Source organism: Neofelis nebulosa, chromosome 7, assembly GCF_028018385.1.
Source record: "Neofelis nebulosa isolate mNeoNeb1 chromosome 7, mNeoNeb1.pri, whole genome shotgun sequence".
Lineage (NCBI taxonomy): Eukaryota > Metazoa > Chordata > Mammalia > Carnivora > Felidae > Neofelis > Neofelis nebulosa.
The window spans coordinates 75,620,434-75,691,322 of record NC_080788.1 but is presented as its reverse complement, the minus strand read 5'-3'; the positions used below and the strand labels follow the sequence as shown (position 1 = coordinate 75,691,322).

The window sequence follows — 70,889 nt, the reverse complement described above, 5'->3', positions numbered from 1 at the left end:
GATTCTCCCCTCCATACGTGGCCAAGCCACAAGCCCCAACCTTCCTGGATGGGTCCCTTAGCACAAGGAGGGGGCAGGCCCCAGGCCCAGCTAGTGTGGAGACAGCTCCTGGTCGACCTGCCCAGTGGGACTCTGAGGCAAGGGAAGAGAGCCCAGTGTAACTCAAGGTTCATGGTGGGAACCAAGAAAGGACACTGAGGCCAGGGAGAAAGGGGTCAGGATTCTAACAAGTAGGAAACAGTGAAGCCAGGTACCGAGATGAGGTGACATGATATAAACAGAGCCCTCCCACTACACTACCAGCAAGCATTCTTCCTAGACACATGGGTGCTGGGGTGAAGTTACAAGGCAGGTTAAAGTCTGCAGGGGAACAAACCAACCCCAAACAATGAGAAAGGAAGGAGGAAATGAAGTGTCATCCAATGATACTGAATGAGGTACTGGATTGGGAGTCGGGAACCCTGCTTTCCAGTTCTGACCCTGCCCCTCGCACCCTCGGGTAAATGACATGATCAGAATGGAGCCATTCTGTAGTCATCACATCCCCAATATGATAGGCACTCGGTGAACATGGTGCGAGGGTTAAGGTTGGTGGCGTTACAACCTTTCATTCTGATCCAGGGGGTTCACACACAGCTGCCCCAGACCCCAGGCATCTTAGAAGATGAGGAGTTGCCAAGCCAGCCGTGTGATAAGTCAGTGTTCTCCAGCGTAAACATCCAATAGGGAGGAAGACTTCTAACAGGAAATGGCAAAAGATCTTCCTAGCAGAATTTCTTTTTCACAAATCTCCCCAGGGGCACCTGGGTGGCTTAGTCAGTTAAGCGTCCGACTTCAGCTCAGGTCATGATCTCACGGTTCCTGAGTTCGAGCCCCACGTTATGCTCTAAACTGACAACGTTGAACCTGCTTGGGATTCTCTCTCTCCCTCTCTCTCTCTGCCCCTCCCCAGCTCATGTGCACATGTGCTCTCTCTCTCTCTCAAAATAAATAAATAAACTTAAAAAAAATTTTTTTTCAAAATCTCCCAAGAATCATTCTAAATGTGAAACCCACTTGATCATTTCACTGGAACTGTGCCTCTCAGAGCTCTGCCTTCAGCCCTTCACTGTGTTGTGCAGAGGCCACACCTGCCCTGGGCTTCTCCTGGCCAAAGGCAAAGCAGAGCAGGGACACCGAGGCAGGTCTGTTCCAGGGAGATACAGGCTCCTCTGACAGCTGACTTTGACTGGGGACTCTCAACAGCCTTGCCAGACTTCCTTCAACTGCACAGGGATCTAGGATGCCTCCACCCAACTTTCCCTTCCCCTCCCTCACTGGCATGAGACCTGTGCCTCAGAATGACTCTCACAGTCTCCTCTGGTCCCTTCTCACCTTCCCCTCAGGCATATCCCTAATAAATCTTTCTCATTTCATCCCATCTCAGTGCCCAATTCTTGGAGGGCCCCAACCAGCACCACTAGTAACCATCTCCTAACTAGTTGAATGAATAATTGACTGTTTCTCACTTCAGTGAAAGCCATCAGGCCAGTCTGTGTGAAAATGTTTTCAAAAGATTTCCTCAGGGGCGCCTGGGTGGCTCAGTCAGTTACACATCTGACTTCAGCTAAGGTCATGATCTCAGAGCTCGTGAGTTTGAGCCCCACATCGGGCTCTGTGCTGACAGCTCAGAGCCTGGAGCCTGCTTCAGATTCTGTGTCTCCTTCTCTCTCTGCCCCTTCCTCACTCACGCTCACTCTCTCAAAAATAAGTACACATTTAAAAAAAAATTTTTTTTTTAATTGTTGAAGTGAGCTTTCCAACCTGGGCCCAGCAGAATGGCTCCCACAAGGAAGGGTGGCGAGAAGGGCTATTCTCCCATCAGCGAGGTAGTGACCAGAGAATTCACTATCAACATTCACAAGCACATCCATGGGGTGGGTTTCAAGAACCATGGCCCTCATGCATTGAAAGAGATCCAGAAACTTGCCATAAAGGAGATGGGAAGTCCAGATGTGCGCATTGACACAAGGCTCAACAAAGCTGTCTGGGCCAAAGGAAAAAGGAATGTTCCATACCTGACTCATGTGCAGTTGTCCGTAACGAGGAAGCAGATGCACCGGACAGGCTCTATACGTTGTTAACTGTGTACCTGTCACCATTGTGAAAAATCTACAGGCAACATGGATGAGAACTAGCTGCTGATTGGCAAATAAAGAGGAAACTATCAAACCTGAAGAGAGAAGAATGTTTACAGAAGACATGGGCCTGAGTAGTCCTCACCAAACATCCTGCTTATTAGGAAGGAGGGGTGCCAGGACTCTACTAAGCCAAGAGCCACTTATTTTTTTTTATTTTTTTAATGTTTATTATTTTGAGAGAGAGACAGAACGTGAGCAGGGGAGGGGCAGAGAGAGAGGGAGACACAGAACTTGAAGCAGCCTCCAGGCCCCAAGCTGTCAGCACAGAGCCTGACGTGGGGCTCAAACTCACAGGTGGAGAGATCATGACCTGAGCCAAACAGATGCTTAACCAACTGAGCCACCCAGGAGCCTCAGCCAAGAGCCATTTCGGTGACTGCAGGGAAATGTGTCATGACAGATGTGTGCAGGATTCAGATAACATCTACTGCTCTGCTCGGAAGTACCTGAAGTGCTGCTTACCACTCTCTCCATCAGTTTGACAATCTGATTTCAGAAGTGACAGCAGCTCAGAGTCCCCACCAAGAAGAGCTGTGGAAGCCAGACTCCCTTTAGTGCTGGACTTGTTTCCTGCAACTGTTCTTTCTCCCCCTTCACGGCCAGGGTGTCAGGAGTGGATCAGGGTGCCTGCCTCTCCTCCCCATTTTTATTGACTGTTTTGAACAAGAACATTTTCTAGCTGGGCACCTGAAAAATTGTCTTCGCAGGGTGACTTAAGTAGCAAAACCTGGGAATCTACCTAATTATCCTAATATCAGAAATACGGTTTAGTATATTAAGTATTACCAATATGATGGATTATTACATTATTTAAAAATGAATAAGACTCAGTCAGTTAAGCATCCGACTCTTGGTTTCAGCTCAGGTCACGATCCCAGGGTCATGGGATCAAGCCCTGCATCAGGCTCCATGCTGAATGTGGAGCCTGCTTAGGATTCTCTCCCTCTGCCCCCCCCCCCCCACTCTTGTGCATGTGCACACACTCTCTCCCTCTCTCTCAAATAAACAAATAATAATAATTAAAAAATAAAAAATTAATAACGTAACATACCAAAAAAAAAAAAAAAAAAGAATTGCACATTTTAAATGGGCGAACCATATGGTATATGAATTATGTCTCGATAAAGCTCTTTTTTAAAAAAGTAAAAGCACTGTGGCAGCTCTGGGCCCATGCCGCTTTGCTGTGGGACCCTGGCCAGAGAGTCAAACCCAAGCAAGAGGGTGGCTGTTTCCCCCTCTATTGACAATGCGATACAGCAGCAAGGACCCAAGCACGGGACAGGCAGAGTTTCCTGAGCCAGGTGGACAGCTCCAGGGGTACGTGTGACAGCCTGGGAGGTCCCGGACGGAGGCTGGGAAGTGAATGAGCACAGAGGGGCCCAGAGGAGTGGCAAGCAGCTCAGACATCACACCGGGCAGCCCGTCCTGTTTCCTGGATTGGCTCTTGAGTGAACTCTGACCCCTCAGAGGCTCCTTAAGACGGGAGATGTGGGTGGAACCTTTCAAGGGGGCAGAGACACAGATGTTTCAGATCCCACTGGGGAGGACTATCGAGTGAGCTAAACCGCAATATGCATATTGATGTGACCACAATCACACTCGACATCATTTGTACCCGGTGGGGTCAGTCGAGGGATACTTGGTATAGAAGCGAAGTTGGGAATTGGTACCATTATCTGGACCACTTGAAAAATAAGGAAGACAATTTTGCCTGATTATCCGAACTTCTTATCTTGGTGTGTATAGCACCGAGGCTCTGGAGTATAGGTTTTATCGTCTGAATTTTCCATTTCTAGTGTAAGTGGATACACCTATGGAGTGCAAAGAAATACGGGAAATGAGCTGATTTTCGTCCATGCAGAGAGGTACCTGGACAGGCTAAAACACTGGCTTTTCTTATTAATCTGTGAGCCCATCACTCCAGCAGCATTTGCAATGAATGACAACATCTGGATGTTCCAGATTCTAGGAGAAGGACACAAGATTATTGAGGTAAGTGTGATGATGTTAACATAGGTCTCCATATTCTCGGTGTCGGCCACGCTGTCTCACGTGTAATTTCCATGTTAAAGTGGTAACCAATGGACGGATAGTTGTCACAAGTCTGAAATACCGACCTGGCTACTGTATCAAGGCGCTGGAATTAAGGTATTTGGATTTACCTAAAATTAGAAGCTATATATGTAGCACAGCTTACATGCCTTCATATTGTGGGAAACTCATTATTTGGGGTTATTGTTACTGACAAGTATTTTTGCTTTTAATTTGGGGGAAAGATAATACATGCAATAAAACACCTATAAATGGGTATTATAGAAGGAAATCTCCCTCTCAGGACCTTATCTTGGAAGCAACCATTGCTATAGTTCCTTCCAGAGACTCAGTATGAACTTCCATAGTGCTAAAAGTTTCTCTGCACTTAGCATGAATCAATAGTCCGAGGGAGACACACCTCTTTTCAGATGGATAATTTGTCCTCAAACACAACATGCGTATTTGCAAACATGTAAACACACAGGTCAGTCAAAAGTCTCTAACGGATTGGAAGAAAAACAAGAATGATGGATTTGTCCCTATCTCTAAATAGAAAAAAAAATCTCAAAGTTTATGGGACTTGAAACACACAAATTATACTTGAATATTAATGACGGAAGGGATTTTTCTGGCTGCATTCTATTTTTTAAAAAGTAGAGTTGTCCTAGGGAAATAAATGCGCTAATCCACCAACTTGGGTTCCGCATTCTGTGCACTTGTATAAAAATACAAAATAGCTACACCTTGTAAACCATTTTTCTCCTGGTCCATTGCTCTGCAGGGGTAATTTGAGTAGGCATTGATGATGATAAACACCACAGTTTAGAAGATGTTAAACCAAGCTTATCAGAGCTCACATAGAGAAACAAATTAGGCAAACTGAAGTAATTTGAGCTAATGAAGTTTGATTCCAAACATCCAGATCAATTAAGCTTCCAGTACTTGCTTGGGTTCCTGCTCTGTAAGGCGGGGAGAGCTGCTGTCTGGAGGGCTGGGCCAAGAGAACTAACTGCAAAGGTATGGAAATAAAGGCGACAGAGCCATTCAGTGCTTCAGGGACCTATTTCGCAAGCCTCATCGTCTGAGGATCACATCATACTGAAATGAAGGGAAAGTGGGCAATGCACCCGGGGGGGGCCCTGCTTATTGACGGTCCCAAGAGTTCCAATATTGCAAAGACCCAGTATTGCGAGAATGGGACCAGCCTTCTGGGTAAAAGCTACCCAATAAGAAAATGGCCATAAGCGAGGCTTCCATGGAAGGATAGGAAGCCCGGGAGCCGGAAGTCAGGAGATCAGGAGGACCTAGTCCTGGTCCTGCCACAAACGAGCTGTGTTTCCCATCTCTAATCTACAGAATGAAAATATCGGGCTAGATAATTTCTTTAATCTCTCACATTCTGGAAGTGTGGGAGTGTGTCTGTACTCTGTGTGCGCATGCGAGTGAAAGGTTAAGGGTAGGAGGGAAGAACTAGGAAGTAGTTCCCAGCCTGGCCCCCTCCAGAATTTGGAGAAGCACTGCCTTAAAGGCTTTACCCTCCATTGGTTATGTGTCCAGTACTGTTCAGAAACGAATTCAGTCCCCTATTGGCTGTGGGGATGGCGAGTGGGCATGCCTCCCTGGCACCTGGGGCACCTGGGAAAATGGAAGCTACGTGTTAGCCCCACCCACAAACTCAAGCTGAAGGTGTCAGCGGTCAACACCCGTCCACCTCCACGGATTCCATGTTCCTCGCCACTGTGGGCACACAGTGCCCCCATCTTGCTCAGAACTTATGAGAAACGCACAGTAGTCTACTTAAGTGGCCTCCAAACATTTTTGGAGCATACATGCCATATCTGTAAATATTTATTTAGCAATAAAATATGAACTAGTGGTACATGATAAAACTGAATACATTATAAAACCTACATAAAATCGAAATTAAAATCACATACGTTTGTAAAAGAGCAGAAATTGACATTTTAATTTTCCTGCCATACTCCCCCTTCCAAGTTTCCCTCCTCTGGGATACAAATACCCCCATTTCAGAAACCACTGCTTTAGCATATCAGAAGCAGCATGGAGAGTCTTAAATGTGTGGCTTTGGCACACAAACTTTCTAGGCCTCAGTTTTGTTGTCTATAAAATAATAATACGTTTCTTCATGTTGTTACTATAATTATCTTCACCAAGACACTCTCCTTATCACTCCCCTAGCTTATTTATTGTATGTCTGATTCATTCACTCATGCATTAAGTGATTCATTTTACAAATATTTATTGAACCCTGTCTATGCTATTCCCCACCTATGCTGTTGTGTTAATGGGAATATAGCAGGGACAAATGCAGTCAAAGTGTTTGCCCTCATGAAGTTTGTATCCTGGAAGGACAGACAGGATTAAAGATTAAACAAATAAATATATGACATAAAGGCAAGAAGTGTTCAGTATTATGAACATATTAAAAGAAGAGGCACCTGGCTGGCTCAGTAGGAATATCATGAAACTCTTGATCTCGGGGTCATGGGTTCAAGCCCCACATTGGATGTAGACAGTACTCAAATAAATGAACTTGTTTTTAAAAAATATTAAAAGGCAGTATAAAGTGATGTGAATTGGAGCAGACGCTATTTTAGATTGGATGGTAAAACATCCTCACTAAGGAGTGAGGGGGATTTGGATAGGTACCCCAATGAAATTATAGTTATCAGAGGAATTAGAAAAAGAGCATGCAGTCAGACGGATGATACAAGAAAGGACATGTTCTCAGACAGAAATGAGCTTGGGATGTCCTAGGACAAGTAAGAAGTCAGTGTGACCAGCAGGAGAGACAAGTTCATCAGAGGCCAGACCATCTTGCATCTTGAAGCCATTTTCAGGACTTTGAGTTTTATTTGGAGCATGATGGAGGATGGCAGGAGAGGACTTAGAGCCATGTTGAAGGCCAATTAGCATAACTCCCAGGGGCTCCTGGGTAACAGACCCTAGTTATACACCATCAAGTTCAGGAGTCACTTGTATCAGGCTGTGTTAGCTGAGGGGGGGGGGGGTGGGGTTGGGGGTTCTACATGAGGGCTGTATTTATGCCTGAATGTATGGTGCTTACTGCTCTCTGTGGTGATCTTGTATATTAAATGACCTTGAATGTACCTGGTTCAGATAAGGTTGAGCTTGCCCACAGTCTAGACCATGAGATACTCTGCCAGCCTTGTAGGGTAGATCTGGAAGGAGAGGAGCTTCCAAAAGCTCTGATGTGACCTCCACTCACCCAGACCTTGCTTTCTGCAACTGCTGGCCAGTTGATGAGGCATTTTGTGGTCTAAAAGCTTGCAATTGCCACCTGACCAGGAAAATGTTGCTAATACATTTGCCATGTGGCCAGAGTGTAAGGATGTCCTTCCTGTAATTTTTTTAGTTAAGTAAATGTAGTTTGGTTTACACGTGTCTGAGTATCTGAGACTGATTTTCCTGTCCATCTGAGACTACAATCGACACTTGGCCATGCAGAAACCTAGTGGCTGTGTAGAAACCAGGGTGCTGGAGGGTTTGGGGTATGGCAGTAACAAGTTATAATTTGTATTCTTCAAAGATCCCTCTGGGGTGCCTGGGTGGCTCAGTCGGTTAAGCGTCCAACTTCAGCTCAGGTCATGATCTCATGGTTCATGAGTTCAAGCCCCACATCAGGCTCTGTGCTGACAGCTCAGAGTCTGGAGCCTGCTTCAGATTCTGTGTCTCCCTCTCTCTCTGCCCCGACCCACTCACGCTCTGTCTCTCTCTCAAAAATAAATTAGCATTAAAAAAAATTAAAAAAAAAAAAAAAGATCCCTCTGCCTGCTGTGTGAAGAATTTATTGTAGGCGGGCAAGAAGAAGCAGGGAAACCAGGTAGGGGACTATTGGGATGATAGTGCTGGTGGCAGTTAGAAGGTGGGATATATATTGAAGGCAGAAGCAGCAGAATCTGCTCTTACATGGCCTATGAGTCAATGACAACTTGTAGGTGAGGGCCTGATCATCTGGGCAGCGATGGTGTTTACTGAGAAGACAACACATCCAGGTTGGGATGGAGGAGTCAGGAGTCTTGTTTGAGACATAATAAATCTGAGATGCTTACTGGACATCTCTATGGCCATACTGAGCAGACAGTTCACTAATTTTCTGTCACGTGAGTTATCTGTGCATGGTTTGGAGGGAAAATATATCTCCACTTCATATATTTACATTAGGATATGATTTGGTGAGTGACAAGGGAGGGCAGGCCCACGGCTGAGCAAAAGCTTGCAATGTGATTTCATGGCTTGTGTTGCACTCTCCGGCTCTGCCCTCCACCATAAGCACAACATAATGCAGAAACTGGCTACTAGGTCTAGAATTTGAAGTCATGCTAGTCCAGCCAAGTTAGGCAGAGCCACACCTGACCCATAGCATTTATGTACCATTAACAAGAAACACATGCTTATTGTAAGGCATTGAGATATTGGAGTGATTTGCTACTGCATCAAAAATTGATAGTGTAATACCCAAGGGTCATCAGTGTCTAGGCAGTGTATTCGAGGCCATAGCACCTAATGCCATTGCTTAGGGAATAAGCATAGATAAAGAAAAATACTGAGTCCTGGGAAAAGGAAACTCCAGGAAAACAGACTGAAAATCCATGGACAAAGATATCCCAAATTTTTTTAAAAAGTGCTGTATGAAGGGGCACCTGGGTGGCTCAGTCGGTTAACGATCTGACTTCAGCTCAGGTCTTGATCTCACGGTTCATGAGTTTGAGCCCCACATTGGGCCCTGTGCAGAAAGCTCAGAGCCTGGAGCCTGTATCTCCCTCTCTCTCTCTGCTCCTCCCCTGCTCATGCTGTCTCTCAAAAAAATGAATAAACATTTTTTAAAAATTTTAAGTGATTTATGAAAAAGAACAAAGTCCGTGATGCCAAAAACAGCTGAGGATACAAGAAAGAAAAAGACACAGAAATTACATTAAATTTAGCAAGAGAGAGAACATTGATGACTTTGACAAAAATGAGCTCAGTGAATCGGTGGGGTGAAAACTGACAAAAATTGGGTAGAATATGAGGTGAGAATGTGGAAGCAAAAAGTACAAATGACATGTTTTATAAGTCTTCCCTAAAGGGGAACAAAGGCATGGAGCAAGCAAGCGGTTTAGGAAATTCTGTTTTGTTTTCCAGATGAGAGATAATACAGAATGTTTACATGTTGATGAGAAAAATCTAGTAGAGAGATATCATTTTGAAGTAATATGATAAACTGATGCCCAGATGAGTGATGAATATTGCCAGATTTTATATTGGAGTTTTTATACTGATAATGTTTAACTATACCATCACCAGCAATCCAAAGAAAAATATTAAAATCCTATGATGCCAATTATTCTCTTCACCCCCAATTCCCCGAGGATCATAAAGGAGCCACAGACAAGGAATAACAAAAAATTAAATGCCACTCTACCAATGGTTGTTACAGTGCCTAATACTCCAGCTCAAAGTCTTCATAATGGTTGACTAAGACTCCACAGCTCAGGCTTCTCCTTCAAGACTTGGATCCAATTCTTAAGATCTTAACCTCTCTAGCAAACTTCAAGAAGAAAGTCATTTGAGGATAGTGGTCTTGAATCCACTTACACATCCCCATAGAAGTGAAGAGAGAGCAAATGTGAAGGGCCTCTGTTTGTGCCACTTATGTCACAATGTCTTATCCAATACCTATTAAGTCCCAGGTAATGTCTTGAGTTCTAATAATTCATATTAGTGACCGTTCCTCCCTTCAAGGGACAGCTAGTAAGGACATGGGCAGGTTAGTCATAGAAGGACAAGTTCTCCCCCACTGCATAGGTGGATGATGGTGTTTTCTCCATGGGCAACTCATTCATATTTAACTTGGAAACTCTGAAGACGATGTCCTAATCAAAGGCATGGCCTTCAGAGTAGAAATTTCGGACACTGAGGTACAGGACTGGCAGAAAGACTTGGGGTAATGCTTCTTCCATGGTGATGCTGGCTCGTGCCAAGTTCAGTCTCCTTTGGGACTCTTATACACACAACATGTACAGGTTCTTCACTATAAAACCTCTAGAAAGCTCTCTTCGATTTGCTCTCTCCCTCCCAGGATGCTCAAATGAACATTCTCTTTTCAAATAGCCCATAATTATCAAATCGCTTGATTTGTATTGCAGAGAAAGAATAATTTCACCAGAATCCAGTGACCATGAGTTTTGGGAAACTCAAAGGGAATTTCATAATTCAGAATTAATTAGGCAATGAGAGAGAACAGGAGGCATATTTTAGTATATTAATTCATGCCAAGTTCAAACTCATTCCATCTCAGTTGCCCAGTGTGAATAATTATGCCATTAATCCATAGCTGGAGGAGAGCTATGGTGACTGCAATATATTTCTAAGCAAATAAAGAAAAATGTCACTTTTCCCCTTCAACTAATTCTCTGAATAGAGCTACATAATAATAATACCTTTATTTGTTTATAGGGCATAATTCTCCAGAGCTCAATAAACTATAGGATAAGCAAAATGCTGAAGAGGAAAAACAAAAAACAAAAAACAGAAGTTTTCCAGCTAATTCTGAAACAAAACATTAGAGGGGGAAAATGACTAAGGAGAGAAGCTGAAATTTTTATAAGAGCTTGGGAAAGGGCTAAAGGGAAGAGGTGATGATGTGGCTTTTTCATCTCCCTCCCCTTCTATGGAACACTCTCCCGGTGGTGACTCTCGGGAGGGCTAGCGGGGGGGGGGGGGGGGGGGGGGGGGGGGGGAAGCGGGGGAGTTTCATAGACATTTTATCAGCTCTGAACAGGACCCCTGGCTCCAATCATCCTTTGCTGTCAAGATGATGCAGGTCAGCCTGCCCCCTTCCAGATGCCCTTACAGTTCATGTACGGTTTATTGAGAGTACTAGTATTGCGGGGATCAGATCCCAGGATTCTGATTTATGAATTAGGGGAGAGAGAAAAGGCAAGGAAATCTGGGACCTCTCAATCGGCGCCTTTCTGGTTTCCTGCCGACACTGACTGCATGGCGCCCTCTAGTGCCCAGACTGGTTTTCTTACAGTCTCGGCAAGGCAGTCCAGTGCAATTTTTTTTCCCCCACATGAGGGAGCAACACAGGGAAAATAAAACTATTAGTGGAAGACATAATTTTATTTTAAAATAATAGTTTTACTGAGTTCCAAGCGAAATGTACATTCTTAAAACCTGCATTATGCCATTTATTGAACAGAAGATCAATTGGAATATGAGAAGAGAGTTTTAGTTACTAAAATCGTAACAAGCACATTTGATCCTGCAACCAAGAGGAAGTATCTAGTCATTTATCCCTTGTGCACACACACCGCCCATTAGAGGGCCCTAAGTCTGTCCGTGTGCTTTATCTCATTTCAGCCCCAAATGGCTGGAGACGGCCATCTTGAACCCTGACCTTTCCCCAGTGCTCCAACTGGTCCGCCCAGACTCCATATATATGTGCAATAGACATAACACATGCAACTGTGTGCAAAACAGAGCTTTTGATTTGTCTTCTCCCTCCCTTACCTGTTCCTCCCTCCGCTATCCCCTGTTGGCACCACCATCTCTTAGCTACTCAGGCCCAAAGCCCAGGAATCACTTTTGACCCCTCTCTTCTGCACGTTGTAATTCCAAATCACTGGTAATGCCTGTTAGGTCCAGCTTCACGATAATGTTTATAGGCAAGAACTATCCCAACTAGTGGGTGAACATTTGAGGAGTAACAGAATATCATGTACTTCCAAAGGGTCTCCCCACAAATACTTATTAATTACAAAAGGTGAAATAGTAACCTTACTCTTACCACTAATGGGACTGATTGACAGCAAGTGCCTCCTGGTGTCATGCAGGAGTAGGACTCAGCATTGCTTCTATGATCTCCCTGCCAAAAGTCCATAACGTGGATCCAGTCATGAGGAATTATCAAACCCAAATTGAAGGCCATTTTACATAATAATTAGCCTGTACTCTTAAGAATGTCAATGTCGTGAAATATAAAGAATGACTCAGAAGCTGTTCCAGATTAAAGGAAATTAAAGAATGATAGGACAAAATGCTCCATGTGATCTCGGATTTTCTGTCATTATACAGAATAGAATTGAAGCAGTTGGAGAAATAGAAGTTCTGTGGATTATATAATAGCACTATAGCAATATTAACTTTATTTATTTATTTTTGAGAGAGAGAGAGGGAGAGACCGTGAGTGGGGTAGGTGCAGACAGTGAGGGAGACACAGAGTCCAAAGCAGGCTCCAGGCTCTGAGCTGTCAACACAGAGTCTGAGGCGGGGCTCCAACCCACTAAGCTGCAAGATCATGACCTGAGCCCAAAGTCAGACACTTAATCGACCGAGCCACCCAGGCACCCCTAGCAATATTAACTTCTGATTTTAATAATGGTACTGTGTCTTTAGACAAATTTCTTGCTTTTGGGGGCACCTGGGTGGCTCAGACAGTCGGGTGTCTGACTCTTGATTTTGGCTCCAGTCATGATCCCAGGGTCGTGAGATTGAGCCTATTGGGCTCTGCACTGACAATGTGAAGCCTGCTTGGGATTCTCTCTTCCCTCCCCCCCTCTCCGTACCCCCCCCATGCCCCTCCTCTGCTTGCACTCATATGTGTGCGCTCTCTCTCTCACACACAAAATAAATAAGCATTTTTTAATAAAAATCAATTAAAATGGCCATTCTCCTCCAACTAATTTATAAATTAATTGATTGCAGGCAATTGTGGCAATCTTAACCTGGCTGGTAAACACTGCTGCTCTCCGCGGAGCTGTGTGAGATGTCAAACAGGAAGCCACCACATCCGGTTCTGGACCCTCTTGGGCTTTTTCTGGTACCAACCCAGACGCTTCGAGGCTGTTTGCTTTCCTCACTGCATCTGTCCCCCTCCTCCCACCCCGGTCACTCCATAAGCTCCCTTTACATTTCTCTATACTACAGGGACACCCGTCCTCAGCGGTGCCCTCAGCCCCGGATTCCCCTCTGCCTCCCCTCCCCTCACCTACATTCACTCTCTGACCTATAGCAAGACTTTGAGTGGGCTTCACTAGAGCTGATTCAAAAGCAGCGGCAAGAACCCACCCTCAGTGTGCCCAGCGTGGGGAGCAGTGGGAACGGGGGTGGAGGGGAACATTAGCTTCTCTCACTTCAAAATGAGATAAGAAGTTGAGTTTCTTAGAACTAACCTCCATATTCTGGTCACTCATGAGGGGGCTTCTGATAAGTGATTTGACAGATGTCCTCTCTACCACCCACTTCTGTGGTCACGCACACCGCACAGAGATGAGCAATCCTTTCCAGGCACACTCTCTGCTCCATAGCCTTGTGATTGGGCCCCACACATGTAGTTCTGGTCCGTGATTTCCTGTATTTTGCTGGCTTCTAATATAGAACTTTCAGGCTCCAAATACCTCACCCATGTCCTCATCTTTCCCCTCCTGCTACGTATTTCCCCAGAAGCCCCTAAAAGGAAGTGCGTCACAAGTGCTCACAAACAAGGTCTTTGCCAATCCACAGAGCTGCAATTGCCCTCTTCCTTGGCACTGACGTCCTCTTCCCCGTCGAGCAGGACACGGCCTGCAAAGCTACACCAACACACCGCAGCACTGCCTGTAGTGTCACCTCTGAGCCATCGCCTGTTCTAATGTACCATGAATGAACGCAGGCCATGGAGACCAAAGGATGCTGTGTTTTCTTTGAAGTTCTAAAAGCACCCAACCTAACCGTGTCTCATGCCTCGGTGGTGTCAACACCTCTTCCCTCTTTCCTGGTTCTAGTCTTAGGATTTGACATTCCGGCGGCACAGCAATTCTGCTCGGGCCTCATTGTCTCTCTGAGAGTTTTAGGGAGAAGAATGCTTTCATTTTGTGCCCTTGACCTCTCTCTTCCACAAGCTGAGCTGGGGCGCACACCCTGGGCTGTCTCCCTGTCTTCCTCTCTCCCCTTGCATTACCCCTTCTCCTTTTTTTTTTAAGTTTATTCATTTTGAGAGAAAGAACGTGTGCACGCACTCACGCAAGCAGGGAAGGGGCAGAGAGAGAGAGAGAGAGAGAAAGAGAGAGAATCTCAAGCAGGCTCTCTGCCCCAAAATCTTGAGATCATGACCTCAGCCAAAACAAGAGTCGGTCACTTAACCGACTGAGCCACCCAAGTGCCCCTACCCCTTCTCCTTTGACCCAAGACTGATGCTCCACTCTGAAGCTTTCAGTAAAAGGGATGGCTTTTGTCCCTCTTCTGGTTTCTAGAGAAATAGAACACCTTGTTGGCTGGGCCCAGGGGTAGAACCTTTCTAGCCTCCATTAGATAAAATTTGAATCTCACTCCTTCACACGTTCATCTGCTTCCACTTTCATTTCCCCTCTGAAACCCTAACTCCTCTCAACTGTCTCCCTCAGGCCCCAGTATGGCTTCTCAAGAGGCTTTCTACAGCGTCTATGCTTTCAGTCTTCCATTCAACAATTACAGGAGCATTTACCAAGCAGCATCACTTTTACAAACCCACCCAATTTGAGTATGACCAAGAAACGTTCAGTCATGCATGAAGGCAAAATTGCAGGGATAAGGATATCTATAGCAGGTGTGTTAATAAAAACAGTGAAAAAATGCCACTAATATAACTGTTCTGAAATAAATAGCTGGTTGAATACACAATGGTATATCTACGCAATGGAAAATTGGGCAAGAGTTATAATTATTGGTGTATAAAGGTGATTCTCAAACTGTTAAAGAACAGCCTGCATCAGAATTAGCCAAGGGCTTGTTAAAAATACAGAGTTCTGGGGGCACCTGGGTGGCTCAGTCAGTTAAGCGTCTGACTCAATTTCAGCTCAGGTCATGGTCTCACGATTCATGAGATCAAGCCCCACATCAGTCTCTATGCTGATAGAGCCGAATCTGCTTGGGATTCTCTCTCTCCCTCTCTCTCTCTCTCTGTCCCTCCCCCGTTTACGTGCTCTCTCTCTAAAAATAAATAAATAAATAAACATTAAAAAAGTATAGAGTTCTGGGCATAGATCCAGACTACAGAATCAGAATCTCTGGGAGTATGACTTGGAGTCTTTATTTTAACAGGCTTCTCCAATGACACTTAATGCATATAATATTTAAAAACTTACATCTGTGGAAGTCTAGTTAACCATGAAGGAAAATGGTCATGATATACTGTCAGATAAAAATCATAGGTTATAGAAAAGATCTATAATATAGTCCTATTTTTTAAAACAAATAGTGTAGATAGATAACACTGAAAGGATATTTGCCAAAATATTAACAGGACTTAGTGGTAAGTTTATAGACGATTTTTATTTTACTCTTTTTATGTGTTTGCTTGGTGTGTGCAGTTTCTGCATTTCCAAAATAAGCACGTATTTCATGAGTACTTAGCAAATGATAAAAGTTGTTTCGTTTTCACAGAACTATACAGGAGTTAAACTGTGTAAACCTTTTTTAACTTGTACTTTCACCTTGGATTTAAGAAAGCACATGTGAGGCAGCTTGCAAAATTTTACACCACATGACAAAATTTCGAAATGAAGAATCAGAAACAAAGGGGAAATTCTGGCATTAATACAAAATGAAGCCAGGATTAAGGTCAGTTTCCAATACACCACCATAAACTTTAGTATTGTTTCTGAAGCTGAGCTGTAGGTTTGGCACTTCCTGGTGTCCCATGGTAACTGAGCAGATAAGGGCAGTTAGGAAGGGGGAGGAGTGAGGGATTACAGCAAAGTTTTAACTTGGATGACTATGTGGATGGTAGTGCCCTTAACCAAAACAACAGATTCATGACAGCCTTGACTAGATTTCTGTATAACAACTGCCCACTGGGAAAGAGTGCAAGAAAACAAGCATGGAAGAGAAAGCTCCCTCTGCTACAATTGCTGGCCACCCAGCTAAGTGACTGCCCCACACACCAGGCTTGCAGCCTGAGATTCAAATTCTGGTCTCAATAAAAAGTCAGGGACATTAAGGGACATCTGGGTGGCTCAGTCGGTTAAGCGTCTGACTCTTGATTTTGGCTCAGGTCGTGATCTCACGATTCATGAGTTCCAACCCCACATTGGTCTCCACACTGACAGTGCGGGAAACTGCTTGGGATCTCTCTCTCCCTCTCTCTCTGCCCCTCCTTTGCTCACTTTCTCTGTCTCTCTTGAAAATAAATAAATAAACTTAAAACAATTTTTTTTAAGTCAAGGATGTCATAAAAAATGAACAGAGGAGGGGAATAAACACGTCTCCAAAGAAAATATACAAATGGCGAACTAGCACCTGAAAAGATGTTCCATATCATTACTCGTTAGGAAAATGCAAATCAAAACCACAACCTCACACCCACTAGGCTGGCTACAATTTTTTTAAAGTGTGGGGGTGGGGGTGGGCAAGGATATGAAGAAATTAGAACTTTGTATGTTGCCATGGGAATGCAAAGAGTAAGACGTAAATGTCAAATGGTGTGGCCCATGCAGAAAAGAGTTTGCCGGTTGCTCAACAAGTCATACAGAACTACCCTATGACCCAGCAATTCCACTGCCAGGTATATATCAAGAAATTGAAAACTAGAACTCACATAAATGCTTGTACATGAATGTTCATAGCAGCACTACGCACAATAGCCACAAAGTGGAAACAACCCAAATGTCCAGCAGCTGATGAATGAATAAACAAAATGTGTTCCATCCATATAATGGAATATTATTTGGCCATGAAAAAGGACTAAAGCACTGATGCTACAACATGGGTGAAACTTGAAAACGTTCTGCTGACATAAAGAAGCCAGACACAAAACATCACATATTGCATGACTCCGTTTACATTAAACATATGGAATAGGCAAGTCCATAGAGATAAAATGTAGACTAGTGTTTTCCAGGGCCTGAGGGGAGGGGAAACGGAGAGTGACTGCTTAATGGGTGTATGTCTTTTGGGGGTGATGCAAACGTCTTGAAACTAGATAGAAGTGATGATCACACAACACTGTGAATGCACTAAATGTCATTAAATTGTACAATTTAAAATGGCTCATGGTTGGGGCACCTGGGTGGCTCAGTCGATTAAGCATTTGACTTTAGCTCAGGTTGTAATCTCACCGCTCATGAGTTCCAGCCCCACATCGGGCTCTGTGCTGATAGCTCGGAGCCTGCTTCCGATTCTGTGTCTCCAAGTCTCTCTGCCCCTCCCCCACTTGTTCTCTCTCTCTCTCTCTCTCTCTCTCTCTCTCTCTCTCTCTCCCCCCCTCAAAATTAAATAAACATTTAAAAAAATTGATAAAAAATAAAATAAAATGGCTCATGGTTAATTTTATGTTAGGTGACTTTTGCCCCAATTAAAAAAATGGGGGGAGGGCAAGTTTCAGGGTCATTTAGGAATCATTTGTGAAAGTTAAATCTGAGAATGCTGGGGCTTTCAAAAAGATTCTGAAGAGGAAGTGGAAATAATTAGTCCAGTTTGGGACCCCTGAGTCTGATAGGTCCATGGGGCATTTAGGTGAAGGTACTAGAAATCAGTTTGGATTACCAGTCTCAGCTGGGGAGAGAAGACCGGGCTGGAGCTCTAGATTTGAGGGTCATCAGGCTGGAGGTAGAAATTGATATATGTGAATTCTCCTCGGAACCCCTAGTAGAAATGGAGTGGAAAATAGGCCCCAGTGGAAGAAATTCCTTCATTGTCTCTGATTGACTCCCCTTTGAAAGGTTTCCTCATCAGTGTGGGCTTTGTATTCATTCGTTGTTTTTAATGAAGGAAGAAGGTTGTATGCAAATTTTCTCAGTGCAGAAAAGCCTTGGCACGGGGCACCTGGGTGGCGCAGTTGGTTAAGAGTGCGACTCTTGATCTCAGCTCAGGTCTTGATCTCAGCTTCATGAGTTCAGTCCCTGCATTGGGCTCCATGCAGGGTATGGAACCTACTTTAAAAAAATAATAATAAAAGCCTTGGCTCTGATGGGAGTGGAAATCTCTAACATGGCAAAATGGTAAAAAATGTGACTTATGTTTGACACATTATCAGAACAAGTCACCACAGGCCCCTCCTCCTTATCTTCCTTCTCTCTGTACCAAGCAAAGTGTGAGAGGCCTCCCTTGCCCTTTCCAGCGTGTGGTCCCACGTGTTTGCGGTAGGCTTGTTGGAGCCTTGCAGTAGGCTTGGTGTGTCACAAGAAGAGATATGGTGCTGTGACTGGCAAAGCCAGGTCATACTTTCTTCCAAGTCTTTTCTGATTTGGAACAAATTTCAGGGCACAAATTACTTTTTAAATGGCATTTTAAAAAGCAAATATGGGGGCGCCTGGGTGGCTCAGTCGGTTGAGCCTCCAACTTCGGCTCAGGTCACGATCTCGCGGTCTGTGAGTTCGAGCCCCGCGTCGGGCTCTGGGCTGATGGCTCAGAGCCTGAAGCCGGCTTCCGATTCTGTGTCTCCCTCTCTCTCTGACCCTCCCCCGTTCATGCTCTGTCTCTCTCTGTCTCAAAAATAAATAAACTTAAAAAAAAAATTAACAAAAAAGCAAATATGGTCAGGGGGAATGGAGGGATGGGTGAAAGAGGTAATAGGGATTAAGAAGTGCGCTTGCTGTGATGAGCACCAGGTATTGTATGGAACTGTTGAATCACTATATTGTACACCTGAAACCAATATAACACTGTGTTGGCCAACTGGAATTGAAATAAAAACTTAAATAGGGGCACCTGGATGGCTCAGTCGGTTAAGCGTCTGACTTTGGCTCAGGTCGTGATCTCACAGTCCATGAGTTCCAGCCCTGCGTCGGGCTCTGGGCCAACACCCCAGAGCCTAGAGCCTGCTTCAGATTCCATGTCCCTCTTTCGCTCTGCCCTTCTCCCGCTCATGCTCTGTCTCTCTCTCTCTCAAGAATAAATAAGCATTGGGGCGCCTGGGTGGCACAGTCGGTTAAGCGTCCGACTTCAGCCAGGTCACGATCTCGCGGTCCGTGAGTTCGAGCCCCGCGTCAGGCTCTGGGCTGATGGCTCGGAGCCTGGAGCCTGTTTCCGATTCTGTGTCTCCCTCTCTCTCTACCCCTCCCCCGTTCATGCTCTGTCTCTCTCTGTCCCAAAAATAAATTAAAAAAACGTTGAAAAAAAAAATTAAAAAAAAAGAATAAATAAGCATTAAAAAAAATTTTAAATAAAAACTTAAATAAAAAGAACGGATAAAAATGCAAAAAAAAAAATTTAAACCACAAAAAAGAAAATATGGCAAATTTGTTAACTGTTCAACCTAGATAAGGGATGTATAGACATTTATCGTACCATTTTCTCCATTATTATATGTTGAAAATATTTATAGCAATTTCAAACAGAATCTTTAACATTACAGTGATGTGGATTTCACACAAGTTTATTAAGCATAAGATGTGTTCCAGGCACTAAGCTAGGAAGTCTCACATGTAACTAGTGCCTGCATCATGGACCATTTTGATGACATTTTCTATGCCAGATAAATGCCCTAAGCTGTAGGTTGCAATAAATAATGTTATGGTGCAGGAAGGTGGTTAACAATGATCCCTTGGGTCAATAAGAGGTCAAGATGAAATTTGACTTGTATAAGGTTTGAAATAGAAGGCATTCCCTAACCCCAAAGTTATAAACTTCTCTGTATCTCCCAGAATAATACTTTGGAAAGTTCAATCACATAGCTTATTTTCTCATACAGAGGAGCCGATTCCCCCACCTATAAGTAGAACTGTTCTGCTTGTCTAGGCTCTGCCACGTGTTCCCAGGGCAGCCCCATCTGTCAGATGCTGGTTCTTAGGCAGGTCCTACTGACAGCACAATGCACGTGGACTTCCTGACAATGCCTTTGAAGTGGTGGGAAAAAGCCACATTACTGTGGGCTGTTGTAGCATGGGTCTGGGTAGACCACTCCTCCTCTTAAACGAAGCACAAACTCTAGATTGAGAAGAAAATCGAAAAGAGATAGAAGGCTCACAGCTTTCCCTCATCTAGTCTTAGGTGTAAGACCAAACCTCTTGGACACAGATAATGAAATTATTATTCTGAAATTCCTATATCAGGTTGAAGCTCTGATCCCGAATAGTCATGAGGTATCATTGTCACTCCTACTTCCCCTATAAGAAAAAGGAGGCCAAGAAAAGCTAAACGTCAGGATTTAATGGTATGCCAAGTTAAGCCTCCAACTCTAATTTCTGCATAGAATTTGAATTTTGATCTTAATTTCAATCTTAGTATTATGGAAGGAAAACTTTGATGAGTTTCTTTTTCATTGAAATATAATTGATATATAATTAGTTTCACTTGTATCACATAATGATTCGCTGTATGTATATGCTGTGAAATGATCACCACAATAAGGCTAGTTAACATCCATCGCCACACATAGTTACAAATTTTTGTCTTGTAATGAGAACTTGTAAGATCTGCTCTCTTAGCAACTTTCAAATACGTAATACAACATTATTAACTATAGCTACCGTGCTATGTATTATATCCCAGGATGTACTTATAACTGGAAATTTGTTTTTTGACCATCTTCACCCATTTCACCCCCCCCCCCACCCCCAACCCTGCCTCTGGCAAACATCAATCGGTTCTCTATGAGTTCAAGGTTTGGGTGGAGGCTTTTGGGGGGTGGGGGGTAGGGAGTGCAAATTCCACCTATAAGTGAGATCATATGGTATTTGTCTTTCTGTGACGTATTTCATTTAGAATAATGGTCTCAAAGTCCATCCATGATGTCACAAATGGCAAGTTTTCTTCTTTCTTTTTTCTGTCTGAATAACATTCCATTATATATATTTTTTATCCAATTATCCATCCATCCATATATGTATGTATGTATTTTCTTTATCCAATCATCCATCAATGGGCACTTAGGTTGCTTCCATGTCTTGGCTATTGTAAACAATTAACATGGATGTGCATTTATCTTTTCTAGTTAGTGCTTTTATTTCCTTCAGATAAATACCCAGAGGTGAAATTACCAAATTGTATGATAGTTCTATTTTTAATTTTTTGAGAGGACTCCATAGTGTTTTCTGCAGTGGCTGCACCAATTTACATTTCCACCAACAGTGCACAAAGTTTCCCTTTTCTCCACATTCTTACCAACACTTGTTCCTTCTTATCTTTAATAATAGCTATGCTAGCAGGTGTGAGGTGATATCCCATTGTGGTTTTGATTTGCATTTCCTTGATGACTAGTGATATTAAGCACCTTATCATTGAAGATAAATAGCTGCCCCCCCAAAAGGATTAAGGGAGGAAATAAGAATTATCCAAAAATTTCTGAAGGGCTGGCATATAGATGGGGACGTCATAGGTTTGGCAGGTGTAAAATAGCGCAACACTACTTTTTGACTTACAGTGAAGTTATCAAGTTCACCAGCATCTTCCCAGGTAGGACTGCATCACTACATTTTTCCCGGTTGGTACCACAAAATTGTCTGGAAAAAGTACCCACCATGTGCCAAGCTCTGGGCATGGTGTTTTACATACCTTATCTCATTTAATCATTTTAGGAGACCTGCGTACTGACATTTTTAACACATAAGAAACAGTTCAAAGAGTTTAAATAACGTGGCTTAAGTCACAAAATTAGTAAATGATCAAACCAATAATCAAACTTGGATCAAAACATATCTCTTGTCGAAACAGCATGTTGTTTCAGGGGTTAGATCGCTATGGAATTCAGGAATTCATGTCTTTTAACTTTGTTTATGGTTTCTTTTGGTGTGCAGATTTTTTTTTTCACTTAAACAGATATATTAGTATTTTTCTTTATGGTCTGTGCTTTTTGTGTCTTGTTAAGTCAATTTGTCTACTTTAAGGTTATAAATGTATTCTGTATTTTCTTTTAGACTTATAAAAATCTGTTTCTTACATTCATATCTCTATCTTTAATTTCCAGTTTAATTTCTATTTTTTTCTAATTTTCTCTAATTTGATGATGGTATGAATTAGTGATGTCATTTAACTTTTCCCCATGAGTAACCAATTGTCCAGCACCATTGATGAGAATCCATCTTTACTCCAGTAATTTATCATGCCTCTGTCACGTATTGAGTCTAAATGTGAGGAGGTCTCTTTCTTTTTTTTCCCATGTTTATTTATTTATTTTGAGAGAGAGAGAGAGCACATACACACACACACATAAGCAGGTGAGAGGCAGAGAGGGATAGAGAGAGAGAATCCCAAGTAGGCTCCATGCTGTCAGCTCAGAGCCCAAGGCAAGGCTCAACACAAACCATGAGATCATGACCTAAGCCAAGATCAAGAGTCAGATGCTTAACCGACTGAGCCACCCAGGTGCCCCAACGTGGTCTCTTTCTGAACATTCCACTCTCTTCCATTGGTCTTCTCTTCTTTTAATCTCTGTGTAAACACTGCATTGTATTAATAATTATAGCCTTGTAATAAATATTAATATTTGCTTCATTAAGCCCCCATCTCATTCTTCTCCAATTTTTTTCTTGGTTATTTGAACTTTTAAAGACAACTTATTATGTTGCTTGAAAAACTCTACTGGGCTTTTGATGAAAACAATATTGCAACAGTGAATTTTTGGGAGAAGTGACACCTTTAGGAATAGTAAGCCTTCTTATCTAAGGACATAGTATGATTCACCATTTTTTTTTAAATAATCTTCTCCAAGGATGTGGAGAAATGGGAACCCTCTTGCACTGTTGGTGGGAATGCAAATTGGTGCATCCACTCTGGAAAACAGTGTGGAGGTTCCTCAAAAAATTAAAAATAGACCTACTCTATGACCCAGCAGTAGCACTGCTAGGAATTTACCCAAGGGATACAGGAGTACTGATACATAGGGGCACTTGTACCCCAATGTTTATAGCAGCACTCTCAACAATAGCCAAATTATGGAAAGAGCCTAAATGTCCATCAACTGATGAATGGATAAAGAAATTGTAGTTTATATACACAATGGAGTACTACAGGGCAATGAGAAAGAACGAAATATGGCCCTTTGTAGCAACGTGGATGGAACTGGAGAGTGTGATGCTAAGTGAAATAAGCCATACAGAGAAAGACAGATACCATATGGTTTCACTCTTATGTGGATCCTGAGAAACTTAACAGAAACCCATGGGGGAGGGGAAGGAAAAAAAAAAAGAGGTTAGAGTGGGAGAGAGCCAAAGCATAAGAGACTGTTAAAAACTAAGAACAAACTGAGGGTTGATGGGGGGTGGGAGGGAGGGGAGGGTGGGTGATGGGTATTGAGGAGGGCACCTTTTGGGATGAGCACTGGGTGTTGTATGGAAACAAATTTGACAATAAATTTCATATATTGAAAAAATAAAGAAATAAAATAAAATAAAATAAAATAAAATAAAATAAAATAAAATAATCTTCTCCATAAAAGCCTCACCCCACCCCCCTATTATTACCTCTCTATACCTTAGTGACTTTTTTCCTATTGCAAATAAATTTCTTTTTAAAAAATTGTCTGGAACTCAATTGGTTTTTCTATATTTATCTTGCACCCAGAAACACTGCTGAACTCTCTTATTAGTTTGTAGATCCTATTAGATTGTTCAATGATTTTTTTCCCTAAGAAGTATTACATTGATTTAAGCATGTTTAATCACTCAAAATTATCAATGTACAGGTATAAAGTTTAAAAACTCCATGGGGCACCTGGGTGGCTCCACTGGTTAAGCATCCAACTCTGGGCTTTGGCTCAGGTCATGATCTCATGGTTCGTGACTTCGAGCCCTGCATCAGGCTCACTGCTGTCAGCACAGAACCCACTTCGAATCCTCTGTGCTCACTCTCTGCCCCTGCTCTGCTCTCTCAAAAATAAATAAACATTTTTTAAATTTTTTTTAAAAAATAAAACAAAAATAAAAACTCCAGAATTTGAAATATATCACCTCTTATCTTCTATAAACTGATGTAATTTTGGTTTGAGCTGGGGTCACACACAGGTCATGTCATAGTCCATGGTCTGAAACGTGTCCATGGCCTGGGGGCTAGAGAGTACCCTCTCTCATCATGGGCCATTAGTGTAGTCAGTTTTCTACTGCCGAATCTGTTTTCTCTGCACATCTCCCATCCTGTGGCTCTCTACCACATCTGTGCTTGTGAGGTGACTCCCTCTGAAAAGTGTAATGAGAAGGTAAATCCAACCGAGTGCTTCATGAAAGCATCAGCAGCTGTTGCACAGGTAGAAAATGCACACTGGAAACAAGCTACTGTCCTGGAGAGAAAAGGAGAGAGCAGACCAGTAAAAAGGAGGGAGTAGAGAGGGGAGAGAAGTTTTCACTCGCACCATCTCACAGCCATATGCCATAAGTGATACTCCCTCTCCAAACATGAAAGGAAGGGACAAAGAATAAAGAGAAGATGCCCTTTTAAAACCTCTCCTAGAGGGGCGCCTGGGTGGCGCAGTCGGTTAAGCGTCCGACTTCAGCCAGGTCACGATCTCGCGGTCTGTGAGTTCGAGCCCCGCGTCAGGCTCTGGGCTGATGGCTCGGAGCCTGGAGCCTGTTTCCGATTCTGTGTCTCCCTCTCTCTCTGCCCCTCCCCCGTTCATGCTCTGTCTCTCTCTGTCCCAAAAAATAAAAAAATTTAAAAAAAACGTTGAAAAAAAAAAATAAAACCTCTCCTAGAAACCCTGCTCAGTGACTTCCTTGGGCTAGAATTGTATCACACTTAAATTCCTATGTGCAAAGGAGTCTGGGATGGTGGGTATATTTAACCGGGTGCCATTACCACTCTGAGTAAAATGGGAGTTGGTTAGTGAGGAAGAAGGGGAGATGGCTACTGGACAGGCAACCAGCAACGTCAGCCTCCATTTTAAAAATGAGGACACAAAGCCTTAGAGCCTTCTTCACAAATGTTAGCCAGGAAATGTTGGGGCTGTCTGAAGAGATCTTTTTTTTTTTAAGTTCATTTATTTATTTTGAGAGAGAGAGAGAGCACGAGCAGGGGAGGGGCAAACAGAGAGGGAGAGAGAGAGAATCCCAAGCAGACTCCAAGCTGCACAGAGCCAGACATGAGGCTCAGACTCACAAACCATAAGATCATGACCAGAGTTGGATGTTTAACCAACTGAGCCACCCAGGGGCCCCCAAAGAGATCTTAAAATCCCTGAAGAGAATACAGACTTAATGAATAAAATTCATCTGCTAAGGGGGAGGCAGAAGCGGCTTTGGAGGCCAAGGTGGTGGCAGAGGAGGCTGAGATGGATATGGTGGCAGGGGCCAGGGAGGCTTTGGAGGGCCAGGAGGCTTCCAAGAAGGCTGAGGAGGAGCAGGAGCCCGCAAGCCACAAGGAAAGACGAAGTTTGAATAGTTTCTCCCATCCTTCTATCTTTTCCCCCTTCCGCTTGAAAGAAAAGGACTCTGTAAAAACAGAGTTTTTACTCTGTTACCTGATCAATGATGGAACCTTCTGAGGACCTTCCAAAACAGTCCTGTGGTCTACTTGGAAATTCGTAGAGATAACATTTCAAGGGAGATACCGTGTTGGTTTTGATTGGATATCCATATACACTTTTTAAAGAGGTCAGTGATACAGCTAATCCTTGTCTGTCACTTTTGAATTTATATTGTTTCTTCCCATGTACAAAACTATTTTTTTCCTACAAAAAAAAAAAATTCGTCTGCTAAGGCAGACTCTGTAGTGGCCTCTGTAGTGATACCGCGTGCCTGAGATTTGCAACCTCTATATAATGGGACACTGCTAGAGCTTAGAGCCAAAAGGGACATTTTGATGGGGTTGCTTTGTCACTAGGACGAGACTCATGCAACTAGACCTGAGCTTTACGGAAGAAATCTACCCACCCCACCCCACCCAGTCCTCAGGTGGTGGCAGCTGAAGAGTTAGCACGAAAAGCCACAAACCTGTCATTTTACTGTTCTATAAACATCTATGGTCTTACAGGGTCTCCCCAGCCAATGACAGGGAGCCTGCTCTGGGGCCACCAAGAAGTTTTTGTCTTCAGTTAGAGGTGAGATCTTTGGACTGCTTGCCAAGTGTCCGTACGCACTTGGAACGCATGCAGCAGGGAGATTCTCTCTGAGAATCTTGAGATGTAGGCCCGAGCAGTGGCAGGTTTCGATGACCCCATCACCTCAGCTCTTTTCTCCTTTATTCCTTCACTTGATGCTTCTCCATCCTAGGCTAGCCTGGCCACCTGTGGGGGTCCAGGTGCAGTATACACCTTTCTTTCTGAGACTTTTCTCTCCCAATTTAACTCAGAAAGTTGTTAAGGATACTACTAATGCCACACAGTCACTTAAGACTACTCCCCCTCACCACCACCCATAGGAGGTACAAGATGTAAATTTTGAAACTTTCTATTACTTGAGCTGACATGGGGAAGCCAAATCTCAGAACACGTGAGAAACCGTCCCTCAGGGAAGGGCTTTTATACGATTTAGAAGGAGGTGGAATGTCCAGGTCTGGGCAATTTTTTTTTTTTTTTGAAAGTGAGAGAGCGAGCAAGAGCATGAGCAGGGGAGGGGCAGAGGAAGACGGAGAGAGAGAGAGAGAGAGAGAGAGAGAGAGAGAGAGAGAGAGAGAATGAGAGAGAGAGAATGAGAATCCCAAGCAGGCTCCACACCCTGCATGGAGCCCAATGAGGGGCGTGATCTCATAACTGTGAGATAGTGACCTGAGCTGAAATCAAGAGTCGGACACTTAACTGACCGAGTCACCCAAGCACTCCTGGACAATTCTTTCATTCAAAAAGAATGTATTAAGTACTTTCTCTGTGTGTGGCATTGTACAAAGCACTGGGAATCAGTGCAAAGAAGAGGGACTTAATGAGAGAAGAGGCTGGGCTAGTGATCCAAGACCTTGTCAACTAGGCATTAAACTTAGGCCTCATCCTCCAGTTGGAGGGGCCCAAGAGAAGGGTCAGTTCTCCCTCATAAGAGAGCTGAACTCGGATACACCAGGACTTAGAAATCTGAGTAGGGAGATATCAGTCTACACTGTAGATATCAATGTGTACAACAGATTTCAGCAAAGCGCCTTGTTGTAACCCAGCCTGCACATCATGATAAGTTTCAGAAGGAAGCAAACAATCTTAAGAAAGGAAGAAGAGCTGAAAAGATCATCCAGAGAAGCCAGGCTTTCCAGAAAGACTGTCCAGGGCAGGGGCTGCTCTGCATACCAGGTGCCTGCCCTCAGAGGTAGGAGGAAAATGAGAACTCAGCCTCTCCCTTGTGTAGGTTCCAATGTTTCACTGGTCCCTGATATACTTTTCTTCCCCCTGGTGTCTCCATTGTCAGAAGCAAATAATGGAAGAAAATCAAGAGCTTTGGTTCCCAGCCAATGCCACGGGTGGTTCAGGTTTAGAAACAACGGGGCAAGTCTGGACTCATCTGAGTTAAATTGTGAGCAGTGTGAATTGCTGAAACAATATGGGGAGGAGAAGAGAGCTGGCTGTTCTTCCTTAAAACTTTTTAAAAATGGTTGATCCTATACCAGCCTCTGCAACCTTGCAATTATTCAACATTTTTTTAATTAATTGTATTTTTTTAAAGAAATATGTTTACCTGGTGCAAAATTTAAGTTCCAAAAGTATGAAAAAGTAAAAATCCTCCTCTCACCTCTGACTGCTAGGCATCCTGTTTCCTCTCTAAAAGAAACAGATCAGTGATGTATTTTTGAGATTTATCTGTGTTGGTACATGTAAGTATAGCCTATTCACAGTAATCGATGCACAATAACACACTCTATGTATCCATTCCTAGAAAATTTAGGTTGTTTCCGATTTTTGCTTTAAAAATAAGGTCACAGTGAATACTCTTTACTGTCCCTCTATGTTCATACGTGCGAGAATTTCTCCAGAGTAGATCCTTAAAGTGGAATGGCTGGGTCATAGAGTATATGTACCTTCACTTGTCTTTGGTCTTGCCCAATTGCTTCACAAAGTTATTGTTCCAGTGTTTTAGTGTTGTAAAGCTTAATCCTTTTTGTCAGTCTATTCAAGGTGAAATGGAAAATCATGAGGGTTTTTATTACCACTTCCCTGACCACTGGTGAGGCTCATTATTTTTCAAATATTTACTGGCCATTTCAGTTTGCTCTTCTATGAGTTGTCTGTCACATCCTTTGCACATTTACATTTGAGTTGTTTTCTTTAAGAATCTTAAAGATTGCTTTATATATTCTAGATGGCTTTTTCTTTTTTTTTTTTAATGTTTTTGTTTGTTTGTTTGTTTTTTGAGAGAGAGAGACAGAGAGACAGAATGCTAGTGGATTAGGGGCAGAGAGAAAGGGAGACACCGAATCCGAAGCAGGCCCCAGGCTCCGAGCTCTCAGCACAGAGCCCAACATGGAGCTCGAACTCACCAGCAAGCAGTGAGATCATGACCTGAGCCGAAGTCGGACACTTAACCAACTGAGCCACCCAGGTGCCCCTTCTAGATGCCTTTTTCAACAGATAACTGTAAATATCGTCTCCCAGCCCAGAGTTGTTTTCTATACTATGATGATGCCTTGGTTAAAACAGAAGATTTAAATTTTCAAAGACTCCAGTTAATTTCTGCCTATTGTCTTTGAATTCTACATATCTTCTGGAAAATAGAAGACATTAGTTTCTGGCAAAACTCTTCATTATATGTCATAATGTTCAGATACTCCAGAACCTCCAGGTATGTGATCACCTCAAGATAATTACTTAAATGTAATGGAGAACACTTTCCATCCTCAACTGTGTGTTTTTATGGCTGGCAAATATCACCTCCTCAGGAAGGTCTTTCCTGACCCCTATAAAGGTCAAGGTAACCTGTCCTATTCTCTTAATTTTTTTTTTCCTTCAGAGTAACTGCCACCATTCATGATCACACACATGTATGTTTATTTGGCTAATGTATGTCTCGCTCCTCAAAGTTAGAAACTAAATTGGTATTGCTGACCATCTGATCCCCAGTGCTTTGTACAATGCCACACAGAGAGAAAGTACTTAATACATTCTTTTTGAATTTAAGAATTGCCCAGACCTGAACCTTCCACCTCCATCGGTATTATATAAAAACCCTTCCCTTAGGGACTGTTTCTCAAATGTTCTGAGATTTGGCTTCCCCATGTCAGCTCAAGTAGTGGAAAGACTCAGAATCTGCAGGAAACACCATCTCTATCTTTGATCTAAAGCCCACAGTGAACTATTCATGAGGTTCCCGCTGTGGCTACAATGACTGTAAAGAGTCAACGGCTCTTGCAACACAGTAAACCCTAGAAGAATGATCTGTGGTAACAGCAGTTAATTGCAAGTTTGTGGTTATTGACTAATCAAAATGAGTCCCCAGCCTTAGCTCAGGTCCCAGGCATTTTGCACTTTTTCTATGACATGTTTTCAAGGGATTATTTTATTTTCACTAAGCCTGGGGCAATGAAAGGGGTATCGAGGTTATATTATGACTGATTAGGCAATTGGAATGTCTACTTTCCATCTGGATGTCGTAGCACAGGGTTATCACATATAGACCCCATTATATAGCACAATATAATGCTCCCATTGTCTGCCTGTCACAGATTTCCTAAGTATAGCAAGGTGCCCTCCTCTCCTCAGCCTGGCTAGAGTTTGGGTTGGAGGCAAGATGTCAAATAAAAACACTGATGTTAAGTATCAGGTATGTGTTGTACAGTCATTTCATATAATGAAAGGAAAAAGAGTGTGGAAATCAAATAGGAAACAGAGAGTCCAGTGACATAGGAATGAAAATGAAAAGCTGAAAATCTATTCTTCAGTGACACAAATAGAAAGACATTCCATATTCATGGATTTCAAAAACAAATGTGGTTAAAATATCAATACTACCCAAAGCAACCTACACATGTAATGCAATCCCTATCAAAATACCACCAGCATTTTTTCACAGAGCTAGAACAAACAATCCTAAAATTGGTATGGAACCACAAAAGACCCCAAATAGCCAAAGCAATCTTAAAGAAGAAAAGTAAAGCTGGAGGCATCACAATTCCAGACTTCAGGTTATCTTATAAAGCTGTCGTAATCAAACCAGTATGGTACTGGCACAAAAAAATGGGACACATAGATCGACAGAACAGAATAGAAAATCCAGAAATGAACCCACAATTATGTGGTCACTTAAACTTTGACAAAGCAGGAAAGAACATCCGATAGGAAAAAGACTGTCTCTTCAACAAATTATGTCAGGAAAATTGAACAGCTATAGGCAAAAGAACGAAACTAGACCACTTTCTTACACCATACACAAAAATAAATTCAAAATGGATGAAAGACCTAAATGTGAGACATGAAACCACAAAAATCCTAGAAGAAAACACAGGCAATAATTACTTTGACATCAGCCATAGCAACTTCGTTCTAGACATGTCTCCCGAGGCAAGGGAAACGAAAGCAAAAATAAACTATTGGGACTACATCAAAATAAAAAGCTTCTGCACAACGAAGGAAACAATTAACAAAACTAAAAGGCAACCTACAGAATGGGAGAAGATATTTGCAAATGACATATCTGATAATGGGTTAGTATCCAAAATCTATAAAGAACTTATAAAACTCAACACACAAAAAACAAATAATATAATTAAAAAATGGGTAGAAGATATGAATAGACATTTTTCCAAAGAAGACATCCATAGGGCCAACAGACACATGAAATGATGCTCAACATCACTGATCATCAGGGAAATGCAAATCGAAACTACCATGAGAGGTGCCTGACTGTCTCAGTTGGTTAAGCATCTGATCCTTGATTTCAGCTCAGGTCATGATATCATGGTTCATGAGTTCAAGCCTTAGGCTTCAGGATCTTCACTGACAGCACAGAGCCTGCTTGGACTTCCCTGTCTCCTTTTCCCTCTGCTCCTCCCCCAATCATGCTATCCCTCTCTCTCTCAAAATAAATACACTTTTTTTAAAAGAAAGAAACAAAACAAAAAAACAAAACAAGCACAGGGGGAAAAAAGAGAGAAACAAACCAAGAAAGAGACTCTTAACTATAAGGAACAAACTGATGGTTACCAGAGGGCAAGTTGTTGGGGCGATGGGTTAAATAGGTGATGGGGATTAAGGAGGGCATTGCTATGATGAGCACCAGATGATTTATGGAAGTGTTGAATCTAATAACGTACTATATTGTACACCTGAAACTAATATTACACTGTACATTACCTGGAATTTAGATAAAAAATTTGAAACATTTTTATTTATTCTTCCTACAAAAAAGCAACACTGAAGTTACACAATTGGTCTCCACTTTTAGAATGTCACGTTCCTAGAAAGGACACTGCATAGTGGAAAGGTAATGACATGCAGGAAGAAGGCTACATGTCACACCATGTGAAAGTAATCCACGAAAGGCAAAGAGGACCAGGTCAAATGCCAGAAATGAAAAAACCTATAGAGACACCGAGAAAGTAAGAGATGAAGTCTTTGTCGTATGGATTAAGAAAAACGCCAAAATGCAATTGAAGACAACTAATCCATTCTAAAAGATTCCTCCACGCCCAATTTCCTGGAAATCTCAACAAGCTCCTGGAAAGTCATTCTCTTTTCTATCTCTTTTCTATAGAAAAGATTCTCTTTTCTATCACAAAGATTCTTCAGCAATCTTTTGAGTATCTACCAAGTAATTTATGAACTATCACTTTATTTCTCATTACCCTTTTCCTTATGACTCCACATTCATCCCATGCCTTAAAGCCCACATCTCTGTGTTTTGCATCATTTCTTATTATCCCCACCATTCCTGACTGCATTAAATAAAGCTCTACGGGTGCATTGTGTTCACAGTGCACATTCGGTTACTCTTTGGCTGTTTTTTTGTCATCCTGCCAATCACACAACTGTAAAACAGGAAGAATGAAGTACTAGAAGAGTAAGGGAAGACACAACCAATTTTGAGGCCAGCAGGGTTTTTTGGTGACTTTGTAGGACTGAGCCCCAACTCTTCCTCGATTACTAAAGTATTTACCAGTATAAACATCTCATTTTCCCTATGAGATGTTCTGCCTTCAGTAGGCACAGGATAAGCTTCCTTCCTTTGGTGGGGCTGAGAATCTCGGGCTGCTCTTTTTAAGGCTACAACGCTGGCTTTATGCTACCAATAGAAAGTATGTGGGTGACATTCCTGGTCCCCAGAAACTCACTGTGAAAGGGGATAAGAAAAGACCTTCCATCCCAAAACTTGGTTACAAAGAGGGGAGAAAGATCCAGAGACTGCCAGGAGGGGATGCCATAAGGAGGAAAGATTTTAATGGAAGGCTATCCCGGGAGATTATCTGGTTTGTAATTTATGAAAAGACTCCTTTTGAGTTTCAACTTCCAATCTGAGATACAAGGAAGAAATGCTAAAAAGTGTGCTTTCCCACTTTGTCCTATTCTGACTCCTATAGGAAATAGAGCCTGAAGCAAGGATTATGGTAGGAACAATTTATTTGGGAGGTCCAAACCCAGGTCGATCACATTGAGAAAAACACAAGGAGTCAAGGAAAGATACAATGCCACGTGATATGTGGTGTTACCACGGCCAGCCATACGTCACAAGTTGCTAAGGCAAGTTGCTCAGCAAGCTCCGTCACCCAGGGGCTTCTCCACAACAATTGCTTACTGGCCCTGGACAGTAAGAACTAAGGCACAAAATTTCCTGGAGACAGGCCCAAGAAGGAGCTATCCACAGGGAATAATATCCCAGAATAAGTGGGAATATCGGTTCTTCCTTCTCAGTTTTTCTTCAAAAATAGATTCCTTGAGCCCAAACTACTACCCCCATGCTATCTCCATACATTTTTTTTTTTTTTTTTTTTTTTTTATTTTTGGGACAGAGAGAGACAGAGCATGAACGGGGGAGCGGCAGAGAGAGAGGGAGACACAGAATCGGAAACAGGCTCCAGGCTCCGAGCCATCAGCCCAGAGCCTGACGCGGGGCTCGAACCCACGGACCGCGAGATCGTGACCTGGCTGAAGTCGGACGCTTAACCGACTGCGCCACCCAGGCGCCCCTCTCCATACATTTTTTATTCTGGTTGTCCAACACATGGAGAAGCCAAAACTTTTTCTCTGACCAGCCCCATAAGGGATTCTCATTCATTCACTGTCTGTGTGTGTGTGTGTGTGTGTGTGTGTGTGTGTCTCCATCTCTCTCTCTCCCTCTCTCTCAAAATAAATAAAAATAAAGATAAATAAATAAATAATTAAATAATTAAACTAACTTACCACACCTGGACCCACTACCTAGTAGTAATTTTCACTTGCAAATTACTTTCAGGCAGGCGTGGACCTTGGTCTCTGTGCCCTGATGATCTTCCCTGAACAAGAGAACCCCAGGGCCCCAAACACAGGAGCATACACCAGGTCCAGAGAACTTGGATGAGAGGTTAGAAACAGAATCTGTAGGGCTACAAACCTTGCCCTCCTCTGGTCCAATCCCGCTTTCTCTCTCAGATGTACTCTCACATTCTCCCCCTTCGGTCTCCATAGACTTCAATCTCTACAGACTTCCCACTTGAGATCTTTTCCAAATTCAGGACTCCCAAGGAAAATAGCCGGGAGGAGAATACCAGTATCACACAGTCTGTATGCTACGAAGCCTAGAGAGAAGGACTTTCCTGCATTCTTGTGGGAAAGGCGGAAGCAGCAATTTTCTTACTAGATGAGGAGCTGAGTAAATGGTTTCTGAGGATTTATGAACACTGTTCATTAGATTAAGGAAATTTCTTTCCATTTTGGTCTGGTAAAAGGATATCTTTGTCATCATGAGTGGATGTTGAATTACATTAACTGCTCTTCTGTTTATTGAAATAACTCTATGACTTTTCTCTTAGATCTGTTTTGTGGCAAATTACATTCATTGATCTTTCTTAAGGTTCAATGAGATCTGTATTCTTTGTGTAAACCTAACCTGCTTGTGGTATATTGACCTTTTTATATATTGTTGGACGAATTTCAAGAGCTCATACTTGGGGCAGAGTTTTTGTGTCTATGAATCATGAATGAGATTGACCTGTAAATTTCCTTTCTTATTCTGTTATTTGTATCGAGGCTGTGCCAGCCTTATAAAGTGAGATGGGTAATGTTCCTTCTTTACCTCTTTTCTGGAAGAGTTTGTATAGATTAAAAGTTTTCCTTCCTTGAATTTTAGTAAAAATTAATAATAAAGCCATCTAGATCAGTTCTCTATGTGGAAAATTGCTGATTGCTAATGCAATTTCTTTACCAGTTCCAGGATTACCTAAATTTGCAATTTCTTCATGAATAGGGGCTAGGCAGTGATATTTCTATTTTGTCTGAAATTTAAATTTGTTAGCACAAAGATTTTTTATAATATTCTTGGCTTATCTTTTAATGGCCTGCAGCATTTGTAAAAATACTCCCTTTTTAGTTCATAATATTAAATATTTGCTCCGTCTCTCTTTTATCCTTGATTAGTTTCTCCCAAGGTTTGTCAATTTTATTAACCTTTTCAAATAATTAATCTTTGCTTTATTAAACCACTCTATTGTATGTTTGCCTGTGATTTCATTAACTTCTGCTTTCTTCCTCATGCTTCATTGATTTTTTCACTTATTAATTTCTAACTTCTTCAGATATACAATTTCAGTTTTTTTGTAATACATGAGTTTTAAGACTATAAACTTTTCCTCCACTTGCTGTAGCTGCATTCCACAACTTTTATTAGGAACTGCTATTGTTAAACTGAGGGTTGATGGGGGGTGGGAGGGAGGGGAGGGTGGGGGATGGGTATTGAGGAGGGCAACTTTTGGGATGAGCACTGGGTGTTGTATGGAAACCAATTTGACTATTAAATTTCATATATTGGGGAAAAAAAGAACTGCTATTGTTATTATTCAATTCAACACAATTTTTAATTTCTTTTTGAATTTTGACTTGTGGGTTATTTAAGAGTATGGGGGTTTTTTCTAATATTATAAGGATTTTTCTAGCTGCCATTTTATTGATTTCTAGCTTAATTGTGTTGTGGCCAGAAAAAAAGTCCCAAGATTTATGTTTTTGGAATTTTTCAAAATTTGCTTTATGGTCAGTATAGGACCAATTTTGGAAAATGTTTTCTGCATACTTATAAAGACAATATATTCTGCACTGGGGTGGGTGCAATGTTCCAAATATGTATATTAGGTCCAATTTGTTCTTTGTTTTGTTTAAATCATTCTTACTGATTTTTGGGAGGGGGGGATGTCTACTTATGTTATCAATTCCCGAGACTATTTATCTCCCCTGAAGTTCTTTGTGTTTTTGTTTTATGTATTTTCTAGCCATAAAATTAGGCACATTAAAATTTTAAATCATTATGTCTTCCTGATGAACTTAACCTATTTATTGATGAACCTGCTGGTGAAACAGCCTTATTTATTTTTACAGATGCTTTTGATTTAAAGTCGATTTTGTCTGGTATGAATACACCTATAATGGTTTTCTATGGTTACTATCAATGGTGTATTCATTTCCTTTCTTTTCCTTTCAATTTTTTATTTTTTTTTTTATTATTTTTTTTTTTTTATTATTTTTTGGGACAGAGAGAGACAGAGCATGAACGGGGGAGGGACAGAGAGAGAGGGAGACACAGAATCGGAAACAGGCTCCAGGCTCTGAGCCATCAGCCCAGAGCCTGACGCGGGGCTCGAACTCACAGACCGTGAGATCGTGACCTGGCTGAAGTCGGACGCTTAACCGACTGCGCCACCCAGGCGCCCCTCCTTTCAATTTTTTAAACCTGTTTATTGCACAGAAAACATATTTCTGTTTTGTTTTCATAGTTGATCTGACATTCTTTGACTTTTGACTGGAGCATTCTGTATGTTTACCTTTAATATAGTCATTGGTATACTCTTTTCATATGCTCTTTATTTGTCCCCAACTACTCTATGTTTTTTCCCTCTTCTTTTTTACCTTTTCTAGGATAGATTACTGTTTACCTTTCCTTTTTTCTCTTCTACTAATTTGAAAGAGATACATATTTCAAAATACGTATACATATTTATTCAAAATATACATATTTATATTATTTTAGTGATTACATAAAAGTACATTATGTTTCCTTAACTTATCAAAGACTAAATTTAATCAGGCTTACCCTCCTCCCTGAAAATAAAAGAAATTAGGAACTTTAATCTCAATTACCCTCTCCCAACATTTTTGCATTTTAATTCCAGCCTATTTTTTAAGCACTATTAGAAATTGTGATCATTTTATATAGACAATGTTCATTTTCTTTTAATAGTTCCTGGTAACTAGATTAGTTTAGTTTTTTTTTTTCCGTATTGTACTCTAATAACTTCTTCTGATATTTCTTCCAGCTAGTAATGCTCTTTTCTATTGTCTTCTGTCTGTAAGCCAAACCATCCATTTAATTTTTAATTTTGTTATTGCATTTATTTTTGCAAGTCCTATTTATCAAACCTGTTATGACACTTCATATTTTCCTATTCTCTACAATTATTTTTAAGTTTGCACATGATATGTGACAGATAATTCCAACATCTCGAGTACTTGCTGACTTGTTCCTGCTAAGTGTTAATTCTGTTGACTCTTCTTCATGGTGTCATGTTTTTCTTGTGTTCTTTGGCATTTTGATTATGTGCAGCTCGCCACTTTTAAAAAGATATTGAGGGGCGCCTGGGTGGCGCAGTCCGTTGGGCGGCCGACTTCAGCCAGGTCACGATCTCGCGCTCCGTGAGTTCGAGCCCCGCATCGGGCTCTGGGCTGACGGCTCGGAGCCTGGAGCCTGTTTCCGATTCTGTGTCTCCCTCTCTCTCTGCCCCTCCCCCGTTCATGCTCTGTCTCTCTCTGTCCCAAAAATAAATTAAAAAACGTTGAAAAAAAAAATTAAAAAAAAATAAAAAAATAAAAAAAAGATATTGAGGGAGAGTGGAGGATGGAAGGATTTCCAAGGCCTAGAATAAAAATGTCTCCTTCGGCGCCTGGGTGGCTCAGTCAGTTAAGCATCCGACTTCAGCTAAGTTCATGATCTCACCCTTCATGGGTTCAAGCCCCTCATCGGGCTCTGTGCTGACAGCTCAGAGACTGGATCCTGCTTCGGATTGTGTGTCTCCTTCTCTCTCTTCCTCTCCCCAGCTCACATTCTGTCTCTCTCTCTCTCTCAAAACTAAACATTAAAAAAAAAAAAGTCTCCTTCAGAGAGGATTCGCGATTGCTTCTGCATGGTACCTGGGGGCATTTCCCTTCAAAACCACCAGAAAATCAAGACCACTGCTTTAGACACTGTCTGTCCAGTCAATGAGAACCTAGGCTGTAAATCTTCAGGAAAGTTGGCCCTTGGTCACAACTTCTTCTCAGGGTTTGGTTGTTTTTCCCTTTTAGCTGTTTCTCTACTTTATTCAGTACCAAGGCTGTCTTCTCTGGTGGGGATAGATTTCATTCCACTTTACCTTTATGCTAAAGGAGAGCCCATGGGACATCAGACTCGGGTGAGGGAGTTTTCTACTTGATTCTCTATATTGCTTAAACCCAGGTCTTTGACTTTTATCCTTCTTGCCACAAGAAATCACCAAAACTAGGGCCAAATTGTTCAGATGGCAAATACCTTCAGGGCAAAAAATGCTTTGTGTTGCTTTGACTTCTGCTTGCCTTTCTGGGTTTCAGAATTAAATCCAAAATTTAACCTGACAGTTCTCCGCTGTCTTGTCAGTTTCACCAGTGCTTTAAAAAATTTTTCTTCCCTCTTTTTCATTCAGAGGGTTAGACTAACTAACCTGGCCCACTAAAGCTAAAGATAGAAGTCAGCATATTACTTTTGTATTTATTCAATAACCTGATTCATTTTCTCCTGTGAGGGCCATAATTATAATTATTTTCCCAAGCCATTGCCCTATCTTTTTGGCAGTTATTCTTTACCTGAAAAAAATCACAGAAAATCATTCAATGACTACATTTTAGTGGACTCCTCTCCTGGTAACATGTAGAAAAACCATTTAATCGCAGTGAGAAATACCCAAATTTGTCATAGGTTGGTTTTCTTCGCGCGATGACTCCTATAAGCAGTTAATCCAATCTGGTGTGTAAACTCTTTCCTAATAGCCTCTTCCTGAATTTTAAAAATCCCCTTTGCTACATTTAGGGGAATCCTGTACCACTTAGAGGAAACTATAAATATCCAATGGGGCTTCTCCACTTCAAATTGTTATTTGATAGGCTAGAGAATAATGGAAAAAGAAAGGGAAAGACCTGAGAAACCAGCTAAGGGAGATGTTCTGACCCAGCAGATAAGGGACTGAGGCTGGAGCAAGGGAAGGGATGAAAGTCCCCCCACCCATCCCCTGATCCTCACAAGGCGGGTTTACCCTCATGTTCATCCTCCTAAATTGCTAGCACCTGGTGGGAACCCTGGCCCTGTCTAATGGTGTAAAGGCAAGATCCTAGGGATGAGAGGCACAAGGATGAAACAGTACCACACTGTGGTAATGACCATGGCCAGGCAAGAACCAGAGAGTACTTGATGAACCAGGATCCTAGGTGTCTTTGTGTTTCTTCGTAGGTTTCCCAACAAAAAAGAGAAACAGTTCAGTGTTCCAATATCATTTTTTAGAATGTTTATATGATATGACACAACCATTCTACCACTGGGAGTAAAAAGCAAAACCCAAAGCGCACACACACACACACACACACACACAGAGGCTACAATAAACAATAAACTTTGAGCATAAAGATATTACTCTCAATTTTATTTAATATTGTCAAAAATTAGAAATGGCCTAAATAACAAAGTAGGAAATCATTAACTATGGTATATCCACATAATGGAGTATGGTATAAACATAAATAGGATTTTTAGGAACCCTATAGAAAACCAGGCTAAAAACATTAACTGGTTATTTGCAGGCTCTCACTCCCAAAAAAGAAAAGCATTAATGGACATCTGGGTGGCTTGGTCGGTTGAGCTCCTAACTCTTATTTTCAGTGCAGGTCATGATTTTCTCATGGTTTGTGAGATCTAGCCTCTCAACGGGCTCTGTGCTAGTTGTGCAGATCCTGCTTGGAATTCTCTCTCTCCCTCTCTCTCTCTGTTCCTCCCCTGCTTATGCTCTCCACAAGAAGAATAATCAATAACTATTCATGACAAGACACCACTGAGAAAATCCTAGAACATGAAGTACCCCCCTGTACCATGAAGCACCCCCCTGTGAAGACAGAACACATCTCCTTTGGATGAAAAATGGAACACCTCCAGGTCTTCAAGATCCTGAGCCTCCTAGCCTGGAAAAAGAGATCAATAAAACCAGGGACCCAGCAAAGTGCCCTCTGTGACTGACCATTGTCTCTGGGGAAGAGTCCAGATCTCCCTGCATGGAGGCTACCACAGCCTTAGTAAATATCCATTTCTAGAATGAAATGATTGATTTCTCCTTTATTTATTCAATAATCACTGGGTAGCACCTATAGCCCAAGTCTGCCTCTGTTCCCTCTGCTCACATTGCTCCTCTGCCTTCTGCTTCTTTCTCTCTTCTACCTCTCACCACCTCCTCATAACTCCTTGCCATGTTATGACCCAGCCTGACTCTTTTCCACACCTCCTGTGTGGCTGAGCCCCTCACACCCAGTCCCACATCCTCCATAGGCTCAGAGCTCACTCATAGACCATTCACTCACAGCTTTGGCCCCTTTAGGCCAGTCTTTTGATCACCCACGGTAACACGGCTTCTGGTCTAAGATCCATGTAAGATGGCTATAGCCATCTGTTGAGCAAGGGAAAGCAACTTTGCACTGGAACTTAACAGCATTACTTTTGCTATCAATCAGCAAACAAGAGATACTGAGCACCTATTATGTGCTCATAATAAATGAGAGGCTCAGAAGTGAGCATGGCAGGCACTTTCCATGCCCTCATGAAACTTAAGGCCAAAGGACAATCATCAGAATTTCCCTAAATCTCCTTCCTTGATCAGGTTGGTTGGATTAGACTGAATCTGTGTAGGAAATCCACACAAATGAAAGTCATCTTATTCAAGGTTAATATTTGTCTTACAACGTCCAGTTTTCATGTATGTTGTCACATTTGACCCTAGGATTAGAGTTAATGATTCTGGTGTCAGTGGAGACCTACTTCTGGATGCAGGAGAGATGCAGGAAGGAAAATATATAACCGGGGCAGCCATTTCTTTATGGTTTACACTTAGGGTATCCTATGGGGTATAAAGTTCAATATAAACTCTGACATGGAGGAGATACCACATTTCCTTATCTTCCTTAAATCATACCAGAGTAGGGAGGCTTCCATGGTGACAGAAAAATGGAGAACAACTTCTAAACTTCAGAGCATCATGGTTACTGCAACACACTGAGTTTTCAAGCCCATGATGACCCTTAAAATTCATTCAGCTCTTAGCTTAGAGACCACACATGTGGTATGAGACTCTTTTTTGACTCTGTGCCTGGCGCAGTCTAGCCAGGCATGCCCAGCAGTCACCCCCTCCCAGGTCTTGATGCCAATCTGGGGTGCTACTTTGGATTTAAATTTAGTCACAATTGTGGATGAATATTCCCCAACCAAATAACACACACCACTAACATGATACTCATCTTCACACAAAGAAAATATCTCCCTCTGGGTTCCCATCACCCTTGAAGTCATGTCTTCTCACATGTGGTTACCCACAAAGACCTCTGTAGCAGAATATCTTAAAGATCTTGACTACTTCATAATGAGGGGAAAATAGTTGACTTCACACAGTTTCTGTTTGAACACTAAAAATCCTCCTGAAACAACAATGTACCAAAATCATGGTCAGAAAGAAAAACTGAAGGGATCAAAACAAATAAAAACATACAACTATACACACAGCACATGTAAGTATATCCTAGCCACTAGACCATGAAAGAACTGTAAGCACACATAAATATATATGTCTATATATATACATATATGATGACATTTATAGAGCTGTGGATAAGATCACAGATTTGGAACCAGATCCCAGCTATATTAATGTGTACACATGTATAAAAGTGTAATTTCTGACAATAAGAACATGGGAGGGAGCTGAATACAAGTTAGTAAAATTAATTAAACAAATTGCAGGTAAAATATAAGATCAGTTGTTTCTATACACCAGCAATGAACAATCAATAAGGAAATTTTAAAAACAGTTCCATTTACAATACCATCCAAAAGAATAAAATACCTAGGACTAGATTTAATTTAGCCAAGGAGGTGAACAAATTGTACACTGAAAATTACAACATTGCTGAAAGTAATTAAAGAAGAACTAATTAAATGTAATGGCATCCCATGTTCATGGATTGGAAGGCATATATTGTTAAGATGGTAATACTCCCCAAAGTGATCTACAGAGTCAAAGCAATCTTTGTCAAAATTCCAATGATCTTTTCTGCTGAAATGGGAGAGCCAATTCTAAAACTCAAATGGAATTGCAAGGAGCCCCAAATATTTAAAATATTTAAAGCTAAAATATTTAAAAAGAAAAACTAAGTTGGAGGACTCACACTTCTTGGTTTCAAAACATATTACAAAGCTATAGCAATCAAAAATAGTGTGGTAGCAGCATTAGGATAGACATATAGATGACTGGACTAGAACTGAGGGTCCAGAAATAAACTCAAACATCTATGGCCAATTGATTTTTGACAACGGTGCCAAGACTATTCAGTGGAGGAAGAATAGTACCTTCAATGAATGTTGCTGAGACAAACAGATAACTACATGGAAAGAATGTAGTTGAACCCCTACCTCACTCCATACACAATAATCAATTCAAAATGGGTCAACAGCCTAAATATAAGAGTCAAACCATAAACCTCTTAGAAGAAAACATAGGGTAAATCTTCATAACCTCTGACTTGATACTGGATTCTTAGATTTGACAACAAAAGCACAAACAACAAAAGATAAAATAGATAAATTGGATTTCATTAAAAAATTTTAAATTTTTCACACAAAAGAATAGTATCAAGAAAGTGAAAATTAAAAAATGAAAATACAGTCTACAGAATGGAAGGAAATATTTGCAAATTACATCTGATAGAAGTTTAGTATCTAGAATATATAAAGAACTCTTATAACTCAACAACAAAAGGACAAACAACTCCATTGAGAAATGGGCAAAGGACTTGAACTGACATTCCTCCAAGGAAGATGTACAAATGACCAGCAAGCATAGGTAAAGATGCTAAACATAATTAGTCATAAGGAAATGTAAATCAAAAACACAAGCTACCACCCCATTCACACTAGGATAGCTATAATAAAAAAATGAAAAATAACAAGTATTGATGAAGATGTGGAGAAATAGTAATGTTTACAAAAAAGCCAGACATTGGGGCACCTGGGTGGCTCAGTCAGTTAAGCATCTGACTTCAGCTCAGGTCATGATCTCATGACTCATGGTCCTGAGCCCCATTTCAGGCTCTCTGCTGTCAGGGCAGAGCCCACTTTAGATCTTCTGTCCCCCTCTCTTTCTGCCCCTCCCCTGCTGATGCTGTTTCTCTCTCTCTCTCTCTCTCTCTCTCTCTCTCTCTCTCTCAAAAATAAATAAACATTAAAAAAAAAAGCCAGGTCATATATTACATGATAATTTTTATATGAAATATCCAGAATATACAAATCCATGGAAACAGAAAGATTAGTGGTCGCTAGTAGACCAGGCAGGGGTGGGGAAGGGAGAATGGAAAGTGATTAAGTACCCATTAAGTCATGAATGGGATGGATGGATGTTCTGGAGTGATGAAAAATTTTGAAACTAGAAACGGTGGTAGTCACACGACATTTTGAATGCACTAAATCCCACTGAATTGTACACTTTAATGAATTATGTTATGTGAATTTCACATAACACCTCAATTTTTAATTGAGTCATAGCCTCATGTTTAGCATAATCCTTTTTTTTTTTTAATTTTAAAAAATGCAGGTGGGTGCCTGGGTGGCTCAGTCAGTGAAGAGTCCAACTCTTGATCTCAGCTCAGGTCATGATCTCACAGTTCATGAGAGAGATCAAGCCCCATACTGGGCTCTGCACTAACAGTGTGGAGCCTGCTTGAGATTCTGTCTCTCCTCTCTCTCTCTCTCTCTCAAAATAAATGAATAAAACTGAAAAAATCTAAAAAAAATAAAAATAAAAAATTTAAATGTAGATATACATGAGAGAAAAATATATTAGATCATACTTCAAGACATTAAAGATGATTATCAATGAATGATGAGAAATCATATAATTTTAATTGTTTTCTCTTTGCTTAAGTTATTTTTCAAATTTTCCAACAATTTTAGAAAATAATTGCGTTCTAAATTTTTTAACAACTAGGAAAGAGAGACTATAGTGATATTGCTAATAGATTCTTAAGAGCATAAAGAAAATACCTAAGCTATAGGGTTAAGTGAGGACAAAAGAAAACTACATTGTATATGTACTTTGATTCCAGGTATTTAAAATGCACTGCTTATGGTAACAGTCTATCAGTAAGAAACAGACAAATGAGTGACATTTTTTCTTTCTACTTTCCAAATTTTCTTAATGAACATATATTACCGCTATAATCAGAAAGATACTTTTATTTTTTAAATGTCCACTACTGGGCAAGCTAAGTTCAAAAAAAGTAGCTTTGAAAAATATACTTGATTTGATAAGGAGGATATTAACACTGGAATTATATATTTTTATACATAATATTCCTCATAGAAAAATCGTAAAATACAGAAAATGTAGAGATGGAAACTTAAATCACCAGATTCTAACCACTCAGAGATACTTAGTTGTTCTTTTTTTTTTTTAAGAAAGAGAGAGAGAGAGTGCTGTGAGAGTGCACATGTAGGGGGGATGGGCAGAGGGAGAGAGAATCCCAAGTAGGTTCCACGCTCAGCATAGTGCCTAACGTGGGGCTTTATCCAACAACCCTGGGATCATGACCTGAACCAAAATCAAGAGTCAGACACTCAACTGACTGAGCCACCCAGAAGCCCCTACTTAGTTGTTCTTTAAACAGAATTGGGCTTGGCTGTTTACAAAAAATTGGTCCCTTCCATCCATTATAGTGAGATTAGCAACAGAGTTTGGTTAGCAAATGTGAATCTATTATGTGCCAAACCTGCTGTATCAGGAGTGTGGCTCTCTGGACAGAGGACAGAGAATACTGAAAGGACAACTATTGGTCTTTGATTGCCCAGCACACTTTCCCACTTCATATGGTATTGGCAATTAGTAACCTGGACTTCTTTGAACCAACCTGGACTTCTTATGATTTGGGTGGGACTGACCCCAGTCCACCCAAAGTAGGAATTACCTAGGCTTAATCAGTCATTCAACATCTAGGTCACAGTGGTTCATTAATTTAAACCAATACGTATTAGGTGCAGGACTTTTGTTAAAAACATTGACAGGAGAGGGGCGCCTTGGTGGCTCAGTCGTTTGGGCAACCAACTTCGGCTCAGGTCATGATCTTGCAGTTTGTGAGTTTGAGCCCCACATCGGGCTCTGTGCTGACAGCTCAGAGCCTGAGGCCTGTTTCGGATTCTGTGTCTCCCCCCCCTCTAACCCTCCCCTGCTCACGCTCTGTGTCTCTGTCTCTCAATAATAAATAAACATTAAAAAATAATTAAAAAAAAAAAAACAATGACAGGAGAGATGAGCTTTATCACACTGAGCATTTTTGTAATTTAAAAACAGATGCTAAAAATCCCTAAGAAAGAAGGTGTGATGATGAATGGGTTACCGTATGGATTTAGTAGGTAGTAGTCATGCTCTCTTACCATCTTGTGTATCCCTCTACCATGGCACTTACCAGACTGGATCCTGATCACTGCTGTTTCTGTCTCCTCCACCAGACCATCAGCCCTCTGAGGGAAGGAGACACATCTCTAATACGTTTGAGCATACAGACAAGGGTCTACATACACTTCTACTAAAGAAATTATCCTCATGAACTTAGCAGCAAAATGGAAATGAGGCATTGGTAGTCTTATCACTGGGGATTCAGGTTTCTGGACTCTAGTACCTTTACAGGTTGATACCACAACCTTCAGCCCCAACCTGGTACCTTTGGTTTCCTATTCTGGGAGGAATAAGTGGTCAGGTCTGAGTCAACTGGTGTGGGTTCTGATGTGGTCACAGCACGATTCTCACACAACCACCCAGGGAACACCATCAGACAGAGGGAGTGGGGGCAGAGAAGCTTTCGTAGAAAGCCATCGAAGATGAAGCACCACAAAACCAAAGGGGAGTTCAAGGTCAATGAGCCCATCTCCACCCGCTTCCTCTGGTGGGAGCTAAAAGAGAGCACAGAGAAAGCACCAGCATCTCCGACCTGAGCAGCCTTCCTGGGAAGATGCAGCCTCTCCTGCTCCTGCTGGCCTTTTTCCTGCCTTCTAGGGCAAAGGCAGGTAAGTGACCACCACAACCCTCAGAGGCCCGACCCCATCCCACCGTGGGTAGAGCTCTCCTGCCCCTTCTGCACACCCCTGATCCATCTATCCACCAGGAACATTCGGAACCCCAGGCTTCATCCTGCCTCACACTCTCAAGTATGATGCTGAATTAGCTACCAGCAGGAATGGCCAGGGCAGAAGGCTGGTCTCCAGAAGAGCCAGGGGATACTGTCCCCTCCCCAGGCTCTACCTTTGCCATCTGGAAATGGAACTTTCCTAGCAGAGGATGAGAACTGGAAGAGAACATAATAAATCCCCCTGCAAAGGGAAGAGTAGGCCTGGCTTCTGAGTGAGATGAGCCAGGTGCTTCCTGAAGCATCTGCTTGGGAGAGAAGCCCGGGGCTCAGCTGCAACCAGAGTTCGTGGGATCACTGTCCCCACAAGATTGCTGTGACCTTTGCTCTGTCCCAAGTCTCCTCATCCCTTTCTCCAACTCTGCTTTTCTTCCCAACGTGTTAGTGGCTCTCCTCTTTCATTTATTTGGGTCCTTTCCTTTTCCTTTTTTATCAAACTGGCTAGTGGTTTATCAATTTTGTTAATTCCTTGAAAGAACCAGCTTCTGGTTTCATTGATCAGTTCTACTGGGGTTTTTTTTGGTTTCAATAGCATTGATTTCTGTTCTGATCTTTATTATTTCCTGTCTTCTGCTGGTTTTGGGTTTTATTTGTTGTTCTTTTTCCAGCTCTTTAAGGCATAAGGTTAGGTTGTGTATCTGAGATCTTTCTTCCTTCTTTAAGAAGGCCTGAGTTGCTATATACTTTCCTCTTATGACCGCCTTTGCTGCGTCCCAGAGGTTTTGGGTTGTGTTATCATTTTCATTGGCTTTCATGAGCTTTTTAATTTCCTCTTTAACTTCTTGGTTAATGCATTCATTCTTTAGTAGGATGTTCTTCAGTCTCCAAGTATTTGTTACCTTTCCAAATTTTTTCTTGTGGTTGATTTCGAGTTTCATAGCATTGTGGTCTGAAAATATGCACGGTATGATCTCAATCTTTTTGTACTTGTTAAAGGCTGTGGCTCTCCTTTTTCAAAGATGAGCTTGGAAGACCTAAACTTCCCTGCTTTCCAGAATCCTACCAGCAGTAGCCCTACCGACCCTCCTCCAAGAGGCTCACTGGGGAGCCACGCCTTCAGGCAGCCAACCAACACTTACTAGGCACCTGCTCCATGTCATGCCCTAGGAAATAGACTATGTCAGACAACATCTAGATCCCTAAACTTAAGTCCTAGCCACTGGAAAAGCAGCAATATCCTAGACTTCACAGGATGACAGGGGCCTTAGAAACTCAGTTGAAACAAAGCAAAGTCAGGAAAGGAGTTTTCAGGAGCCTCTAGAACTTGGCTATCCCAAAGACAGGTATGCTCACCTCCAATTATATGTAGAAGATAGATTCACAGACCAAGACTACTACCCATCCCCTTCCCAGAGGAGGAAGTTGAGGCCCCCTCCATGGCCCTCCCAGATCCAGGCCACGCCTGCTCTGTGGATTCAGTGGGTGCACAGGAGCAGAACAGATTTTTCCTTCAGGGGAGATCATCGGGGGACATGAGGCCAAGCCCCACTCCCGGCCCTACATGGCATATCTGTGGATCCAGAATAGGGAGGTGTGCAGTAAGTGTGGTGGGTTCCTGATACAAGAGAAGTTCGTGCTGACAGCCGCTCACTGCTGGGGAAGGTGAGGAGCAGCAGCCAGCACAGCCCTGAAAAGCCCAGTAGGGAGCCCTGCCTTCTGCAATGGGAGCTCCCAGGGCTCCAAGGAAGACAGGAGTCAGGAGGGCTCCTGAAAGGGAGTGAGGGAGGGCCGTACATTGTGGGGAGAGGGGAGGCCGGAGCTAGGGGCATTGCTGAAGAGCCGGGGCCTGCATTGACCTCTGAATGCAAAGTCATGCAATTTCACATGTTTCTCTGGGGAACTGTCCCCTGAGAACCACCGGCATGGTCAGCAACGGCTCCAGAATCCTACCTCAGCTACTGAGAAGCAGAAGGCACAGACAGCTCAAACCTGGGCCCTTCTGTTGCCTCAGTTTCCCCTCGGCTCCAATCCTGCCCACCCCAGCTGCCACCTGCCCTCATGGATCCTGGGCTAGGTCCTGTGACCCCACACCCCCACACCCCACTCTGCTCTCGTGCAGCTCCATCAACGTCACCCTGGGGGCCCACAACATCAAGAAGCAGGAGAAGACCCAGCAGATCATCCCCGTGAGAAGAGCCATCCCCCACCCAGACTATAATCCAAAGAACTACTCCAACGACATCATGTTACTGCAGGTAAGGAGACCTCCCCACTGCCCTCACTCTCCTGGGTCCACATTGTCTCCTCTCCCACTGGGACCTGTCCCCTCCTTCATACCTGGCCTGGCCACCTGACCAGTCTCAGTGGCTCAGGGGAGAAGGAAGACAGTGCAGCCGCATAGAGACTACTGACTGAGCTGGCCCCTCTTGCTTCTTTCCATCAGCTGGTGAAAAAGGCCAAGCTGACTGCAGCTGTGAGGCCCCTGGGCCTGCCCAAAGGCAAGGACTGGGTGAGGCCGGGACAGGTGTGCAGTGTGGCCGGCTGGGGAAAGATGGCCACGGGAAGATACCCAGACACACTGCAGGAGGTAGAGCTGATCATGCAGGAGGATCAGGAGTGCAAATCCCGCTTCCCCAATTATTACAACCACAAAACTCAGCTCTGTGTGGGAGACCCAAAGGAAAAGAAGTCTTCCTTTCAGGTGAGCAATGGATCCAAACGCAGTGCTCCTCCAGAAGGAGGGATTGGCAGCACTCTGCCCCATGCCGGGGCACCGATGTTAGAAAATTGTGCGCCCTGGGCGTGCAGTGGTGAGAAAAACAGGGGGCTCCTCATAGCTGGCACCCACCTGGGGTACTGGGCTCCTCCTCCATGCTGAGGAGCAGCCCCGCCCACCTGCTTTGGGGGAGGGGGGCCTAAAGAGGAGAGTGAAGCCAGCAGTCCCCAGCAGAGGATCTGGGACCAGGGGAGGAGAGGGAGCTGCCACCTGGGGTGAAGTGAAGCAGGGACCATGTCCAGGCCTGCCCTGCCCTCAGACTTCCTGACTTCCCGTGAAGGCCACGCAAAGCACCCTTCTCAAAGGGGCTGGGGAGGGCAGTGTGGGGGGTGAGGTTGGGGAGTGGGCACAGGGAGGGCAGGGACAGCAGGAGAGCTGGCTCACTCCTTCCCCATCTCCGTCCACAGGGGGACTCTGGGGGCCCTCTCCTGTGTAACAATGTGGCTCAGGGCATCGTCTCCTATGGACCAAAAGATGGGGCACCTCCACGGGCCTACACTAAAGTCACAAGTTTCCTGCCCTGGATAAAGAAAACGATGAGAGGCCTCTTCCTGCAGGAACCAGACTATTTGCTCTGAAGCTGATCTAGAATCACACTGGGGAGGGTGGGAGGGAAGGTGCCAGCTGTCAAATAAATGTCTCTCAACTGAGTGTGAAGGGCTGGTTTCTTGTGTGTGTTTACTGACCCTCTTTCCCTGGCATCCACTCTGTGCTTAGAAGGCCAGTGACACAATTCTGCTGTTTTCTGCTTCCTCTTCTTCCTCCTACCCCCCTCCCCCCTCAACCCCATGAAAAGTTCCTTCCAGCTCCCTCTCACCCACACCTGTCTCCCCAGAGCCTGCCCTTCTGCCAGGGCTGAAGCTGGGCACCATCAGGAGAAAGCATGAACCTTTCTGGTCCTGGAGCTCAGGGTGAAGTTCTTACCTCTTTCCCCTGTGTTCTCTGGCAGGGAGGAAAGATAACAACATGGGTCCTAGAAACACGCTTGCCCAGTCTCGGGCTGTGGCTCAAGGACATAGTCCCCCACTGGGAAGTGGAAGGACATTTCTCTCCCACAAACAAGGATGCTGGCACAGAGTGGGGCTGGGTCTCTTGAGTAGCTCTTGATCCTCATCTCGACTGAGTTCCCTTCCCTGACCTCTTCTGAGCTCAGGGGCCAGCTCAGCTTCTAGTCTCCTGGCTGCCCCTTCTTCTCCATACCTCAGAGTATTCCAAACCCCTGGGAGTGTTCAGTGGCCACAACTCCTGTCCCCTCCAGACAACACTGATCTGAGCCGGCCCCTTCCTCATATCCCTTCCACCTAGAACACCCAGAGTTCCAACAGGGCCTCGCCACTGAGATGTCAGCCCAGTCCACACCCTCGCAGAGAGGGGCATCAGAGGCACCTGCCCTGTGAGGGCACCAGACAGGGTCCATGGAGGACAGGGCTGGCGGGTGGCTCTCCAGAACCCTTGGCCCCATCGATCACCTGGGAAGGGCCAGCTCAACTCCTCACATCCAGCCCAATGTCACCCCCTGTGCTCAGGGTCCACTGGCTGTCTAGTCACTCCATAGCCTAAGTCCCTCTCCACCTGTCCCTCTCGTCACTGCCAGCCTCTAGGCTGAGACTCCCTGCTGGCCACCCTGGGCTATATCAGCCTTTTGAGTTTGAAAGGGCTCTTCTCTGCAGTAGGACTGGAAAGCACAATGTTTTCCCTCAACCAATAAACAAATGCTGATTGAGCACTTACTACGTGTCAGGCATTGATTGGGGACATGCAGGAAACATAATGCAGGCTCTATCATTTGAGCCCAGGTGAATCCGACACTGTTGAATTTCACCCGAATCATCTAACCCCTTCTCCCTCCTTCACACCTGTCCACACGGCCTACATCTCTATGGGAAGTCCACCTGAATCAAGAATTTGTACTTTTTTATTATTGCTGGTCACAGTCTGTATACATATTATCACATGTGACTCTAGAACAGCAGTACATAGATTTGGAAATGACTTTAGTCATTCAGCATCTAGACATGAAGTTACCAAACTCTGTTTACTGTAACACCCTCTATACCTAGGGGACATTTGCTTCAAAAGCAGCCGGTATGAATGTCATTGCATAGATTCAAATGGTAGAAAAAAACCACATTATATATTGGCCCAAAGGCAATTTAAGCTTAAGTTAAACACCCATCCAGTTGGACGGGCCAGTAACAATCCCAGTCATGACTGCAAGACCCTTCCTGTGCAGACTCAAACTAGAATCAGGGAGGCTCACGTGGTCTGGAAAAATGGGAGAACCACCACTGCCCTTTAGGCCCATGGCTACGTAGTTGCATCCACAGACCCCAAGACTGCCTAGACTTTTCCACATTTGGTAGTTTGTGGCTTGGAGGCCACGATATAGAGGCTTAGATGTGATTTTTTGCTGAACGAGGATCTCCCTATGCTGGGCTTACCTCACCAGACACCCGCAAGAGCCATACCACCAAGGTCTTACCACTAGCGTGGGCACTGCCTGGGAGCTGGGCCTAAGGTCCCAGCTCTGGGCTGATGGTTTAGCCTGCACCAAAAATACACAACACCATCCTCTTTTGTGACATGGGGTAAACACTCTGGGATCATGTAGCCCTTAAAGGCATGCCCTTTCACATCTTATGCACAAAGCCTGAAGCAACACAATCTTTTAACGACCTCGAGTACTTTTGCAAGGGAAGAGCGATGAGATCACACAGCTTCTGATTTGGAGCTGAAAAAAAATCCCTGCATCGAACGCATACTAAGGACCTGGTTCCTTGATTAACAGAGACAAAAGGAGGGGTGCCTGGGTGGCACTATCAGTTAAGTGTCTGACTTTTGATCTCCGCGCAGGTCATGACCTCACGATTTGTGGATTCATGAGTTTGAGCCCCACATCGTGCTCTGCATGGATGGTACAGAGCGAGCTCGGGATTCTGTTTCTCCTTCTCTATGCCCCTCCCCCACTTGTTCTCTCTCTCTCTCTCTCTCTCTCAAAATAAATCAAGTTAAAGAAAAAAAAGGAAAAAACAAAAAGGAAAATGCAGAAAGCAAAATTAAAAATAGTATTCTTTAAAGTTTCCCAGCCACCTGCATATTCAGTTCACATAGTACGTCTGCTTTGAGGAAATGGTTCTGTGGTTTAAAACAAGCTTGAGAACACTTGTTGTAGTCTCTTATCCTCCCTCAAGAGATGAGGGAGAGACAAAGTACCAGAAACAGATCATAACTGACTAAAGGGACCAGAGTTAGGACAGCACCTGGACTGAACCCAGGCCTCCTGACAGCCAGGCCAGGAAGAAGCCTTACATGACAGGGGTGCCTGGGTGGCTCAGTTGGTTAAGAGTCCAGTTCTTGTTTCTGGCTCGGGTCATGACTTCAGGTTCATGAGATCGAGCCCCAAGTTGGGCTCTGCACTGACAGCATGGAGTCTGCTTGGGATTCTCTCTCTCTCTCTCTCTCTCTCTCTCTCAAAATAAATAAACATCTTTTTTAATTTTTCTATAAAGAAGCCTGACATGTTTTCTAATGCCCAGTCTGTGATGAATTATCAGCGACCCTGAACAAAAGATGAGCTTCTGCTCAGACACCTCCCTGGAGAAAAAGCCTGTAGGCTCCTGTGGCAGCCATTCCTTGACAAGTATTCAAAACATCTGCCTTGGTAAAGCTGCAGTCTATTCATGGGCACATTCGGATGCAGGTAGGTGAGCACCTTAACGTGCCAATTCCTTCAAATCTCCTTTGTCTGGGGAAATATCCCTCAACCCCCAACTCAGAGGAAACAATTCTTCCCTTGCTTAAAAATCTCTGTGATGAAAATTAAGAAATAAAACAAAATAAATTAACTCTGTAAAGACCTCAAGGAAGTGCCCCTCGTCCCCAAGATCTCCTTTCACTGTCCTTCTTTCCCCACACACCCACCAGAAGAGTCAGGCCCCAGTGTGACTGGAGAGAGAAATGCAAAGCCAGTTTCTGGTGGGGGATAGGCCTGAGGAATGCCAAATCTTGCTCATTTGTTTCAGGGACGGGCATTGGGATGGCTTGGCCTTCCATTACCACACTTTGTGGACTTAGAGAACTTACAGCTTTATTACCAATCTGTATCGCACACGACACTGCTTTTGACCAACCAACATATTTCACCACGAGAGAAGGGCAGCCATGGGTTCCTTTTCATCACAGGCCTATTGCTGGATGGCATTTCTCATCCCCAGAGTCAGGAACTTCAGTGAGTCTCAGGTAGGACAAGGAAAGCCACATCTAAGCACCTAATAGTCAAATTGGTATCTGATAAAGATCAAAAAATGAAAGTAGAGGGGAAAAGAAGATACATTACTTTACAGGAAACAAGAAGCATAACAATGAGCTTCTTCCAGATAATAATAGAAGTCAGAAGACAGTCAAATACTATTTTTTAAACAGTTGAAGGGGAAAAAAAGAAATAGGCAATGTATTTCTAGAATTCAACCTGGAATTCTAGATCCAGTGAAAATATTGTTAAAAGTACAGGCAAAATGACTGTTATTCAACATACTATTGGAAGGCTTAGCCTCAGCAATCAGACAACACAAAGAAATAAAAGGCACCCAAATCGGCCAGGAGGAGGTCAAACTTTTACTCTTTGAAGATGACATGGTACTCTATATGGAAAACCCTAAAGATTCCACCAAAAAACTGCTAGAACTGATCCATGAGTTCAGCAAAGTCGCAGGAAATAAAACCAATGCACAGAGATCGCTTGCATTCTTATACACCAACAATGAAGCAACAGAAAGAGAAATCAAGGAATCCATCCCAATTACAACTGCACCAAAAACCATGAAGTATCTAGGAATAAATCTAACCAAAGAGGTGAAAAATCTATACACTGAAAACTACAGAAAGCTTATGAAAGAAATTGAAGAAGACACAAAGAAATGGAAAAAGATTCCATGCTCCTGGATAGGAAGAACAAATATTGTTAAAATGTCGATACTACCCAAAGCAATCTACATATTCAATGCAATCCCTATCAAAATAACACCAGCATTCTTTACAGAGCTAGAACAAACAATCCTAAACTTTGTATGGAACCAGAAAAGACCCCGAATAGCCAAAGCAATCTTGAAAAAGAAAACCAAAGTGGGAGGCTTCACAGTCCTGGGCTTCAAGCTGTATTCCGAAGCTGTAATTATCAAGACAGTATGGTACTGGCACAAGAACCGACATTCAGATCGATGGAACAGAATAGAGATCCCAGAAATGGACCCACAAACGTATGGCCAACTCATCTTTGACAGAGCAGGAAAGAATACCCAATGGAATAAAGACAGTCTCTTCAGCAAGTGGTGCTGGGAAAACTGGACAGCGACATGCAGAAGAATGAACCTGGACCACTTTCTTACACCAGACACAAAAATGAACTCAAAGTGGATGAAAGACCTCAATGTAAGACAGGAAGCCATCAAAATCCTCGAGGAGAATGCAGGCAAAAACCTCTCTGACCTTGGCCACAGCAACTTCTTACTCAACACGTCTCTGGGGGCAAGGGAAACAAAAGCAAAAATGAACTATTGGGACCTCATCAAAATAAAAAGCTTCTGCACAGTGAAGGAAACAATCAGCAAAACTAAAAGGCAACCGACAGAATGGGAGAAGATATTTGCAAATGACATATCAGATAAAGGGTCAGTATCCAATACCTATGAAGAACTTATCAAACTCAACACCAATCCAGTGAAACAAACAATCAATGAAACAAAAACAAACAATCCAGTGAAGAAATGGGCAAAAGACATGAATAGACACTTCTCCAAAGAAGACATCCAGACGGCCAACCGACACATGAAAAAAATGCTCAACATCACTCATCATCAGGGAAATACAAATCAAAACCACAATGAGATATCACCTCACACCTGTCAGAATGACTAACATTAACAACTCAGGCAACGACAGACGTTGGCGAGGATGTGGAGAAAGAGGATCTCTTTTGCACTGCTGGTGGGAATGCAAGCTGGTGCGGCCACTCTGGAAAACAGTATGGAGATTGCTCAAAAAGTTAAATACAGAACCACCCTACAACCCAGCAATTGCACTACTAGGTATTTATCCAAGGGATACAGGTATGTTGTTTCAAAGAGGCACATGCATCCCAATGTTTATAGCAGCACTATCAACAATAGCCAAGGTGTGGAAGGAGCCGAAATGTTCACCAACAGAGGAATGGATAAAGAAGATGTGGTACATATACACAACGGAGTGTTACTCGGCAATCAAAAAGAATGAAATCTTGCCATTTGCAACTACACGGATGGAACTAGAGGGTATTATGCTAAGCGAAAGTAGTCAGTCAGAGAAAGACGAACATCATATGACTTCACTCATATGAGGACTTTAAGACACAAAACAGATGAACATAAGGGAAGGGAAGCAAAAATAATATAAAAACAGGGAGTGAGAAAAAACATGAGTCTTAAATATGGAAAACAAACAGAGGGTTGCTAGAGGGGTTGTGGGAGGGGAGAGGGACTAAATGGGTAATGTGCATTAGAGAGTCTACTCCTGAAATCATTGTTGCACTACACGCCAACTAACTTGGATGTAAATTTAAAAAATAGATTAAATTTTAAGAATTTTTAAAAAATAAAGTAAAGGCCAAATGAAGACATTTTCAGGAAAACAATGATAAGAGAACTGTTGCCATCAGAACTGCTTTGCAAAGAGCACTGAAAGAAGTTCTTTAGGCTAAAGGGAAATGATCCCATTGAAAGCAGGAAGGGAAAAAGAGAAATAAAAGTGTGAAATGTGACTTAATATAAAAGCTTTTATGTAAATTTCTTTTAAAGATTATTGATTACTTTAGGCAAGAATGCTTTAGGAATTATGGCATATTGTAAAATGTATGACAAAAATAACTCAAATGGTGGGAGGGCAGTTAAACGGAGAGACATCGTTACAAGGTTCTTATGTGCAGTGGCATAACATCAATTCAAAGTAGAGACTGTGATACGTGAGGAGTCGTATTGTAATCCTAGAGTAAATAAGATAAAATACACAGGTATAAATAAAAGCCAACAAAGAGGACAAAATGGGACACAACAAAAGAGGGCAGAAAAAGAAGGACAAAAAAACAAAGACTAAGTCACACCAATACAAATCACTATCAATAAGATATTCTTCAACCAACCCTATCAGCAGCTCCATTAAACATAAAGAGAGATTGAATACTCTAATTAAAGGGCAGAGATTGTTAGTCTAGCTAAGAAATGCCAGACCGAATTTTGTACTATTTACAAGAGATACATTTTAAATATACAGGCACAGATAAGATGAAAGTAAAATTATAGACAAAAAAATATACATCTTGCTACACAAATTTAAAAAAAAAAAAAAAAAGCCTTGCCCTTGGCGTATACTATTTCCCTTTTAAAGGCAGCCCCTTCATGCCAATGCAAACCTCACTATACCCAACTGCTCTGATGAATTGCACCAGACTGCCCCCTCAGTGGAGGCCCCTGTCTGCCTCCTTGAGCTCTGATACCACCTACTAGGCCAGTCCCTGATGTGAATATCCCCCTCACCGCACTTAGGCGTCTACTTCCCGAGCTGGGCTGCCCTCCTCACCTCACGTTTATTCTGCCATCCCAAGCTGGACTGCCCAGTGCAGGGCGTCCAAGCCCATGTGGGATAAGGGGGAGGGTGTCCGCATAGGAAGCCTGATGTGGCCACCTTCCCCACCTCGCAGGGGCTTGAAAGCCGTCTTTTGGTTCACTCTGGCTCCCCACCAGCCAGAGTCACTGTTGACTTTATTGCTTCTCAAGAGAACTGGGATCAACATGTTTAGAAGCAACAATATTTTCAATTCCATTACTCCCTTCTTGTTATCCATTATGGGGAGACCATCAGAAGAACTCACTGAGCAAATACTACAAGGATATGAGAATATAGCTCTCCGGACAGTGGTGTGAGGATCCTGTTCTAGCTCCCTGGCACTCATTGCCACTTCACACACTATCAGGAATTCGTTTCAGAGACCCAACCCTCTTCCATCCTCAATACACTTGGTTTCGACAGAGCAGGCCCCAATCTGTCCAAAGGCTATAACCTCGACTTATAACCTGAAACCAATCAGTGGTTTCAAGTCCTCTGATCAACTCCACCTGCCCCTAAAGTCATGTGGCAGATTGTCCTTTACTATGACTGACATTGTATGTCTGTCTCCCATCCCGCAGGCTCTTCTGACATGACTGAAACACTCCTCCCCCTCAGAAGTGGGTTCTATATGCCCCTTCCTTTTTAAATGGGTGGAGGCTTTTGATTGCCCCAAGAAGCTGAATTTGGTAGAATGGATGCCGTATGACTTCGAAGTCTGGTAAAGAAAGAACACAGTTTCTGCCTGGCTTGATCTGGGGGACATCCTCCCTCTGGGAAAGCCAATCACCACGTTGCAAGGAAGACTAAACAAGCCCATGCAAAGACTACATGAGAAGACCTCATGGAGAGGAGCTGACATGCCAGTAGACAACCAGTACCAACCACTGGGCACTGGTGACTGAGCCTTCAGGTGATCCCAGCCTCCAACCTTCAAGCCTCTCCTGACACCAAGGGGAGCAAAGGGGAGCTCTCCACACTAAACCCTGAGCAACTTGCAGATTCATGGGAAAAATAAATGGTGGTGGTGTTTGTGGTCGTGGTGGTGGTGTCACTGCTGTTGTTTTAAACCACTCAGTTCTTTAGTAACTGGACCAAGCCCTCTTCAACATGACTCCCACACCATTCATTCTGTCCATCTCTCTTGCCATGGCCTTTACCATCCTTATCAGATCACCAATGATTTTGTCTCCTCCAACAGAAGCAAGGAATCTCACCCCCAATACCCCTGAGTCTCACTCGAAAGGGGCCTCCGTAAAAGATCGTCCTGACAGGCTAAAGAGAGCCAAGGAAGAGGAAACATCTTGGATCTATCATCATGAAGCTCAGATTTCTGCAGCTCAGGGACTTGCTGCTCTCTGATGGGACATTTTTAACCACCCCATCTCTAGCCTGTGGTTCCTGTTTTCAGCTGGTGTGGTCAAGAGCTACAGATATCAATATGGTGACTGATAAATTATTTCACTCAGTCCAGGACTTGATCAGACAGCAGTAGGAGGCACTCAGAGGGAGGAGCCTTATGTGATAAATATCACAACACCAGAGAAGAACACCAGGGAGAGGACACTAGGACGAGGCACCAGCAGCTCCGACCTGGGCAGCCTTCTTGAGAAGATGCAGCCACTCCTGCTCTTGCTGACCTTTCTTCTGGCCTCCAAGGCTGAAGCGGGTGAGTGACTGTCTCCACCAGCAGAGGCCCAGCCCCATCCCACCATGGCTCAGCCCTGCCTACATGCTACACTCAGGCACATCCAAGCCCTGCTGAGTGTTCATCCCGCATCAGATCTGCCCACCTCACTCAGAGATGGGCAGATCTGAAGTGGGATGAACCCTCAGCAGGAATGGCAGGGCAGGGGGCTGATCCCCAGGAGGGCCCGTGGGTACCATCCCCTTCCCAGGTCCTAACCTAGTCATCTGGAAATTGGGTTCTTTTACAAAGGCATCTGAAAGAAGGTTGGAAGGTAGGAATGAGAAATGAGTAATGTCTCAGGAAAGGGCAGCTTGGAGAAGGGGACCGGCTTCTGTAGTCAAAGTAACGCCCACTAACTTTCTAACCCAAGGTGTTAAAATCTACCCTCAACCTTCACTCATTTCTCCAAGCTTTGGCATTCTTATGCTGTCCACAAAAGAAGTCGAGGACCCAGCTGATCTCACAGTTGGTGGTGTCCTGGTCCCCATAACACTTACGTTGGACCATTTTTGTTTCAAGTTCTCTCTGGTAATTTGTCAGTCACAATGGGCACAATGGCTTTGGCAGGCCCCGTATTCCCTGCTACTTAGAACCATGACCAGCCCTCATTGAGAGGCTCATCGAGAACCATTGTTTCAGGCGGCCAAGACATTTACTGAGCACCTACTACGTGCAGGGCTCTGGCAAAAATCAAACGCAACCCACAATACAACATGAGCATTTTGAGCTCACGTTCCGAATATGACAAACATGGAGCAGTTCATTAAGGTCTGAGAAACAAAAGGGGAGAGAGGACCTAGGTACATTCAGGGAAAGGATTTTCCAGGATCCATGGGGATTTCACTGCTTGCTCCAAATGCAAATTCTGTCTGCCACCCTATGTGTCTGCAGCAGGAAATAAGGAACAAGGGCTCCTCTGCTCTTTGTCAGAGGGAAGATGTGAGTCTCACGGCTCATGTAGCAAGCCAGGAAGGCTGCCCAAGGAAGCCTTCTGGGTTGCTGCTGGCTACTAGGGACTGTGCTCTCCACCACCCCGACTCCCACCTGCCGCAGTTTCTCTGCATCCAGCCTTCAGCTTCATGAGCACAGCAGGCAGGGCAGAATTTTTCTTTCAGGGAAAATAATCGGGGGCCATGAAGCCAACCCTCATTCTCGTCCCTACATGGCATTTCTCCGGATCTACAAACCAGACAAAACCTGGAAACAGTGCGGGGGTTTCCTTGTACGTGAGGACTTTGTGCTAACAGCAGCTCACTGCTGGGGAAGGTAAGAAGGGACGCCTGGAACCCCGCCCTTCTGTGACACCTCTCAAGTGTTAACTGTGAGGTTAACTCCCGCCCAGCCTGGGCTGCCAAGAAGCAGAGGGCACAGAGATGCTCAGCCCCAGGGCCCCATTGCCTATAATTCCTCTCCAATTCCAGTCCTGCCCTGCCCCGAGCTGTCCTGTTCCCTCCACGGCTTTGAGACTGTACCTCCTGTCACCCCACCCCCCACCCTGCTCTGTGTGCAGCCTCATGACTGTGACGCTGGGGGCCCACAACATCAAGAGGAAGGAGAGGACCCAGCAGATCATCCCCGTGAGAGAAATCATCCGCCCCTCAGGCTACACTTCTGAAACCTTCCTCAATGACATCATGTTACTGCAGGTAGGGCCCTCGCTCCACTGGTTCTTGTGCACTTTATTCCTGGGGGCTTTGCATTCCCTGGGACCTCATTCTTCTCCCTCCTTCCCAGTATGACCTTCCACTTGACCCGGGGCTGTGAAGATGGCAATGCCATGACTGTCCCCGGGCTCTTTGTGACTATCGGTAGATTACAATACCTTTCCTCCGGCACTCAGCTGTCAAGAAAGGCCCGCCTGGATGCCAACGTGAGGCCCATCAGGCTGCCCAAAAGGAATGTGTGGGTGAGGCCAGGGATGGTGTGCAGTGTGGCCGGCTGGGGACAATTCAGAATGGACAGCTCCTCCGGGGCAGAGAAACTGCATGAGGTAGAGCTTGAAATCCAGAAGGATGAGCAATGCATGTCACACTACAATCACCTGTATAACCCTGCCACCCAGATGTGTGTGGGGAACCCAAGAAGGAGGAAGTCTGCCCTTCAGGTGAGATCCCCAGTACTGTCCATGCCCAGCCCTGGGACAGCCACACTTTGAGAAGAGGCAGTGAGAACTAGCCATATCCCTGTCTTCAGCCTTTCCATCCAAACCCATCTCTGGCCCTGTGTCTGTAGCAGGGGTGAGAGACTGTCCCACAGCTCCTTATGGGCAGAGGTTTTCTGAGGGAGAAGAGGGAAGGGAGTGTAAGGACCAGGCTGGAACCCCAGGACCAGGTGAGGCCACAGGCCTACCCTGGCCCTGATCTCACCCACAGCCCCCTAACAGAGACCACCTATCCCCAGGGACAGCAGGGAGGCAGGACCAAAGAAGGGTTGGCTCAGCCTTTCCTCCCTCTGCCCACAGGGAGACTCCGGAGGCCCCCTTGTGTGCAACGACGTGGCCCAGGGCATTGTCTCCTGTGTCAAACACTGTGGGACACCTCCACTTGTCTACACCAGGATTTCAGGCTATATGCACTGGATAGAAAAAATAATGAGACACTTCAGCCCACCAGGACCAGACTCAGACGCCTCCAGGATCAATCCATCCACCTTCTCTGGGGCAGAGGCCAGAACTGCACTGAGCAAAGGGGGTGGAGAGGAGGCCGCCAGGGACCTAATAAACTTCCATCTCTAGTGGAAATTAGATTCCTCCCTTATTCACCAAAACAACATTCATTCGTTACGGCGACCATTGGTTCACATTCTCTAGAATAAAAAGTTTTGCTGCACTGAGACCCAGCTCCTTCCAAATACACCTCCCAGCGTCACAGCCCCCTGCCAGGCTGACTGTTAGCTCCATCGGGAAAAGGGAGACACTGTCCCAGGAAAAATGACCCTCTTCTAGAGCACCCTTCTGTCTCATCCATATTGCCCTCTACCTCCCCCCACACCTACACTCCCACCCCATCCTACCTCAATATGGCAACATAAAGGAATCCATTTGGAAGGAGGACCACCTCAGAAGCTCTGAGATAGGGGGCCACTTCTCCACCCTAAGAGAAATGGGCGAGAAGATTCTGGAGAGCTGTAGCTCTCCCCATGCAGCGCTCCCTCCCCAAATCAGGTGGCAGCTTGGAGTCTGAGAAGTTTCAAGAGGACCCTTCGGTACTCCCAGCCTAGCCCAAGTGCCTGTCACAGCCTTGCCATGGTCGCACCCTCTGGTGTGCTGCAACCTATCTTCCATGGGCTTGAATGACCTTCAGGTGCTCTTCCATCTTGGTCTAATCCAGCCTCTTCCCACCTCACACAGATTCGCGTGTGTGTGTGCATGCGTGCGTGTGTGTGTGTGTGTGTGTGTGTACGTGTGAGTGTGCCTCCAAAGGAAACTTATTATAATAAAAAGTTGTGTTTCAAAGGTATCCTATTATTTCAAAGGTGTCCTATAGCTTACAGCTTATCGAGTAAATTTTTTCTCCCATTTTTCAACCATCACTAAGTCTCTTATATAAGAATGTATTCAGAAAAGTAATCTCATTTTAAAAACACCCACCTTAGGGGCTCCTGGGTGCTCAGTCAGTTAAGTGGGTGACTTGGGCTCAGGTCACGATAACATTGCTCATGAGTTTGAGCCCCACATCAGGCTCTGTGCTGACAGCCTGCTGTGGAGATTGTGTCTCCCTCCCTCTCTATCTGCCCCTTCCTCACTCAGGCTCTGTCTCTCTCCATCAAAAATAAATAAACATAAAAAAAAATTAAAACCACCCACCTCAGGGGCACCTGGGTGGCTCAGGTGGTTAAGCATCTGACCCTTGATTTCGGCTCAGGTCAGGATCTCATAGTCCTGATCCTTGCTGACAGCCCAGAGCCTGCCTGGATCTTTCTCTCTCATTCTCTCTCTCTCTCTCTCTCTCTCTCTCTCCCTCTCTTTCTCTCTCCCCTTTACTCTCTGCCCCTCCTCCACTCATTCTCTCTCCCTCTCAAAAGAAATAAACATTTAAGCAAACAATAACTAAAAAAATAAAAGAAAACCCCCACCTAAGTGAAGGCAGCCTGAAAAGAAGCGGTTTGCTGAATGTCTGCAATTGATGAGTGTGCTTAGACTGAGGGGAAAGGTACACTCAGCACAGATTCTTGGTCTGCCCCTGGTGACCATCAGCATCTCAAGCTCAGGAGCCATGCCTCTCATGTCCCCGCACCCAGCTAGCTCAGTAATTATTCACGGTTTCCTCAGAAAGGAAAAAGAGCCAAGAGCCGAGAAATAAAGACATTCTTGTCTCGATTCAGTCACCGAGTGGCTTCTGAGGTACCAGCCCTTCTGCGGGCTGCAGTCCCAGCCGTCACTTTCTTGTTCTTTCTTCTCACGTTCACCTCGTGACTCAACAGTGGGAGTGCAAGTGTGGAGGCAGTACCGTTGTCACCCAGCCCAAGAAAACCACTTTGTATGACGACGCCCAGCTCTACAGGAACACAAGTGGAGGAGGCCTAGACGGTCAGTGAGCCACCTGTCCTTCATTCCCCTCGGGGCTTCGCCTCTGGAAGGAAGAAAGACAGGCTGCTCTGACCTGGGCAGAACTTCAGGGAAGATGCAACCACTTCTGCTTTTGCTGGCCTTTCTGCTGCCCCTTGAGACCAGGACAGGTGAGTGACCAGCCCCATTCCAGAGGCCTGAGCCCATCCCACAAAGCCCCCTGTAAGTCCTGACCCTTCTGCCCAGTGCGGCCCTGGATTGTCCTCCTTTGAGCCCAGGAATTTTCTGAGCCCCGGCTCCTATCTCAAACCAAGACTGACAGGTCTGATGCTCGACAGACACACTCAACAAGGATGGCCAGCAGGAAGGGTACTCCTTAGAAGGTTTGGTAGGGTTTAGCCTCTCTTTTATGGCTTGGAAAGTGCATTGTTTGTAGAAAGACATTTGGTAGGAGATATGAAACTACAAAAGACAGGCATTGAAATTGCTTGCTCCAACCCAGGAAAGGTAAGCTCAGACCAACCAGCTGCAGTAGAGGGTGTTGTCCCTGGACTCAGCTTTAAAAGCCAATTAAATTTCTCAGTGCTCTCCACCTGCTCCATCCTGCCCACAGAGGGTGATCTCAGCAGCAGCTAGATGACTGTACCCCAACCTCAGTCCCAGGCCCGTGTAACCCATTGTCAGCGCCACCCACCCCTGCCTTCCTAGGCCCTCGGCTGCTCCACTGTCTTTGCCGATGCCCTCCCTGATGCCTGCGGCCTTGAATCCCACCAGCCCTATCTCTCCATCCAACCTCAGCCAACTGCTAATTGAAAGCCGTTCGTTCATGCAACTTAAAAACGTCTACTGACACCTTAGGATGTGCGAGGCCCTGGAACATGAGGATATCAGAGAATCCAACTCCATAAGGCCATAGGTAGCTTATTAGAAAATGGCACCCATCAGGATGTTAGCAGAGGCTCAGACGGGCCCGGGGGGACTCACTGAGAAAGAAGGCATCAGGGGAGTCCTGTCCACGATCCTCTGAGATTCTACCATCTTGAAGGTAGATCTTACCTCCCACACACACTTGTCTGAAATAGGATGTGAAGAACAAGCACTGTCCCTTCTCAGGGGGGTGCTGAGGCATGAGGTTCAGGAAAGGTCCTCCGGCTACAAGGAGAACCTGAGACCATCAGTCACCGCCTTCTTACTCTTTCCCTCCTGACCACAGCTGCCCCCAGTCACCCCATCCACCAGCCTTTTCTTTCAGAGGAGATCATCGGGGGCCATGAGGCCAAGCCCCACTCTCGGCCCTACATGGTATTTGTTCAGTTTCTCGTCGGGAACAGCAAGAAGAGGTGCGGCGGTGCCCTTGTGAACGAGGACTTTGTTCTGACGGCTGCTCACTGCTTGGGAAGGTGAGGGGCAAAGACCCCTAGGGGGACCCCTGCCCTTCCCCCCCAGGGCTGCAGCCCAGGGGGCCATCCGAGGCTCCTGGTCACTCAAGCCTATGAGAGCTCATCAAAGGAGCCAGCTGAGAATGTGGCTGGGGCAGAGAAAGGCTGACACATAGGACAGGTGAGCTTTGGAGTCGGTGGATCAGATGTGAGAGTAAGTGGCACAGTGGAGAAGAGATGGACCACACCAGGCAAATAAAGCAGCAGTGGAGGACAGAAGCATGCCCTAGCACCAAAATGCAAACTCACAGTAATTTCATGATATTGCTTGAGAGCAAAAGAGAGCTCCCAGAGCTCCTACCCTCAGTGTCATTGAAAAAAAGAGAATCCAGGACCCATCTGTCACCTCTATGTGCCCCTCGGCTCCAGTTCTGCCCACCCCGGTTGTCACCTGACCTTCCTGGTTCCTGGGCAGAGCTGTGTCCTGTGACCCCACACTCCCTTGCCCACTCTGCTCTCCGCACAGCTCCATCAACGTCACCCTGGGGGCCCACAACATCAAGAAGCAGGAGAAGACCCAGCAGATCATCCCCGTGAGAAGAGCCATCCCCCACCCAGACTATAATCCAAAGAACTACTCCAACGACATCATGTTACTGCAGGTAAGGAGACCTCCCCACTGCCCTCGCTCTCCTGGGTCCACATTGTCTCCTCTCCCACTGGGACCTGTCCCCTCCTTCATACCTGGCCTGGCCACCTGACCAGTCTCAGTGGCTCAGGGGAGAAGGAAGACAGGGCAGCCGCATAGAGTACCTGGGCCCAGAGACCACTGACTGAGCTGGCCCCTCTTGCTTCTTTCCATCAGCTGGTGAAAAAGGCCAAGCTGACTGCAGCTGTGAGGCCCCTGGGCCTGCCCAAAGGCAAGGACCGGGTGAGGCCGGGACAGGTGTGCAGTGTGGCCGGCTGGGGACGCATGGCCATGGGCACTCTAGCAACCACTCTGCAGGAGGTAGAGCTGATCGTGCAGGAGGATCGGGAGTGCAGATCCCGCTTCCGTGGCTATTACATGGGGGCCACCCAGATCTGTGTAGGAGACCCGAAGAAGATGAAGACCAGCTACAAGGTCAGGCTTCCAGCATCTACCTAGACAGGCCCCAGGGCTGAGGAACCTAGGGAGGTCCGGGGTATGGGAGTGGCTGTGCCTTCATGCCTCAGCCTGAGAGCCTGGGCAGCTGGGTCTACAAATCCAGTCTTCAGTTCCCCACCCCTTCCAGTGGTCCCCTGTTGGGGGAAGAAGGCTTAGTCTCCTCACAGCAGCCTTGTCACCCATGTTTCCCTGAGGTTTGGAGAGAAATGTTTGGCCTGGGTGGTGCTGGAAAGAACAGTCAGTACCTGGATGGAGTGCAGGGACTGAGAGAGGGGACAAGGTCTGCCCAGGGCCCAATCTCCCATGCAGCCCCCTGACACAGACCCCCAGCCTCAGGGCAGTGGGGAGGGCAGGACCACCAGGAGTGCGGTCACCAGCCCAGTCCTTCCTCTCTCTGCCCACAGGGGGACTCTGGGGGACCCCTCGTGTGTAACAACGTGGCCCAAGGGACTTTCTCTTATGGAAACGGGAATGGGACACCTCCAGGGGTCTTCGACAAGGTCTCACACTTCCTGCCCTGGATAAAGAGAATAATGAAGCACTTCTCTCAGCAGGCGTGAGGCTAACTGTCCTCTGTGCTTGGCCACCTTTTCTGGGGCAGAGGCAAGAACCCCTTGGGGCTCGGGGGATGGGAGTGGGCATTGCAGGGTCATAATAAATAGATCTCTAGAGCGAGTATGGCTGTGGTCTTATTTATTCACTGAACCACTTTCAATATGCAGCAACACTGCCCCAGGAAGTTTTCTGCTGTCACTTCCAGGTTTTGCTTTCTCCTTTCTCCCCCAGCCCTCGGTCCTCCCTAAACCCTTTGCTGCATAGTTTCTCATCAGTTTCTCAATAACACCTCTTTGGGGCTTAGCCCTCTGCAAGGGTTCAGCCTAAACTCTGTTATAAAAGGACAATCCTCTCTCCCCAAAAATTATCTTTTCTGGGCCATAAAAATGCCATAACTTCTCTAAGCCAACCACCATCACCAACCCCACAATTTGGTCAGTAGAAAGGGAATAACTCCAGGGGACCATGCCACAAGCATTCCATTTCCTGTTTCCGGGGGGGGGGGGGGGTCTTTCTGGGGCAATGGGGGCAGGTTTCTCCTACAGCCAAGACTTTCTGCAGCTTAGGAGGCTGAGATGCGGCCCCAGCCCCACCCAGGTTTCACTTTTCTTCACTGCTCAGGGCCCAGGACTAAATTCAGTTAACCTTCCTCCCTGGCTGACCATCCCACAACAGCCTCTGTTTTCCATCCTGCCACACCTGGAGCTGCCAACCCACCCAATGCCTGTCAGAGGAGCCAGTACCCACCTCCCAAGGAGTAGGACCTGCTGAGTCCCTCAGTCCAAACCAGCATCCCCCAGGAACTTAGCTACTATAGCCTATGGAGTCACTCACTCAGTAGCTTCAGCCCCTTTAAGCCTGGCCTAGTCTCAGGACCCAGACTCCCCCTGCTGGTACCCTGGGTTATGGCAGCTTTGTGAGGCAGAGGGCTCCAGGCTGCTGGACCGTAAAGTACCACATTGCCATCCATCAGATCAAATTTGATCTCTCTCTTTGTGCCAAGCATATAAGGGGCTCTGTTCCTGCCATTGGGAAACATACAGTGATGAGACATTTCTCCTAAATTCCCCTGGTTTCTCTCCTTCCACCAAGCAGTTCAGTTTGGCATAAATGGATCTGTTTTTAGAATCCACAAGAAAGCTTGTCTCTCTCTCTCTCTTTTTTTTTAATGTTTATTTTACTTTTGAGAGACAGAGATGAGCTGGTGAGGAGCAGAGATAGGGGGACAGAGGATCCATAGCAGGCTCTGTGCCATCAGCCCAGAGCCCGATGTGGGGCTTGAACTCAGGAAACATGAGATCATGACCTGAGCTGAAGCCTGACATTCAACCGACTGAGCCACCTAGGTGCCCCAAGAAAACTTGTCTTGAAAATAATTGAAATCCCTAAACTTTATCTGTATCGCACATCACTGTTGCACAGGCATGACTTTGTTTGGTTCCAGAAGGGCAATGTGAAGTTGGAAGAAAGTGGGAGACTCACAGGTCGTCAGGTTTGTAATCTATGCACGATAGAGGCCATGCCCAGAAGTGAGGGAGGGAGAGAGAGAGAAGAGGCAGGCTTATTTTTATTTCACACGTAGAAGACATGAACTTTAGTCCACAGACCCATGAAATGCCACATTTCAGGTGGAAGATAGTTCATTGTGACCAGATAACCTATTTTAGGGTCCCATATCCTTCAAACACCACAACTAGTGAGTTGAATGTGACAGAACAAATTCACGATAGCTGAACAACTAGACAAACACTGAATCAAGTAGGACCCATATCAAAAGGAGAAAGAACTGGGGCACCTGGGTGGCTCAGTCAGTTAAGTGTCCAACTCTTGATTTGGGCTCAAGTCACGATCTCTCGGTGGTGAGATCAGGCCCTGGGTTGGGTTCAGCACTGGGCATGCAGTCTGCTTAAGATTCTCTCTCTCTCTCTCTCTCTCTCTCTCTCTCCCTCTCTCTCGGGGCACCTGGGTGGCTCAGTCAGTTAAGCGTCCGACTTCAGCTCAGGTCATGATCTCGCACTCCGTGAGTTCAAGCCTCGTGTTGGGCTCTGTGCTGACTGCTCAGAACCTGGAGCCTGTTTCAGATTCTGTGTCTCCCTCTCTCTCTGACCCTCCCCCATTCATGCTCTGTCTCTCTCTGTCTCAAAAATAAATAAACGTTAAAAAAAATTTTTTAATAAAAATAAAGATTCTCTCTCCCTCTCTCTCTCTCTCTCTCATCTGTCCCTCTCCCCCACACATGCACTCTCTCTTTCTCTCAAAAAAAGAGAGAGAGAGAAAGAAAGAACTTCACTAAAAAGGAAACAAACCACATAGATGTGAAAAACAAAATCCAGTACACTGAAAAAAAAGTGAAAAGCAAATAAAAGCCAATATTTCACACAAGACTGTCCCTATGTCCATCTGCCAAGTCTTCCCCGGAGCTCACAGCACAATGCAATAGCACAGGTGAGATTCAAGATGAATGCATGTATGGAGGTAAGCAAGAGAACAGTAGAAGGTGATGACCAGGGGACAGCTCTGGGCACAGCAGTAAAGAACAACACTCTGAGGAGAAGCCATCACACCTAAGAAATGTAGAGTCCTCAGTGGGGCGCCTGGGTGGCGCAGTCGGTTAAGCGTCCGACTTCAGCCAGGTCACGATCTCGCAGTCCGTGAGTTCGAGCCCCGCGTCGGGCTCTGGGCCGATGGCTCGGAGCCTGGAGCCTGTTTCTGATTCTGTGTCTCCCTCTCTCTGTGCCCCTCCCCCGTTCATGCTCTGTCTCTCTCTGTCCCAAAAATAAATAAAAAACGTTGAAAAAAAAAATTTAAAGAAATGTAGAGTCCTCAGAAAGTCAGCCATGAAGAGCTCCATGGAGCCCCAGGATGCAAGGTGGAGCCAAGGGCAGAGTAACCAAGGACATCCACCACCAGGGGCAGAGGTGTGTGACCTTGAAAGACAGAGCCTGATGGGTCAGTTTTTCCCTTACACCTGATAGAAGCACTTGACACAGTATGACATATGTTAGGAAGAAAAACTATTACCTTACAATGATGGTAGCATCATGAAGACTGGGCTGCTGTTGACGTTCCCTTAACATTTTGAAGTCAGTTCACACCTATTTCTCTCTCTTGCTTTTGTGATTTTTATTTCTAGAACTTAATCCTATATAAGGTTTCAAGTGTGTGTGTGTGTGTGTGTGTGTGTGTGTGCGCGCGCGCGCACGCATGTGTGTAGGGAAGTTATTCAAAAGGTGTTCATTAATCACACCATTATTTAATAATGGACCTCAGATTGGAATCAGTATTAATGTCCAAAATGGAGAAATGGTAAAATATGGCACATTTATATTATGTATTATGCAGCCATTGACATCTACATTGTCCACCGCTCTAGAAAACTAGGCTAAGGAAACAAAAGAAAGAAAACTAAGCCAAAAACATTAATAGGCAAGTTATTAAAAAAAAAAAAAGTTGTTACATGTGTTAGTTAAGACAACCCTAACTACTCTACCAGATAAACTTTAGCATTTCAGTGACTCACACAATGGAAACCTGTTTCTCACTCACCCACAGTCCACAATGAATGTTCCTGCTGAGTAATGCCCCTTTTTACTCTCCAGTATCCCAGCTGGGACAAAAGTTACATGTGTGCCCATGATTAAGGAAACCAGGCTCAAGTTCCTAAGGATGTCTTCCAAGTCCCTCTTGTTCATCCAAGTGGAACCCAGGTAGAGGTTCGTTATAGGCCCGTCTGAAAGGTACAACACCATCTCCATTCACACCCCATTTGCTACAGTAATCACACAGTCACACCTCACCTCAAGTGAGGCTGGATGACTGGGTTCACCCAGGTCCTCTGCAAGAAAAGGAAATTGTTTTGCTAAACTGCTAGCTCGCCTCTACCACAATTCGTCATAGTGTTTGCTGTTTATAAGGATCATGGGCCCTAAATTTTGTTCTGCCTATGAAACTAATACACACTGATGACAGAAAAAAATGGATAATATAAAGGTGAAAAAAAAGAGTCATAAAATGATTATTCTGGCTGTTGCTCTTTCTAAACAGAATTAGTATCAAATTGCATACACCACATCATATTCTACTTTTTCCACTTACTATTAGGTGATGCAAAGTGTTCCATGCCACTAAGCAGTCTTCCAAAACATGCTATTTAACGGCCAGATAGTATTTCATTCCATGAATATATCAGAATTAATATTACTGAGCTCCTATTGTTGAATAGTTGGATGGCCTGAGCAATTGGGAAGAGAGTCTCAAGGTATATGTCCACCTCCACCTCTTTCTCACATTTACCCGAGGCCCCAGGGCCAGTCACTCCATCTCAGTAGTGTGCTTTTCTTCCAGGAGACACTGAGGTCCTTGAGCCTCTTTTCAAGTCTTCCTCTGCCACATCCAGGGTTTCTGGGTCCTTCTTTCCCTCAAACTACGCTGATGGGGAGATTGTATGCAGTTCCCATTGACTTTCCTTTGTCACCTGCTCTTTCCTACTAGACCAAAACAAGGGCCAGTTCTTTGCAAGAAAGTGCCTCACTCCCAGCAGACATGTGTGGTGGGAAGACAATAGTGAAGAAACAGACTTCTCCTGGTGCTGGCGCTCCATAAAACAATCACCAGCTCATCAGTAGAAACTTCCCAAGGAGCTTCTAGTCTGTCCTTCTAACTGTGATATTAGGGCAGCCCTAAGAATGTCCAGAACTTCTCAGTAGTACACTGGTCTCCTACAATGCCAAGGGCAACCAGATTGGTTTCTGACCAGAGCAGCATCAAAGGGAGGGAGAGGAAGTGTCCCAGCCTCAGCAGGCAACTGCCTGCCCAGAGCTTTGCATTTTGGCGGTATATGGGGCCCAGGGAGGAGGTGGGAGACATCCTACTTTAATGTCCCAATATCCCAGAGGAGAAAAAAATTGTAACTGACGGAAATGTAATAAAACAGTCAAATGTAGATGTAACCAGCTAGGAATATTGTGAAATGTACCAGAGACATGTTTGTTCAAATATCACAATTTTTATTAAAAGGGAAAATCAAAACATTAAAAAAAATATGTGCCCCCACTTATTCTCTGACATTCCATTCTCTGTCCAAATGGTCTCTCTAATCCCCAACCGCTGGCAAACCAACTTTTAAGAAATTTTTATTGCAGGGGTGCCTGGGTGGCTCAGTGGGTTGAGCATCCGACTTCGGCTCAGGTCATGATCTCACAGCTGGTGAGTTCGAGCCCCGCGTCGGGCTCTGTGCTGACAGCTCAGAGCCTGGAGCCTGCTTCAGATTCTGTGTCTCCCTCTCTCTCTGCCCGTAACCCACTCTCATTCTGTCTCTGTCTCTCTCAAAAATAAATAAACGTTTAAAAAATTTTTTTTAATAAAAAAAGAAATTTTTATTGCAAAATATACACACATGAAATATATATACACTTAAGAATGCTGGCCAAATTTCAGAAAGTCCCCATATGTCTCTTCCTGCTAAAAATGCCCTCTCTGCCCTCCAACCCCAGAATTAACTTACTGTTGTGACTTTTGTGATCACCACTTCCCTGCTTTGCATCATGCCCTTACCCCCTATGGATGCATTTCTATCCAAAATAGTTTCATTTTCACAGTGAATGTAATCCTTCAGGGACTTTTCT

The 70,889-nt window shown here is 44.2% G+C and overlaps 3 protein-coding genes and 1 pseudogene across 6 annotated transcripts; all 4 read left to right on the top strand.

Annotated features, from left to right (window-relative positions):
- The first annotated feature begins 1,817 nt into the window (after positions 1-1,817).
- Positions 1,818-2,184, top strand: LOC131517960 (large ribosomal subunit protein eL31-like; annotated as a pseudogene).
- Positions 2,185-45,350: 43,166 nt separating this feature from the next.
- On the top strand, positions 45,351-48,983 carry LOC131517030 (granzyme B-like). The gene is made up of 5 exons (XM_058738696.1): positions 45,351-45,520; positions 47,094-47,241; positions 47,699-47,834; positions 48,023-48,280; positions 48,763-48,983. The coding sequence occupies exons 1-5, from the start codon at positions 45,466-45,468 to the stop codon at positions 48,931-48,933; spliced, it is 768 nt and encodes a 255-aa protein (XP_058594679.1). The 5' UTR covers positions 45,351-45,465; the 3' UTR covers positions 48,934-48,983.
- An 8,485-nt stretch (positions 48,984-57,468) lies between these two features.
- On the top strand, positions 57,469-60,509 carry LOC131517029 (mast cell protease 1A-like). The gene is made up of 5 exons (XM_058738695.1): positions 57,469-57,656; positions 58,793-58,943; positions 59,188-59,323; positions 59,518-59,781; positions 60,139-60,509. The coding sequence occupies exons 1-5, from the start codon at positions 57,602-57,604 to the stop codon at positions 60,409-60,411; spliced, it is 879 nt and encodes a 292-aa protein (XP_058594678.1). The 5' UTR covers positions 57,469-57,601; the 3' UTR covers positions 60,412-60,509.
- Positions 60,510-62,009: 1,500 nt separating this feature from the next.
- On the top strand, positions 62,010-65,385 carry LOC131517028 (granzyme H-like). 4 transcript variants are annotated; one of them, XM_058738690.1, is made up of 5 exons: positions 62,017-62,354; positions 63,398-63,584; positions 64,090-64,225; positions 64,429-64,686; positions 65,115-65,385. In XM_058738690.1, exons 1-5 carry the CDS (start codon positions 62,300-62,302, stop codon positions 65,268-65,270), a joined length of 792 nt encoding a protein of 263 aa, XP_058594673.1. In that variant the 5' UTR covers positions 62,017-62,299; the 3' UTR covers positions 65,271-65,385. The 4 variants fall into 4 exon arrangements, with proteins under 4 accessions (XP_058594676.1, XP_058594673.1, XP_058594675.1 ...); XM_058738692.1 differs by having other exon boundaries at positions 62,027-62,354; positions 63,424-63,584; XM_058738691.1 differs by having other exon boundaries at positions 62,029-62,354; positions 63,437-63,584.
- The last annotated feature ends 5,504 nt before the right edge of the window (positions 65,386-70,889 follow it).

What these genes read in the sequence shown, in the direction of transcription:
- LOC131517029 (XM_058738695.1), top strand. Translation starts at nt 57,602, where the DNA reads ATGCAGCCACTCCTGCTCTTGCTGACCTTTCTTCTGGCCTCCAAGGCT. An exon ending in GCAGCTCACTGCTGGGGAAG is followed by an intron (nt 58,944 to 59,187) that starts GTAAGAAGGGAC and finishes CTCTGTGTGCAG; the next exon opens with CCTCATGACTGTGACGCTGG. An exon ending in GGAGGAAGTCTGCCCTTCAG is followed by an intron (nt 59,782 to 60,138) that starts GTGAGATCCCCA and finishes CTCTGCCCACAG; the next exon opens with GGAGACTCCGGAGGCCCCCT.
- LOC131517030 (XM_058738696.1), top strand. Translation starts at nt 45,466, where the DNA reads ATGCAGCCTCTCCTGCTCCTGCTGGCCTTTTTCCTGCCTTCTAGGGCA. An exon ending in GCCTTCTAGGGCAAAGGCAG is followed by an intron (nt 45,521 to 47,093) that starts GTAAGTGACCAC and finishes TTTTTCCTTCAG; the next exon opens with GGGAGATCATCGGGGGACAT. An exon ending in GCCGCTCACTGCTGGGGAAG is followed by an intron (nt 47,242 to 47,698) that starts GTGAGGAGCAGC and finishes GCTCTCGTGCAG; the next exon opens with CTCCATCAACGTCACCCTGG.
- LOC131517028 (XM_058738690.1), top strand. Translation starts at nt 62,300, where the DNA reads ATGCAACCACTTCTGCTTTTGCTGGCCTTTCTGCTGCCCCTTGAGACC. An exon ending in GCTGCTCACTGCTTGGGAAG is followed by an intron (nt 63,585 to 64,089) that starts GTGAGGGGCAAA and finishes CTCTCCGCACAG; the next exon opens with CTCCATCAACGTCACCCTGG. An exon ending in AGATGAAGACCAGCTACAAG is followed by an intron (nt 64,687 to 65,114) that starts GTCAGGCTTCCA and finishes CTCTGCCCACAG; the next exon opens with GGGGACTCTGGGGGACCCCT.